At 45.5% G+C, this 63,446-nt stretch overlaps 1 long non-coding RNA gene across 1 annotated transcript; it reads right to left on the bottom strand.

The window, feature by feature from the left end:
- Positions 1 to 20,095: 20,095 nt before the first annotated feature.
- LOC119239869 (uncharacterized) lies at positions 20,096 to 54,372 on the bottom strand. Its single transcript, XR_005124027.2, has 6 exons — positions 54,288 to 54,372; positions 48,404 to 48,494; positions 45,842 to 46,075; positions 43,706 to 44,033; positions 41,206 to 41,395; positions 20,096 to 20,158 (listed from the first exon to the last, which is right to left on the bottom strand). It is a non-coding gene; the product is annotated as an uncharacterized LOC119239869 (long non-coding RNA).
- Positions 54,373 to 63,446: the final 9,074 nt, after the last annotated feature.

Genomic DNA, 63,446 nt, shown 5'->3' with positions numbered 1-63,446 from the left:
GTGGAGGAAGTTCACCCAGCGGCAGAGCCCACATTCCGGATCTTCATCTTCTCCCTCTCTGTCCCCTGAACCTTCTTCTGTATCCATGGTCTCTCGGGATGATCTTCACCCTGGACTTCATTAAATCCAAAGAACTAGGACCAGGAAGATTTTTTGTTTTTGAGGTAACATTGGCTTACAATAGTGTATGTTACTTGCAGGAATAGGATTACACCTTCTGGTATATGTTACCACACCACACCTACCACCAAGGCACCTGTAGTCCTCCACCACAGCCCACTTGCCACCTGCACACCTTGCTCTCCACCCTCCTGCTGCTCCTCTGATAATCTTAAATCTACAGACAGATTGCTAGGATTTGTTATTGGATTGGTTTTAATAACGCCTTTTTTTCCCTTTATACTCCATATGTGTAGTGGCAAGGACAGGGCAGGCAGGCTGGCAGGCCTATCAGCCCCCAGCAAATCTTCACTATTACTCTTTGGGCTCTCCCTGGCATCATATCATGGTCCTGCCTCTCTGTAGTCACTCATTGTCTCATAGTCCTTACACCATAGCCATTCTGAGTGATGCTGCCCTTATAGCCTCAGCCTCCAGGCTCAGGTGTGCACACTTACACCATGCCCATACCATATTCCAAGTGTCCACCAGAGCCCAAGCCCCCAAGCATCTCCTGCATTAGCACAATCAAGGCCACAGGTGATAGCCACAGAGGCCAGCCGCATAAAGCCTGACCATTATTCATTTACCCTTTAACATTTAAGTGAAACTATGTGACATTTGCCCATGTCTTCTGACTTTTTCATTTAGCATTATCCCCTCCAGTTCCATCCATACTGTCATAAATGGCAAGAGTTTGTCTTTTTTATTGCTGAATAATATTCCATTGTCTACCACATTTTAATCCATTTATCTGTCCTTGGGATACAGGTAGCTTCCATAACTTGGCTAATTGTGAATGGTGCTGCAATGAACACAGTAGTGCATATATTCTTTCTAATTAGTGTTGGAATTGCTGTATCATGTAGATCTATTTTTCAATTCTTTGCAAATGAAGTTTACAGTCCCCCTTAAAAGCATTCTGCCAATAGATAGATGCCCATGACCTACACAGTCCCTTGTTCTAGAGACTTCCATATTTTGCCCAAGTTTGAGATGCTGCTCCTTTAATTTGACAGGTATTTCACTTTCATAAGTTAGTTTTATAAAATAACATCCAAAATAATTTGTCATTGAGGCAGTAAAAGTCTATTTAATGTGGAATGGAAGAATGGCTTTGGGTTATCTTTGTAGATTTTTAGACTTTTAGACTTTCAATTTTCTGTCCAAAATCAGTGTTCTGCTATTTATAAGTTGGTCCTGTTCTTCTGCTACCACCTAACGTTTTTATTTTTTATTAATTTAATTTACCTTTTAACAAAAATTTACATGCATATAAAGAGTAAATATTTCTGTAAGGCTTATGATAAAAAAAAAAAAAAAGCCAGCATGACTTCCCCCCCCCCCCATCAACTCCATTCCATTTCCTACTCCCTGGAGGCAATTACTTTCAACACTCTTAGCTGAATTTCCCTTGAATTTATTTCTATCTATGTCATTAATAACATGCTTATAATACAGCTTTTAAAAAAAAAAGCTCTTAGACTCCACTGATTCATCTGGAAGATGAAGATTTAATGCTCCTTCCTTTTCCACATTCCCCTGGATACATACACATTTTCTCCATCCTCCTTGTGGAGTCAGAGGTAAGTTTGGGAAGACTATGTTTAGTTTCTATTATTTTATATATATATATATAATGTTATTATATTATATACAGGTAGCCAAGTCATCTGTATACCATTATTGGGTTTCCATTTGTCTCCCTGTACTTAATAATGGTATGGCCGATTTTCTATCTTCCCATCACTAACTCACCCTCCAAATCCCCCTCAGTTATGCAAATATCCCCTTAACACATTCAAAACGTATTAGGTATTCTATCAATTTCATGTTTTTGGAGAAAACTCTCTGTGCCTTCTGGTCTACTCCAGTCCAGACCAGCTGCTCTCCAAGCCTGCTGAACAGCGGTTATCCTGGACCTGCCTTTCATCAATATGCTGGGTGCTTCCTCACTTGTCTTATGTTGGAGCTTGTTTCTTAGTTACATGTCTCATTTTCTTGGACTGCTTCTCATCTGAACGAGTACAACCTTTAACAGCTTTATATGTGTACACAGCGAAAAAAATTTTGAGGTCCTGGATCTCGGGAAATGTCTTTATCCTATCCTCATAATTGATCTCATGAGTATATGAATTTTTGGTTGGAAATTATTTTCCCCTCAGATTTTGAAAGTATTTTTTCAATGTCTTTTAGCTTGCAGTGTGGCTGTCCATGATGTTCTGAAATTTTATAATAATGTGTCTTGATGTAGCTCTATTTTCACCCACTCTGCTGGCTCTGAGTATTTATGGCATACATTTTGAGGAATTTTTACAGAACAGTTTTTGGGTGATTATTTCTCCCATCTAACATTCCTTTTTTTGGGGGGGAAGGGTCTCATTCAGATGTTGGATCTCCTGAAAGTCTTTTGCTTTGCTTTACTTTCCTATTTTCTATCTGGATCTTTTTGCTTTATTGCAGAGAGATTTACCCAACTGCATCATCATGACTTAACTTTGAGTTAAGTCATTCTCTAAACATGTTTTAGTGAAGTGTCTAGTATATGCAAAACAATGTTCAAGGTGCTGGGAAAGTAACTAGGGGGAAAAAATTCCCATCATTGACCACATTTCGACTCCATTATTAAGGTTTTTGTTTCTGCTACCAAATTTTAAATCTCTAAGAGCTGTTTGTGACCTGAATGTTCCTCCTTCATAGCATTCAATTCCAAGTAGCCCTTAGTTTGGACTGCACCATCTTATCTCTTTGAGCTTTAGGATAGTTGTTTTGAAGTTTTCCTTTTCTTACATGGTTTTCATTTCCTCAAAGGAGACTTTGAGTTAAGTCTCATATTAGATGCTTTTCTCAAATATTTGTGTCCGCTCTATTCAAAAGTGATGCTTCAACACAACTAATCATCAGGGAAATGCAAATAAGTCAAAACCACAATGAGATATCACCTCACACTTGTGAGTATGACTGCTATCAAAATAAGAAAAAAAGAAAGAACATGTTTTGGTGAGTATATAAAGAAAAGGGAGCCCTGATACATTATGGATTAGAATGTAAATTGGTTCAGCCACTATGAAAAAGTGTGGAAATTCATCAAAAAAAAAATTAAAAATGCCATATGATCCAGCAATTCCACTTCTGAGTACTTATCTGAAGAAAATAAAAATACTAACTCAAAAAATATCTGTGCCCTCCTATTAAAAAAAACTAGCAACAACAAATGTTGGCGAGAATGTGGAGAAAAAGGAACTCTCCTGCACTGTTGGTGGGAGTGCAAACTGGTCCAACCACTATGGAGAGCTGTATGGAGATTTCTGGACCTACTAAACATAGAGCTTCCATATGATCCAGCAATTCCACTCTTAGGTATTTACTCAAATGACACAGAAACATTAATTCAAAAGGGCACCTGCACCCCTATGTTTATAGCAGCACTATTTACAATAGCTAAGCTTTGGAAACAACCCAAATGCCCAAAAATAGATGACTGGATCAAGAAGATGTGGTACATATACACCATGGAATATTACTCAGCATTCAAAAAAGATAAACACATGCAATTTGCAGCAACATGGATGGAGCTGGAAGGGATCATGCTCAGCGAAATAAGCCAGAAAGAAAAAGAAAAATACCAGATGGTCTCACTCACAGCAGGAATTTAGAAAACCTAAATAAAGGACAAGGAATAAGAATAACTATAATAAAGAAAGTATCAAAATCAACAAGCAACTATAAACCAGAGACACACGGTTGGGGGAGGTCGGGGAGAGGAGGGATTGAGGTCAAAATAAGGTGGTGCAATTGTATGGGGAATATAACCAAAAAGAAAATGCATACATTGTGCAAAAATGAAAAATGATGTAAGAAATATATTTTAAAAATTTAAAAATTAAAAAAAATATATCTGTGCCCTTATGTTCATTGCATCATTATTTACATTAGCCAAGCCATGGAAACAACCTAATTGAGCATTGATGAATGGATAAAGAAAATGTGTATTATATATACAATGAAGTATTAGTTGGCCATAAAAAAGGCCATCCCAACATTTGTAACCACACAGAATTTGAGGGCATTATACAAAGTGAAATACGTCAAAAATGCTGCTTCCTTCACATAAATCTTGGCTCTTCCTCTGTGAATCCATGTCCTCTACCACTCACAAACCAGAGTAATTCCTATTAAACTTCAGATACCCAGCTCAAACACAGCTCAAACTAGGTCAGTGACTGTCTTTCTAGATTGAAGGATTGTAAGCTACTTGAGGAAAAGGATGTTGTTTGTCTTATCACCAAATTCCCAGAATGTAGAAGAGTACATGGCATAAGAGAGGGTGCACGTGCCTGGATGAATGAACGAGTGAATGAACAAACATAGCACTCCCTTATCCCTGGAAGTGGCTATATGACCACTTGATTGGGAGAGTCACAGACAAGATTCTGAATGAGGCAACAGTGGTTTGGGCTTTAGAGTGGACTACATGAATTTTTACCTCTACCTCTTCAGCTCTACAAGGATACAGCTAAGAATAAAGCAATAGTAACTTCACCCTTCCCCTAGAATGAACATGTTGCTCTTTCAAGCACATAATAAAGTCCAATAATTTTGCATTTCAGTTGCAAATTGGCCCCCAAACAAGACCAAATACAAAGGAAATTATTTTTAAAATAGATTGAAAAGTTAAACAAGTGTAGGGTAAATTATGTCAGGCTTTACTGCCCTCCCGCCATAACGATTAATGATGAATCCTGCAGTCCTGAATGCATGCCTGATGGTGGGCACCTGTGGGCACCTGGAGTGGGGTGTGGGCATATGTAGGTGGGTACACCTACATATGGGCTGAGAGACTGGGCTCATAAGGGTGGCATCACGGAACAGAGAAGCGGAACAAGCTAGAGAAGGAGAACAGCAAGAGAGCAGAAGAGAACCAGTGGAGGAGCAGAGGCCACTAGAGAACACTGAAGAGCCCAGAAAGAGTGACGGTTCGCTGGGAGCCAGGAGGCCTGCCAGCCTCCTGGACCCCCAGCACCCCTGCCTGCCATGTATCTGGTAAATGCAATAAAAGCCTGAAAAAGCCACCAAGGGCTCCAGGACTCCTCCTTCATAGAAAACCTGCTCCGTGCTCTTCCTGCCCCTACACAAGGTTATTGCTTGCTTTCTTCACTGCTACCCTGCCAAGGTAAACAAGGTTCCTGATTGAGTTGGTAAACTAGAATCCCTCCTGCTGAGCTGAAGTCTGCACAGACTGCCCACCTGGCCTCCCTGGTAGAACAGTTCTTGACATTGTCTGGCTCGTGGTCACCCTTGAGAACACAATGAAAGATATGAGACTTCTCAAAAGTGCAGACACATTCAGAAATTTGCTTTACTACTTCAGAGGCTCCCTCATCTCCCTTGAGCTCACACGCTGACTTCAAGCTGAGAAGCCCTGATCTAGCAAGAAGTAGTTACCAAGATCCACTAACAGCCGAACGAGACTTAGATCATAAGAAAAAATACTATTTCCCTTTCCCTCTCAAATCCTTGTGGTGACAAGATACAAAAGCAGAGCTGACAACCACCAGCTGCACCAAACCACTGACAGATACTGAACAATATGGAAAGACCAGATTGTAAACTCCTTGAGGTCTGGGTATGGGTCTGTTCAATTTATTATGATATCCCAAGTAAAAGACAGCAGCATACAGAGATTTAAGAGATAAAAGAAACAGAGAGAAAAGACACAGATGAAGAAAACCAGAAGAAAAGCAACAAAAAGCAGGGAGCCACAAAACAGAAAGGAGAATCCTGGAGTTCTAGGGCCCAAGACAGAAGTTTCCCCACTTCAGACATGGCCTCCTCACAATTAGCTGCAAAGCAGCTGTGAGAAATCTCTAAGCTGGCCAACTGTAAAACTGTTTAACTTGTTAGGACTTTAATCAATGCGAACCAGTGTAACATTTGTGCTTCATGTTCCTCTTATTTACACAGAAGACAAACTGAAGAAAAACTCTTTCTCCAACCTTAAACATTTCCTCCAGGGAGCCAAGCTCCCTCAGAATCAACAACCCAACAGTGAGGGGTGGGGGGAAATGAGGCACTTAGGGGGGAAAAATGAAGCACTTCGGTAATGCTATATTTAGATCCAGCTCCAAGTGGGTCTCTTCGGTCTCTTTGCTTCTGCCATCTCTCCAGCTGGTTCCAATCTCAGCAAAACTCAATTAAATTGGCACCAATTTGCAGTCTCCAGTTGAGGCTTCTAGAAGCCTAATTTATGCAAAAGCTGGGAAGAGTGGCTGCTGTGAGGACAGCAGTGCTGGGGACAAGTGAAGTCCCTCCAGAGCAGACTCCCTGATGACCCAACCAAGATTCTAGACTCCCCTTGGAGTCAATCAAGCCTCTCCTTATGCTTCCTTCCTACCTTCACAGGCCAAAGAGGTGGGCAATGCAGGTGATGGTAAGAGAGCTCCCACAGACCAGATCCAGCTTTGAATCCAAACCTGTCTCTTCCCACCTATGTGACTTAGCACATTATACAGGCCAAGATCCAGCTTTATCTGTCAAATGGGCAGAATTCCGGCCACACAGGGTTGCTGTGAGTAGTAGTGACGACTGTTCAGAAATGCATTTAGCATAGCATCCCGTCACGTCAGGAACCCAGCAAACACCAGCTGCTATGACTAAACCCCTACTCCCACCCCAGCTCCCACAGAACACCAGGTATGCACTAACCTGTTTCATCACCGCCCCAGAGAGAAGCCTGCTCCACCTCCAGCGCCTGTTGCCGGCGGGACTCCACGAATGTTTGGCTAGTGAACAGAAATTCTGAAGGAAAAGCTGCTTTCTTCCATGACCGTCCTGCTCAACTCTCAATACTTCTGACCACCAAATGTGTGGTGGATTTTGTCCCCACGCCAGGCAATTCGCAGTTTCCGGCTGGGCGCCCTGCAATGGAACTCAATTGCAGAGGCTTCGCAGCACCCTGCTGCTTCCGTCAGGACTGCTTACAAGTTGGTGGTCCCCAAACTCCCAATGCCTAATGACGTTGTTGTGCATCTCGTCATGACGTTTTATGCTGGTGGCAGTGCCTAGGCCGCCGAAATCCACCACTAAAGTTGCAGGGATGCAGCCTAAGGAAATATTTCCCAGAAAGTACTCCCTCCGATGAGCAGCATGACTGTACTAGGAGGAAAGAGGATCAGACCCCCAGGCTTAAGTGCGCAGCCCCACAGCCCGCCCCCACCCACGCAGGCCTAATCACTAGCCAGGTTTCACCTGTGCTTCTGACTGTGCCCGCTACACAGTCCAGGTTCCCAGGGTCCCCTCCTTGGGTTCAGATCATTTGCTAGCATGATTCAGAGAACTGAGGAAACCTTATGAGGGCACCCCTATATTATAAAAGGACATAGCTCTGGGACAATGGGGGCGGGAAGAGATGCCTGGAGCAAGCTGTGTGGGTAGAGGCTCCAAGTTTCCACTCCCCCTCTACGTGTGCCACACATGCAGCAGCCCACGTGTCTCCAGCCTAGCAGCAATCACACACCTGTACTTTGGAGGTTTTATGGAGGCTCAATCACGTAGGAAGATTGATTAAATCATTGACCATTAATGATTGATTCTACCTCCAGCTGTTTTCACTTCGCCCTCCCCAGAAGTGGGCGGGATTGGGGTGGAGCCAAAAGTTCCACCCACTAAAGGCAAGTTGGTTCCCCTGGCAACCAGCTCCCACCTGTGGTTACCCTTCACCATATTAATATAAACTCAGGTATGACTGAAAGGGGCTTGTTAGGCTTCCACAAGAGACTCTCCCTTCACCTTTGTGACTCTTAATGCTTAGTAAATTCCAAGAGTTTTGAGCATTCTGGGACAAAGACCAAATACAATTCTTACCATAAATCACAATATTATGGGAACATACTACACATATGTTCAGTACACATTTTCAGTTCGCAAAATCTCAGGAGATAATAGTGGAACCTACTCGAGTTTCTGGAAATTTCTCTGCAATGGGAGAGTCTTTGCAGTTTCTTCTCTCCCTGATTTGCCTGTTGAAGTCCTTGCTCTTTTGCATGTGAGGAGGTGTGATCCTCTACCTCTGAATCACAGAGCTTTAAGCCAATGTTACCTCAATAAAATTTAAAAATAATATAATTTAAAAATAATAAAACTGAAGAGTTCATATGGGAAAAGGAACCCCTGAACCCCAGTGAGGGTCAGTGAACTTGCTGGAACCTCCAGCAGTCAGCAGAGGCAGAATTAACATTCGCTAGGACAACTAGTCTCAAACCAGTGGTCCGGGGTCCTCATCTGCAGGGGTGATAACGCGCCTTGTGTTGTCTTCAAGACAGAAAATGCCCAAAGAGCTGCTCAGCCGGCTTCAGGAAACGGCTAAATGGCAGGTCAAATTGCCCATAACTTTGACGAGGAGAATGGCTGGATGATTCCAGCGCCTCTCTGGGGAGAAATGAAATTCAGAATTCAAGCATCAAGAAAAGAAATCATTAAAAAAAAAATCCCCTATGCAGAATTTACATCCTGCCATAAAACGGGGAAGGACTTAGGATGCAAAGGGAGCTTCCTATTAGCAGAGCCCGTTTGTCAGGAAACAACCTCCCCCCGGCTGGCTCACGCTGTCTGCCTTCAGACGATTCCTGTCAGGGCCAAACAATCCAGACATATGCAATTATAGTATATCAATTCGTTTTTAAATTATAAGACTGCCAGGAAGAGTTGACTCCTTGCGGGAAATATGCTGTGTGATGCTCTGGGACAGAGGCCCTGGAAATGGTGGGGCCACCAACAGGTCCAGATGCAGAGGGTAGATGTGCTTATGCGTGCAGCCCAAGCCCAGCCGCTGGGTGGCGCAAGGTGCCCTCACTCCTTCCCACCCCAGCTGCCCGTGTCCAGCACCCTCGAGAGCAGCACACACGCACAAGTTCCTCCTCAGAGAGCCCGTGTAGGGTAAGGAAAAATGTCAGGCTTTTCTGCCTTCCCGCCATCAGGATAGATGATGGATCCTTGAGGCCCTGAATGCATGCCTGATGGGGGGCACCTGGAATAGGGTGTGGGCATAGGTAGATGGGATTCACCTGGGCTAAGACTGTGCTTTTAAGGGCGGCGTCACGGGGACGCCAGCAGAAGCTGAGAAAGAAGCAGGAGAAGCTGAGGAGAAGCCGAGCAGAAGCCGAGAGAAGACCGGAGAGCCCAGATAGCCCAGATAGTGAGGATTTGCTGGAGGCTGGGAGGCCTGCCATCCTCCCAGCCCCACAGCACCCCTGCCTGCCATTTGCCTGGTGAACCCCAATAAAAAACCTGCAAAACCACTGAGGACTCTGACTCCTCCTTTACCCAGTCTGCATGGGATCCTAGAAAACCTGCACTGGTCCAGTCCTGCCTTACAGCCTGATACCAAGCTAAGTGTCATTTCAGGTGTGAGGGGGCAGGCCCTTCTCTACCCCCCACCCCGCTGCATGAGTTTGCGCCCCGTGGAGAGATGCATGGGGGGAGGGTATCCCAAAAGTGGGATCCCCGGTTCTTTATTGCATAATCCACCCGTGGTCCACTGGCTTATCTTGCGATACAGATAGCTGCCGCTCCTCCCCTGGGGGACAGAGCATACCCTCAATTCCAATGGGTGAAGTCTTTAATGCACGGTTCCAGAAAGTTCTGGTAGAATCGGAGGGCAGGTGAGGAGACTTTACCTGGCTAATTTGTCCTTTGTAGTGGAGGTGAAGAGCAGGCCTCATCCTGCAAGGATTACTTAGTTATCCCATTCCCCCAGCCCTCTCTTCTGTATCCCTGCCTCTCTCTGAGGACACTCCACTTCTTTCCTTGTCAGGGGTACCCCATTATGGAAGCCTTTCTTGCAGAAGCCTCTGCTGTGATACAGATGTCAGTGAACCACTCCCCACCTGGCTCTCTTGCCACTGGGTTGAGAGGTGGTAGCAGCACCCCTTCTGCAAGTCAGCTACAACCAAACATACCGCACTACCACAAGAATTGAGTTTCTTTCAAAACCACATATTCATTTTAATTACACAACTTGGATTCCAAGATGTAATCCTGGTCTTTTTTATGGTCTTTTTTTATGTGAACCTGGTCTTTTTTTCTTAATAATAAAGAATCCTTTCTCTCCTTCCTTGGGCCCATTCATTCCAAAGGGCACCCAGTGCCTCTGACTGAGCTATCTAGGACAGTGAGCCCTATTCTCGTTTTCTCTCACCGCCATGATTGGAAAGTGGGTAGAGACCTCAGTGTTCATTCACCCCACGTATAAAGGTACATACAACCTGTCAGGGTACAATTTAATAAGGTTAAGTACTAAGTCCCCATTCCTTGTCCAGCAGGCAGGTTTGGGAGGCTTGAATAGATAAGGGAATTGATAAGGCTGCCTTGGGGACAAGGCCATAAGACTCACCACTATGACCAGAAAAACCAGCCCAGCTCCACAAGTGCAGAGGCAGAGGCCAGGACATATTTTCGGGTCAAAGGCCAGCGCCCCAAGACCACGCAATCCAAGGCCCACAGATAATTGCTGCAAACTGATGCCCGAAATTAGAAAGCCTGCAAAAATGGAGTGTAAAGGAAAGCCTCAAATCCTCCTTCAGGTGCAGGCATCTCCCATCTCGCCCACTGCTACTCTTAGTGCATTTCAATAAATCCACTTTTCTGTTCTCCAGTCTGGTGAATTCTTCCAGCCCCACGCCTCCGGCCTCTCCAGGATATTTCTCCCCACTACACAACCCACGAGCATGGGCCCAATCCACCTTCCTAGGGTCCCACTGCTCCACTGCCAGCCAGGGAAGCAAAGGCATCTCCGGAGAGGGGCTCCAGAAGCAGCCTTCCCAAGGACACCGGTGATGAGCAGTAATGTGACTCTGCTGGAAGGGGCAGCTCTGAGGCGGGGTGACCATGATTTCCAGCTTAGAAGGCACCCACTGACCAGGCAGCACCCATGTTACCCCAGGAACTTTGGGGGTCTCAAATCATTGTCATTCGTTTCTAACCAGCTGCTGCTCCTTTATCTTAGCTTTCAGTTTCAAGACAACACGACCTACAGGGTTACTTTTCAGATTATGCCCTGCTCTGGGGAAGCTGAATGGTAAAAACCTTTCACTACTGGAGCCTTTTCCTCATTAATTATACATATTCTAGTGTCTGGCCTCTTAAGAGAAAAATTCTCCCATTTACTTCAGATACACTTAAAACCTCATTTTCTACCTTTTTTTCTTGGTCAAACTTCTAGAAATAACAGCCTACACTTTTTTCACCTCCCACTCACCTTGGTAAAATCTGCTTTCCAGGCCACACTCAAACACCTGCTGTCAAGACTTCAATGAACTCCTTGTCATGATCTCCAATGTCATCTCAATGTTGGCTCCTGGGTGCCCTCTGTTGCACTGGTTGATTTTGATTTTGTTGTTTTTTTTTTTTAATCATAGAGTGACCACCAATTATTATCTTTTAAGAATGAAAAGGGGCAGAAGAAACTAGCACTGGGGCACAAAGGTATAAAACAGAACAACTTTCAGGCAAACCAGGGGCCCATGATCATCCTTGTGATCAGTTTCCTTCACTGGCTTCTTTCTCTTCTTATCCTCAGAGTCTCTACAGACTCTGGCCTTAGCCCTCCTCTTACCATGCTCCACACTTGTTTCAGGCAATGTCTCCCATTACCAAGACTTCAGATATCATCTAGATACTAACGATTTTCAAATCTCTGCCTGCACATGTAGGAACTGGTCACAAAGATGGTGCAGGGATCCTTGAATTGACACCCTTGTGAAACCTTCCTTCAGTATATGAAGGTCAGTCTGTGTGACCAGTGGAATATAGTGGAAGTTAGTTGGGGTGTGTGAGTTCTGAGGGTAGGCCAATAAAAGTCATTGCCATCCCTGCCCTTCTTTCTTGATCACCTGCTCTGTGGGAAGCCAGCCACCATGTCATGTGGACATAGAAACAAACCCGATGGCTAGGTCCACCTGGTAAGAACTTATGCCCTTGGTGGTAGGGGAGTTGTGGTAATATACATCTGAAGAGGTGTGAACGTATATCCCTAAATCATATAAAGTGTTGTAAGCCAACAGTACCTCAATGAAAAATACAATTTAAAAAAAAAAGAATGTAAGCCTTCTTGCTAACAGCACCAACTTGACCATGTGAGTGTGGCAGCTCAGAGGAGGTCCCTCCAGCCCCATCGAATGTGAGGTGACTACAGCCCTGGTTAACACATCGAATGCAGCCTCATGCTGCAAGCTAAGGCATCCTCGAGTCCTTGTTCATAGAAGCTACAATAATAAATAGTGTTATTATTTAAACCTAAGCTTTGAGGGTAATTTATCATAAGCAAGAGATAAACAAACAACTTTGTTCTTTTAAGCTTTAGTCCCAGATCCCTAAATGTCTCAGCTCTATGCTTGAATATCCCAAAGAAACCTCAAATACAGCACTTGTGAACTAACCAAATTTTCCCTTCCACCACCATCTTCCCAAATCTGTGTCTCCTTTTACTCCCCATCTCATTGAATGGTAGCAGCACCTTCCCAGCCGTGGGAGCCAGAAATCCAACATCATCCTTGCCCTACTCCTCTTTCTCCCTCCAGATCCTATCCATCATCACTTCTGCCAGTTGATTCTTCCTCCTAAGGAAAGTCTCAAATCCACCCACCTCTCTCCATATCCTTCAATCCAACCATTGTCGTCTCTTTCTGAGTCACTACAACAGCTTCATTAGCACATCTCTTTGCTTCTGTGTTGACGGTCTTCCAATCAAGACCTTTTTTATAAGAATATAAATGAACCACGTCACTCCTCTCCCAACATAAAACCTTTTAATGATATCATAATATCTTTAGAATAAAACCCAACCCCCATCACCACTCACAAAAACCCCATGAAACGTCTCCACCAAACCCCAGCTTCCTACTTTATCATCCCCCACCTGGGCAGGCGCTGCTCCCTTTACCTACCAACAGCCTTTTCCCCCAGATCCATAGCTGTCACCAGAATGTTCTTATTCATCCTTTAGGCTTTTACTCAGCCTAAAAATCCCTTCCTCCAGGAAGCTTTCCCTGAACAACACTGACCACATTAGGTAATGTTGGAGGCTGCGATCCTGGGGAGCAAAACCTGAGACAGAGATTAACAGGAGGGTTATTGGGCAGTACACTTGCAAGCAATACCTGTTGAAAGGGAAAGGAGCAGAATGGGGCAGAGGGAGAAGCAGACCTGATATACAGCCGCCAAAAAGGCCTGAGCTGCTCTCATGAGGGTTCTGAAACTCAATGATCCTTTGGAATTATCCCAAATTGGGGCAGGAGGTTGGGTCTTTATAGACACACAGCCATCAGTCATTGGATGTGGTCGCCCCCAGGATAGGGGCATGACCTGGGTAGGATGGCTCATTTCAGAGGAGGAAACCTCCACAGGACTTGACAGCTGAAGGGCCTCTTCCCCTGCAATGCTCCCTGCAGTGGGCTAGGTCTTTCCTCCCACCTGGGCATTCTATGACCCCACACAGGGCTCTGCCTAGGTGCCTCTGTTACTCCTGCACCCCGTCCTCACATTGCACAGTAATATCATGACTCCAGATTCTGACTTGAACAGCCACACCTTTGTGGTCTCCTTCACCTAGCACCTGGCTCTGGCTGGCACACCATAGGTGCTCAGTAAGTCTGTTGAATGAAGTTCAAGGACCAGAGGTGATCTTCAGGGCTTTCTAGGGCATGAAACTTGTTCAGACTCCTCCATGCAAACCCTTCTTGTCTGAATTGTGTCAGCTCCCTTCTGAGCCACAACCTGTGGCATTCCCAAGGGTGGGGCTCTGCCCAGAACAGAGGGTCAAGCCAGTGCCCAGCCCCGGGGGCACAAGGACAGGACACTACACACCTGCTGGGTCATCTCTCTGCTGCTGTGGATGCAGAGCCAGAATGAGCAAGCCTGATACAGCCAGAGGCCCCGAAGGAATATTTTTTTCGCCTTATTTTATTCTCACTTATTAAATTTTAAACAGCTCTTGAAGATGCCAGCCTGATTCAGAAATCAAACACAACCAAACAATGTGTTTGTTTCCTCTTAATATGGTAGCACAGCCAGCCCTGCTGCAGCAGGGCTGTGAGTTATGGAAGAAGCAACCATCTCCTTCTCTGGACAGATGAGGAGCCCCACTCATAGGTGTCCCCGGTGGAGCCCGCATTCCACAGAGGTCAGGACACCAGCTCCTGGGATGCCTGCCTGCCTGCACACAGACTCCCCTGCAGAAATCTGCAGGACAGGCCCTGGAGACCTGGAACAGCTCTAGATGCCCAGGATGTCTAGGGGCCCAGGAGGCTGGGCCTCCAAATAGCTCTGCCAGAGATGTTGTGTGTGTGGCAGCACCACACAGCCTGCATACTTGATAGCTGGGGAGTGGTCTTCAAGAATTTGTAGTGAATGTGAACAGGGACCTCCTAGAGGAGGGCCAGGTGTGGTCTCTGGGGCTGTCCTGAGGTCCTTTGTTCTCCTGTCCCATCTTCCCTACCTAAGCTGGGGCCTGCCGCTGGGCATGACACATTCCATGCAAGCGTTTTGATATAGGACATCTTAAGATAGTATGAAAACAAGTTGTGCAAATCGATGGCAAGTAAAGGGAGCTTTAAATTGGGCAATTTGTAACTAATCATCCAAATTAGTATACTTTTGAGAGTGAGAGGCAGTTACCATTAAGCCACTGTAAGGAGTAAAGTATGACTGTCTCTAGTTTTAGATGCTTGCACCTCAGGTGCTAAATGTTTCCTGAGAATTTTAAAGGTCACTTCTATTTAAAACCTGGTAATACTGAGAGACACACTCCTTTAGTGCTCTGTCCCCTTTAGTGACACCCATAGTGCCTCGTATTAAATAAGCAGAGTTTTATGGAGAAGCAGGTTCTGAAAAGGGAGGTGGAAGAAACCCAAATCTAACAATGAACTACTCCTTGCAGAATGGCAAAGAACAGCAAAGGAAGCCCTCAGGGGTAGCAGCCTTCTCAGGCCAGAAATCCATATGCAGATGGGTCTGGCAACATTTGCTGCAAAAACTACCACCAAACTCCACCCTACTGCTAAGAGCCCAAAGGATGCTCTGTCACCAGGCCACTGCAGTGGCAACGACTGGCAAAGGCCCAGGCACATGCACACTGTCCTGCTGCACGCTGGTGAGCGGATGAGAGTATCCACTGGGGCATGGAGGGTGTGGATACCCCATGGGCCGGGTGAGTGATGTCCCAGTGAGTACAGCACCAGGACACTCCCTGCTCCCCCAGGAGACTGCTTGTTTCCTGCCAGGGCTGCAGGCAGTTCCACCAAGAAGCTCTGAAGTGTCTTCTGAGTAAGGCTGCTCTCGCTAGTCAGTGTGTGGCCTTGGGCCCGAGGAGGAGGGATTGTGCACATGTGCACTGGGTGTGAGCAACAGAACCATGGTTCACAGTTCCACTTACAGCCTCAGCCCTGTGCAGCTCTGCTCACCCCTCGTGCTTCCTCTGATTCCCTGCCAGAATCTCTAAGGGGCCCACTCAGTGAGCCCACAGTTGCAGACAGGAGAAGGAAGGTGCACCTGGATTTAATTTTCCTGCTAATGTCTCACCTCCTTCCCTGCCTGGACAACCCAAACCTGAGAAACCTGGATCACCTCCCTTTTCCTGAGTCAGACGGCGTTCTATCACCAAGGCTCGGCCACTCTGACGACAGGGCAGGTGACACTCTCTGGTGCTGCAAAGGCAAGCACCCTACAACACCCGGGCAGGAGACAGGTGAATTTCACAAGCTGCTTGGCTGGGTTTTACCCTGCCATCCCAAGCATGCATGCATGTAGATGCCAGCTCTACACAGGTCAGCAAAACACTGCAGTGGAAGGAATAAACTCTAGCATTTTTACAGAATAGGGTGACTGTGCAAAACACCTCTGCCTTTCCTCCTGTGGTTTTCCCCAAATGGGCTCAATATTTACTAAGCACCCACCTAAGAGAGCACATGATGGGTACAAAGGCACCCCCATACATTGCTTCTAGCTCACACAAGCCATGAAAGCAGATGATAGAGCAGGGAGGGCCCCAGGGAGTGGAATGGAAGACAAAGAGCAGCAAGGCCAGAGGAGGGGCAGACGTGCCCAGGGGTTTATCAGGAAAGCTTCCAGAAGAGCAGCATTTTGGATGGCCCCAAAGAACAGAGCAAGTCACCAGCACTGAGTGGGGGAGGGAAAGAGTCGCCGTGAAGAAGGGGGAAGACTTGTCACTTGACATCAGCAAAACCTGAGATCAAACCCTGGTCCTACCACTCACCAGCTGAGCAGTTTTGGCCAAACTATTTAACCTCTTTGTGCCTTTTCTTCATCTCTAGAGTGAGAATAATGGCTTCAGTCTCACAAGGTGGTTAAAAGGATCAACTCAGCTAACATTTGTAAGGCGCCCGTCTGGCACACAGAAGCACTCCATGAATATTAATTTATTATTTCTGAACATCACACGAAGTCCTTTCAGCACCAACCCCACCCAGATTTTCTCCTGAGCTGCTCCCAGGCTAAGAAGACAGAGAAAGGGAATGGGGACAAGAGGTCACAGCTGACCTTCTGGGCCAGGCATTGTTCTAAGTGGAAAACAATAAACAACTTTCACTTGTTAGCCCAGAATCCTTCTCCCTAGAACAGATAATAGAGAGTTTAAAAGTCAATATCCAGAACAGAAGAGGAACGTGAACGTGTGCACGTGTACACAGATACACACACACACACACACACACACACACACACACACCCTCCTCTTTGTAAGAAAGGTTGCCATGGAGACAAAACAGAGAAACAGCAAAGACACAGAGGAGCCACTGAAATGGCTATAATTAATTTAAAGCATTAGAAACAATTAAAATTGTATTAAAGCAAGTTCATTTGAACAAGGCATAAATTGGGTGAGCAGATCACATCAAGCATGAACAAAATAAAGCATCGCTTTGGGGTGTTGGAACAGGCACCTTCAAAGAAGGAAAATAAATTATTGCACAGTATTCAGGAACAATAAAATATGTAACCTAATTTATCTAATGTTTCTGAAAACAAGACAGCTCTCCAATAATTCTGTTTCCTCCAGTACCTTTATGTCAAGCTAAAAAACAAAATGAAGACAGAAAATTACTCCTTATCAAGTAAATGGATCCATGTTTCTTTGTCAGTCACTGTGGCCACAAATCACTCACAATTAAAGAAGGGGGTGGGTACAGCATCATGGAACGCCTACTGTATGCATATGCAGACACTCTCTGGACACTGCACCCTCTGCTTCATTTACAGTTCCCACGGGCTCCATGAAGAAGGCATCAGCGGTCTGTCCTACCGACACAGGACTTAGATTTATAACTGGCTCAAGGTCTGACTGCTCTTTGAACTCCGGTGAACCAGCCCTTGAACTCAGATCTGTGGGAATTCCAAAGCCCATATTCTTGCTACCATGTTACACTCCACCTCCTCCCCTCTCCTTGCATTTCATGCCCTGCTCTATACTAAGGTCTTACAGTCCTGTCCTGTCAGTCCTGTCCACAACCATGAGGTGAACAGCATGATGTCCATGTGACTGTCACAGGCTCTGGGGGTTAAGCCACAGCCTAAGAGAGGTAGCCATAAGAGGGCAGGGCTAAGAAGCTGGCACAGCCGGGGTGGGGGAGCTGGCAGGAAAATTGAGGGGCTGGCATCTGCTCTTTCACGGCTCAAGGAACGGAGCTCGGATTTATTTCCTATGGGGAGAAATTCCATGGGTCACAGGGAGAATGCCAGGCTATCAGCTGCCTCTGAAGAGTCTATCTAACGTGGTGCTTAATTAGCCCACTCCCTGGATACATTAAGTACAGATGGCCAGATTCAAGGATAGATTTATTGATGAAGTGAAAAATCAGATAAATGATGGAAGTTTTGGGTGCACCTACCGCAGCCTCCTGCTGCGATTCCAGAAGGAAAATGAGGGGGTAATAAATGGCCTCTATGACTTCTGACAGGGAAGATAAAAGGCCTGGCCGGGCAACTTGTGTCTTAGAAATATTTATTCCTCCACATAATTCATTAGTGCATAACAAAGTGGTAAAAAGGCAATGTGTATGTCAAGTTATGATTTCCCAGAGAATAATTTCCTTTGCCTTGATAAACTGCAGTTAAAAGCCCAGACCACCTACCACAATGCTGTCTAGGCTGGGAAAAGTCAAAGCAGAAAGAAGCAAGCTAGGCAGGGGCAGGCAGAAGAAAGGGAGTATGGTTTTGTACCTTGAGTCATTCATTCACTAGCAAAATTTTAATGAGCAATTACTATGTGCCAGGCACTGTTGTAGGCACAGGGGTTATGGAAGTGAATATGTATTTTATTCCTGCCTTCCTGGGGTTTCCAATCTAGTGGGAGAGGGGCAGAAAATTTTTAAAAATTTATAACATATATATAATATTGGGCCTTAAATTATTAGCGCTAGAGCAAAATTACTGAGGTTAGAATGTTCTCAGTATGTCTGAGAAACAGCAAGAAAGCTAATGTGACTAGAACAGTCTGTAAGGGAAATAATGGATGGTAGTGTGTACGAGAGCTGCACCTGCAGAGTCTTCAGGTCATAGAAGAGAGTCTGGAACTCATCCTGAGCCTAATGGGCACTTTGAAGATGTCAGAGGGTTTTATGCAGGACAGTGATAGAACTTGATTTATATTTTAAAATGTCTCTAGCCCTGGGTGGAAAATGAATCATAATAGGGTAGAAATGTAGGAACACCCATTATAGGCCCTTTCACAAATAATATTTACAGAGGGCTTATTATGTCATGGGTTATCATGCATTGCTCGTCTAATCCTTACAGCAACAAAAGAGATCTTTATTATCTCCACTTCACAGTGACAGCCGAGGCATAGAGAGGGTGTCAGTGAGGCTCTGAACGGGGTCCTCTGCCTCCGACCTGCCCACCAGGCTGCCTCTCCACAGCACCAGCCACAGACCACAGAGTCTTGGCCAAAGATGGTGGTCAGAAGAGGTGAAGAGGAACAGTTGGGTCGCAGTGATATTTTAAAATTGGTGCTGACAAGCCTTAGGTATATAAGCAAAAGGAAAGAACTATATAGATTTGGAGGCCATTGCATCGAAAGTGCTAATTTCAAAATTCTAGTACACAACCTCAGACCAACTGGTTCTTAAACCTAAAGACTGAACTGAAGTTTTCCCAAACACGGATTCTGGAACCTCACCCTGTGGAGACATTCCCAAGGTAGGCCCAGGAGCCCCATTTTTAAACCCCTCCCGTGGACCCTGGGCTGGCACTGCGGGTCTCCACCCTTGGCCTTCCATCATAATTCCTATAACATGAGCACCCAGAGCAGCTGAGGGTGACAATGCCACACCTCACCAACGGATGAGGACCTCAGAGCCTGAGATGGAAGCAGTTTGGCCCAGTTAATAAAGGGCAGCAGTGGGACAGAATCTCAATCTGGACTCCTGGTCCTATGCCCACCAGCCCAGGTGGATGACCCCTGAAGGCACTGCTTTGCCTACCTGCAGCATCCTAGTGCAAGGACAGGCAAAGGACCCTGAGCGACTCAAGGTCACCAGAAGAACACTACACTCGAGTCAGATGTGGGATCAGACCCAGACTCTGCCACCTACCAGCTAAAAGATCCTGGAAAAGTCACTTTCCCTCTCCACACTTCGATTTCCTCATTTGTAAAATGGAAACCTGAGGTCCTCATCCTCCTGCTACAGGTTCCCCCCACTATCCAAAAGAAGAGGTTTCCTCTGAATCCTTTCCCATGCTAAATGGCATGAAGCAAGAAAAGCAATTACCATTCATTTAAATGGAAACATTTTAAGTGTTCTCAAACCCCCCAAAATAACCAAACAACTCATACTAAATAGCACATCAAACCTAAAATCACACTAATGCATCATAGAAGCAGGGATGCTAGGATACTTACACAGCCTGTAGGGAGTTCCAGGAAGGAGCTAGGCAGGACCACTCTCCACTCCTGCCAATGCTGACCATGATTTTTCAATTTCACCCTTTGCTGTAAAAGTGGAAATTGTCTTTAGAGTTCTTCTGGTTAGCAAAAACAGGACTAATTTGGTCTTTGGTATAAATGATGTGGGTGAACACAAATTTACAAAATTGGTGGGTTCCTGTATTGTATTAAATGAAATAATACCAGTGAAACACCTTAATGTTACTCTTTGGGATTTTATTCCCATTTGTCTGGGGACTCTGGTTCCTAATCCATTGTCTTTCTCCAGTTTTCATTAGGATTTTTGAAGTCTTTGGTACTCCAAGAGAAAGGAGCAGCCCTGGGCCTCCCGGGTGGCGCAGCAGTTGAGCACTGGGTTGTGAATCTGCCCGCAGCCTTTGCAGCAGAAAATTTGATCCCTGGCTGAAGGGCGAGGGTCCCACATGTCTCACAGACCTCTCCTGCCACCCGCTGCTCCCCTCAGCAGTGTGCTTTGTCACCCTGTCTGCTCTGCTCTCCCCTCTGGCTCTGGTGAATTCTCTCACCCTCCCATGCCTCTGACTGTACTCAGTGCTTGTATAAATAAATAAATAAATCTTTAAAAAAAAAAAAAAAAAAAAAAGGAGCAACCCTAAATGTTACAAATCCACACCCTAAGGGGGCTGGGGTGCAGGAGCCAGAGGAGAGCCCAAGGGGCTGATGAAAAGTGGGGGAGCACTGAGCGTGCCCCAAATACACAGAGGATCCCTGGAGGGGACTAGTGCTCAATAGTCCCCTATTTTCAGGGGTGGCTGAACCCAATAAGCAGCTATACCTTTATAGCAATCCACACCTCACAAAATGCTTTCAATAGATTGTTTCACTTGAATGTCAAAACAACTCTATCAATTAGCTGTATTGCTGCCCTCCCCTTTTAGAAATGAAAAATTGAGGCTAAGTTAAGTCATTTTCCAAATAGCACACTTGATGAGCAACAGATCTGAGTTTCGGGTCTTGCACTGACTCCCCTCTGGCCTAGTATTATCTGACAGATACACAATGGGAACCCCACATGTGACTCAACTTTCTTACACCACAGTTTTAGAAGAAATTCATATAATTCATTTTAATCATATCTTTTATTTAACCTAATATAGTCAAAATATTATCAGGTTAGCATATAATCAGTGTTAAAAAATTTTAATGGGCTATTTTTCACATGTCTTTGAAATCCAAGATCTATTTTAAACTCAGGGCACATTTCAACTTAGCAGCCACATTCCAAGAGCTCAGTAGCCACGTGCGGTTAGTGAGTGACAGACTGGGGGTCTGGACCAGAGGTTGACAGAAAGTCTTCCTTACAGAAGCAGGTAAATATCTTGGGTCTTATGGGCCACATACACACTTTGCTGCTTATTCTTTTTTCTTTCTTCACAACCCTTTTAAAATGTGACATCCCTTTTGAGCTGACAGTCTGTACAAAACAGGCCACAGATCACATTTCTTTGGTCCATGGGTCACAGCTTTCCAACTCCTGCTTTAGACCCAAAGTTCTCTGAGGGCAAGAACTGCGTCTTACTATATCTCCTAGTGCTGGGATATAGCAGGTAGCTCTAAATAGCTTGGAATTGAAGGAGAATTTAATGGCGGGAGATCAGGCATGATTTATTATTCCCACTTGACAGATGATAAAACATGAAATGAAAGCATCAAAGTGACTTATATGAAGTCACATACCAAGCTACAAACCCAAAACTGCATGAACTCCAGCCCAGGGCTCCTTTCTGGAGTCACACATGTTAAATTACCTGCAGGTGCCCTGTTTCACAGTTGCCTGGGCAGTCACTCTGATTCCCAATTCTCCCATCTGTCCTTGTCTCTGAATTTAATCTCAGAAGCCCCTCACACCCGGCAGGGGTAGAAGTGTGACAGGGTGGTCCCCAGGGAAAGGGGAGGTTCCAGGTTCCCTGCCCCATCCAGGGGAGGGTGGAGCTGAGCAGGGAGAAGAAGCTGGAGAGGAGACTGGGGAAGGAAGGAATTAGGATGGGGAGCAAGAAGGAGGCCTGGAAGAGGCACACAAAGCAGAGAGAGGTGAAGAAACTATGCTTGCTTCTTGGTCTTGGACTGGCTGAAACAGATGTGGGTGAGAGACCCCTGCAGAGGTTAACAATGGCAGCATTTATCTTGATTTTGATTTTGCTCTTTTCCTCCCAGACTTGTCTGGCTGTTTCTGACCCTTTTCTATGGGTACCCACTAGAAGGGGCTTTATTTAGACTTGTAGCAGGCTCTCAGGCCTCGGTGGCCCTGCTTTGGGCCAACCCTGTTTGGCTGGGCATTTACCCATGAGGGGATGGGTAACTTCACGTGCTTGATTTTGAAAACTATATTCTTTGTCTTTTCTTCGTTGCACACTAATTGTATTAAAGTTTTTTTCCATTAAAGGCCTTATATGTTTTGTCTTGACGCAGCAGATGACAGAACCTATTTAGAATGGGCAGGTTTGGGGGTTCTGAGGTGCCCCTCTTCCTGCCCCGTAACAGAAGGGTCCTGCCCATTTTAGGAGCAACGTGGTTCATGATGAAGAGCTTGTGTCCTGTACCTCCTGCTCCATCCCAGGACCCCTCAGGAAATGAGCACTCTTGTAAGGTTAAAAAAAATTCATTTCTATTCTCCTTTTCAGGCTAAAAGCATCTGCCTCCTTCACAAAGAAGGTAGTGAACCAGTTATAATTACACACCATACACTGGGGAGCATGAAAGTGACATTTAGCAACACTTAAGCCTCGGATGTGTGGTGGCTGCAGTAAACATGATTTAATTGCTGCGGCATTGATCCCAACAATTAACACCAAAAAGGCAGAGACAGAGTGGAAGGCCTCCAAGAAACTGCCACAACCTGAGTGTAAAATGGAACCCAAAATCTCTAGGAGACACCTCCCCCTCCTTCAAATGTTGGGGGGGGGAAATATATATATATACACACACACATATAATTTTTTTGGTAATGTTCTCTGTCCAAACAATTCTCACAGCAGTTTTCTATCATCCAGGGGATCAGGAAGCAGGTGGAGACAGATGGGGAGGGAGACACTGCAGGGTGGTCTGCTTCCCAGTCTCTTCCAGTTAAATGTGAGAACTGTGAGGTCATTGTTGGATCATGGAGGGCAAAGAGGAAGAGGAAGGGAAATAGGAGGAAGGAAGGGGGTCAGGGGAGGGGAGAGGAGGGGAGAAGGTTGTTCCTCTTTTACTGAGGAGAGAGCAAACTGTGTAGCTGTCTGAGAGAAGAGTCGTAAAGGCAAACAGACCATCCAGTGCAAAAGTCCTGAGGTAGAAATATGCCTGAAAGGTTCCAGAAAAGTCAAGAAGGTCAACAAAATTGAAATGAGTTGGTGAGAGGCAGAGGAGTACATGAGGCAAGAAGTACCAGTGAGTGTGTGGTGCTTCTCAGGGGGATGTGCACACGAGTCCCCTGAGGAGTGTGCTCCCACACAGGCCTGGGGTTGTGCATGGACACAGCACCTATGGCAAAGCTGCTGATGACACGCGAGGAACAAGACGAGTGATGAAAATGATTGAGGAACATGAGTGCAGGACAGTTTTCTTTTTTTTTTTTTCTACTTAAGTTTCATTTTTTATTTATTTATTTTTTGGGGGGGTTTTGAAAGATGTTCCACAATAATTTATTTTATTTTTTTTTTACAGAGCATAAAAGGCATGTATTTGAGATATAACAGGCCGGAGACTAGGACAAGACTATTGAAATGGGAATTCCAGGATAAAACTTTTGAATTTTCTCCTGTAGGTAGGTAAGGGGTACTCTTGAAGGTTCTGGCGCTGTGGTGTGGCACCACCTGCAGTTCAGGCAGGTTACTCCAATGGTATCGTGCAGCAGCGTCTGTTGGATTGGAGCAGGAGAGTACTTGGAACAAAACAACTATAAGTAGCTCTAAATGTAGGCAAAAAGTGCCACAGACCTGTCCCCTTTTCCATGCTCTGAGTCCATTTGTATTTTTAACAGAAGAAATGATTTAGCTTTAAAAACATGGTTTTTCTTCTGGGATTTCAGCCATTAATGATAAGAATATTTGGGATCAGAATCTTCTTGACCCTGGAAAAAAATGCTATGGAGATCTCCTTGGTTTACACTCAGACCAGAAGTTTAGTGCTTCTCTCTGTCTCTCTGTTCTCTGATTTATATTGTATTTTTTTAATTTTATTTTTTTTATATTCCCCATACAATTGCAACCCCCCCATTTTGACCCCAATCCCTCCCCTCCCACCCCCCGAGTGCAGGACAGTTTTCAACCTCGAGAGATTATCAGAGATCTCTGAGAAAACTAAAAAAAAGATAATGGAGCCATCCCACAGACATTAAGAGGATAATATACAAATAGCTCTATCTTTATAAATTTGACAATGTTGATGAAATGTACAAATTCTGTGAAAAATATAAAATACCAATGCTCTCTCAAGAATAAATTAACAGCCTTAATATCTCCATATTTAAAGGAAATCAACTTTGTATTTTAAAATCTTCCAACAAAGAAACATCCAGGCACAGATGATTTCACTGGAAAATTCTCTATCAAATATTACAGAAAAGTAACAATGCTCCTCAAAATCATCAAGAATATAGAGGAGACGGGATCACTTCTCAACTCATTAGCGGGGGCAAGCTTTACATTGAAACCAAAATCTGACAGAGATAAGACTAAAAGAGAAAATTGTAGAACACTATCTTTTTCCAGCAGAATATATAAAGTATCCTCAAAATTCAATAAGAAAACAAAAAATCCAGTTTTTCAATGGGTAAAAGAATTAAAGAGACATTTTAGATGGCAAGAAGCACAAAAAAAAAGATGGTCAACATCATTAGTAACCAGAGAAATACAAATTAAAACCCCAATGAGATACCACCGTGTACCTAGTGGGATGGTTCAAATAAAATTTTCACTGATAATACCAAGTGCTGGTGAAGAGACTGAGGAACGGCAACTCTCATTCATTGTGAACGGGAATGCCAAAGAGTAAGCAGTCACTTTGGACAGCAGCTTAGCAGTTTCTTAAAAAATGTAATACACCAACCTACCAACCCACTAACCTACCAGTCCCTCCCCCAGATATTTATTTACCCAAGTGAAATGGAAACTTGTGCCTATTGGAAAATCTGTATGTGGATTTTTAGAACAACTTTATTCATATTCCCCCAAATTGGAAAGGACCAAACATCCCTCAACTGGGGAATAGGTCAACCATGCAATAGCCAAACAACAGAATACTACACAGCCTAGAAGGGGGACCAACTAGTATCACACATGAGTGCATCTCAAATGCATTGTGCTAAGTGAAAGAAGGAAGACTCTAAGGCTGGATGCTACATGATTGGATTTCCATGACATTCTGAAAGGCCAAAGTACAGAGACAGAAAACAAATCAATGGTTTCCCGGGGCTGGGGGGAAGGGCAGAGAGGAACCTGGAATTCTTAAGCCTACTCTCTACCCTGGATGCAGTGGTGGTTAAGCCACCAGATGTATTTGTTAAGACAAGCAGAATTTTATACCAATACAGGTGAATTTTGTATTAGTCCTTCATGGAAAAAAATAATAGGAAAAGATCACTTGGGAGACCATTAGGAATCCAGGGGAGAGATGGTGACTTGAATGGAAAGCGGCCTTAGATCTGGCAGTATAGAGCTCATCAGTGACCCTTGTGGACACAGTTTTAGTGAAAGGACAAAGGGAAAGATAGATTGCAGGGCTAAGGGGGGTGGGGAGGATGTGCAGACAGTGAGGAGTCCTGGATCACCAATATTCCTTCCAGAAGCCTACTCAGACCTGCCCCACTAGATGAGCCCCAGCTGAGAAATGGACTTGGCCTGAGGTGGCCATCCACCCATCTGCCTGGGATTTTCCCAACTTGAACACTGAAAGTCCCACATCCATGGACACCCCTCAGCCCTGGGCACACCAGACAGTTGATCGCCTAAGTTTTGTCTCCTACCTGCGCCAGCCGAAGAGCAGTGCCCAGTTTGAGGCCCAGCCAGCCCCTCTGGTCATCCTGAAGCTATGCCTTCCCTGTGGGCCACTTCCCTCCTTCTGTTCCTTACAAGCCTCTGAGCTCCCTTCTGATGCCTCTCACACATAAGGGGATGCAGGAAGGCTTAGGAACAGAGGACTTCTCTTCAGCCACTTCTTTGCAGGCTGTTAGATGATGCATGATAGAAGAAGAAATGAGTATTCAGTCATTTCACTGTCACGAAGTTTGAAGCACAGAGCCCAGAACACAGCTTCCACTCCCATCTCAACTCTGCAATTTCTCCTGAAACAAGCTGAGCTTTGGTCTTTCCATTCCGCTCACTCCCTGCAATGGAGGTGGAAAGCCTGCCCCAAGTGACCAGCGCATATCTGTCCTCGGGTTGCACCATCCTCTCTGCGTCTCCCCCAAACACTCTGATTTGTGTTTCTTACTCTCTGAACTAAAGCAGCACATGTCTGTTCACATTTGCTAAGGGAGGTGTCTGGGGCAAGGTTTGAGAACCTGCACTTTGACCTTAAACAAGACCTGGGCTCCAGTTCCAGCTCTGTCACTTTCCAACAACCTGACCTTTGCCCCTTACTCATCTGACCTTCACGTTTCCCTTCTGACCTTCAGGTTTCCCTTCCGTAAATGGGAATGCTGATTCCCACCTCACTGGATTGCCATGAGAGTTAAAGGAGAATGAAGGGAAAGAACTCAGCACACTCCCTGGAGCAGAGCAAGTGACAAATAAGTGCAGCTCTTGGTGTTATAAAATGCCTCCAACAGCAATGCTCAGCAGGAAGGGGGTGGCTGATAAGTTAGGCTACACCATGATTTATTTATAGAAGACAATATGATGAAGCCATTAAAAATAATGTCCTGAAGAATATTTAATGGCACAGAAAAATGTTCACAATATAATTTTAAGAGAAAAAACTCAAGCTATAAAACTCAGGTTCCAATTCTGTTCTTAAAAAAAAAGTCCCTGTGTGTGTACTACATATGTGAATTTTGAAAAAAAGAAATAGAGCATAGTTCGACTTTTCTTCTTTTTTACTTTTTTATATTCTTCTGTATTTTCAAGTTTTCTCTAATAAACATGTATTGCTTTCATAGCAACAGATGTTATTTTAAAAATTCATTCACCAACTTATTCATTCAAGATTTTTCTAGCACATATTATGTACCAGGCATTATTCTGGACTCTGGGGATACTGTGATTGAAAAAGGAAAGTCAACAGTCAGTTTTTCTCAAGACAAGACACTATCGACCCTTACATTTAAGTCTCCTTAATTATTTTATGCATTAGTTTTGTCTCCAAAACTCAATGGTTAACTCTTCTAGGGACGGAACTGATGGTGTTGTCCGTGGTCCTGCAGCGAACTCAGGAATACACTTCACTTCAACACCTTGATTGGTCACTTGGTTGCAAAGTGACCAGTTTCCTAAAACCAGTTTTCATAGGAAGAAAAGGAAGAGGTGTCTTCTTGTTTGGGGTTGACAACTTCCTCCTCCCTCCCTTGTCCTGGAAGTGATGATGCAGAACATTCAAACCCCCATCTTCAGTGGGGTTTCCTGGAAACACTGGTCTTATGCAAAGCAAGCTTTCCTTCTGCAGCCTCCACCAGAATACACATCAAATCTCATCAAATCTGCCTTTTCCCCCATTTAAGCAGTTTGACAGGCAACTATATCCTCTAAACCTCAGGGGTTCTTTATAGTTTTCACACCATGGATTCCTTGGGCAATCTGAAGGTGATGGACCTTTCTTATGTAAAGGTTGGTCAGTGCTTAAAATAAATATACAGGATACAAGCAACTATAAACCAGAGACACACTGGGGGTTGGGGGGGGAGAGAAGGGAGTAGGTTCAAAACAAGGGGGGTGGGAATTGCATGGGGACTACAACCAAGATGAAAATGCATACATTGTGCAAAAATGAAAAATGATGTAAAAAATATCTAAAATTTTCAAAAATGAAAAAAGAACTAATTATTCAGAAAAACAATTACCAAAATATGATTTCAATATATTCATTATGTAGTAATAGGTTGTTTCCGTGCACCAAGCTAAAAAAAATATTATGTTTGAAATACAGTCAAAATAAAGTTAAATTTTAATTTTTAATTTTAAAGGCCTATCTTCACAAAGGCTGGTTTTGTTGAACTTGAATGGGAACCTGAAATAGTGGAAGGGTCTGTAACGATGTAATATACATGTCCTGTTGGAAATCCAATTGATTTCGATTTTTTTTATGGTAACACTGTTGAAAACCCAGGCCTCAAATATATAGTGTCAAAATGGAATTAGTTTCTTCACAAAATAAAGAGTCTCATAGGGACCACCAAAACTCTCCAAGTCTTTTTAGCTAAATTCTAAGTTCTAAATGTAGTGGGGTTTTTTTGGTCCTAAGATCAAAGAATTTATTTTAGGTGAGGTCAACACCTTTGACACATTTTATATGAGAAAGGGGAAAAAGTGATTCTAGAGCTCAATCTCGGTATCATCGAGATGGAAATTACTTTTGAAAGAGTTCTAAAGTGTTTCCAGGTGTTGGCAAACTACTCTTTTCAAATACATTGACAGAATTTGTAACTCAGCTCCATTGAAGTAAGGCACTTCCTAAATGGTTTGAAAGTTTGCACTTTCAAAGATGTCAGCCTTATATCAGCAGGGTAGCCAAGAAAGCTTGCAATGTTTTCAGAACCATCCACAATGATGATATCAGAACCTTGAACTGAAAGATGCTCTCATTCTGTGGTTTAAAATATCGGTCAAGTAAGCCAACCAATAGATAGACAAAATTCTTGTTTCAGTGTGCTCCAAGAATAGATTCTCTTTGCCTTTTAGAAAAAGATCCTCTGGAAAGTCAGTGAGCCTCTCTGTGGTACATAAGCCCTTCATTTTCTGTGATAGTTTCTTGACAAAACCTGTAAAAATAGTGTAATTTGAGATCAACTTTTGATAAAGTTGATGACTTTCAAGGCTGTCCACAAAATTTCTCTCAAGGACTTTGACAAGAGCTGGAACATGTCTGTGTCCAATGCAGCAAGTAGACACAAATGGGGTGCTCCATTCTTCACTAAAGTAGCAACATCAGATGTCAACAAAGTAATGAAGGAATTCCTGTGTAAGGATGTAAAGCTTTTTTGTCAAATCACACTTAAAACAAAACAACACTTTACACCATTTCTATAATGTCAGTGGTCTTTGTAGTTTGCAAAGGAATGCATAAAACAAGATTCTTTATTGATGTTAGCAAGGCCATTGTGAACAAAATATGCTGAAAGCCATCTGTTGTGTCATAGAGTGACTTACCGGGCAGAATGGCAAAGCCACCAATTGCTCCGTAACCCACTCCAAAATACACCATTGGGGAAATATCAATGGGAGAAGATATTTGCAAACCACATATCAGACAAGGGTTTAACATCCAAAATATATAAACAACTCTTACAACTCAAAAACAACAAAAATATAATCTGATTTAAAAATGGGCAGAGGATCTAAAAAAGCATTTCACCAAAGAAGACATAGCGATGGCCAACAGATAAGTGTTCTGCATCACTTATCATCAGGGAAATGCAAATCAAAACCACAATGCAGTTTCACCTCACACTACTTAGAAAGGCTGTTATCAAAAAGTGAAAATATAATAAGTGTTGACAAGAATGTGGAGGAAAAGAAACCCTTGTGCACTGTTAATGGGAATGTAGATTGAAATAGCCACTTTTGAAAAAAGTATAGAGGTTCCTCAAAAAATAATATAATTTCCATACGAGCCAGTAACCCCACTTTTGAGTATTACCCAAAGATTATGAAAACACTAATTCAAAAATATGGACCTATCCCCCTGTTCATTGCAGCACTATTCACAGTAGCCAGGACATGGACACAATCCAAGTACTCAACAACAATGAAAAGATAAAGAAGATGTGGTATACAGTGGAATACTACTCGGCCATGAAAAATGAGATACTGCCATTTGTGACAGTATGGATGGAACTTGAGGAGGTTAAGTCAGACAAATAAACAAAACAAAAGCAAACAAAGGAAACAAAAACTACCCCTTAGATTTTCACAACAGAATGGTGGTTATTAGAGGGGCTGGGAGTGGGAGGTAGGGTGGGGTGTTGGGGGTAAGAAGACATGTAGAAGGAGTCATCTAGACATGTGGTGGTGGGCATGGTGTGATGCATAAGTTGCTGAAGTGACATCTGTATACTGAAATGCATACAGTGTTGTAAACTAATGTTACTTCAATTAAAAAAAAAGAATTGGAAAGGGGGGCAAATTCCATGTGTTCTTCCTGGAAGCACCTCATTTTACTAAAAAGTAACTTCCAGTCCACTCTTCATTCCCAGTGTATGTGTGTCAGATAAAGTTTCTCTAGTAAGAGACTTTGCTTGGCATCTGTTAAGAGACTTCAAGAATGCTTCCAGAAAAGGTTTTCAAGAAATGGCAAATCCACATTTTTGATGTATTCCCATGCACACAGAACCCCTCTTTTTCTTTGGATGCATTCTCTACATGAACAGACATGAAGTACCCTTGCTGTGTTTCTGACTATGAAATCACATTCTCAAAAATTTTTCCAGAAAAAAAAAGAAATCATTGTGGCCTTTATGTCCCATTGTATGATTAATATAAATTAAACTAGGTACATTCACCAAACCTTTCTTTTCTTTACCAGCTCAAGAAAAATTGGGTATGTAAAAAATAAATAATAAATAAAGCTAAAATATATTTGTTCCTTTGACACTCTTTGAAATGTAATATTTATTTGTGGTCTGTAAGTCATTTCTTTGATAAATCTACATCTAAGGAAATCATTTGTATGTTAATTAACTAAAGTATAAAATATTCATTAAATTTTATGACAAATAAGTTAAATAAGGCAAGTTTTACAGTTATCCAAGGTTTTTGCACTATTCATATCTTTTAACCTTTATATAGATAAACACAGCGGTTGTCTAGTGGCTCTGTCCTCCCTGAAATTTAGCTATTGCTTCATGTGATTCTCCATGACTTAGAAATAATGATTCCCATTTCTCATGTTGTCACTGTTTCCCACAAAGGTATTTTTTTAATGTGTGACATTTTCACAGAATAATGGTACAAGAACAACTCATGAATAATATACAGTGCATGTAAGAATTTACTTCGTAACACAGACATTGTCCAAACAGAGGATAAAAACAAGAAAGCCAATGAGAGAAAGAATTTCTGCTGCACCATGCGTGACCCATGCCCCTGTGCAATCTGAGAGCAATCACAGGAAGTTGCTTTAAATATCACACTTGGGCAGTTAGCTCAGCAACCAGACATGTTTGAACTTGTATGTGCTACCAAAGGGAGACAGAAAAACTCACATAGAGTGATTCAGATTTGCAAGACCTTAGCAAACTATGAAATGAGTCAACTCCTTCTGTGTATTGATCCACAAATAACTACAGTTAAGAGAGGATGCAATGTTGGGGTCATCCCCCCAAGCACACTCAAATTCCCTACCCACTCCGTGGCAGCTCTGGACCCACACAGAACAGCCAGACCTCAGCCTGTCTCTCCAGGAATGGCAGGAGAGCGTGGAAGGCTGATCCCACACTGGTAGTTTCTGCAATTACAAAATAGTGTGGTGGGTGTAAATGACATTTCCAGATATCTACAACAACTGTAAAGTGATATGAAAATATTTAGGATTTCTGCTGATGAAAAAAAATCACAGGTCTTGCTAATACATTCATAACAGAGGGAAATGCTACTGTTCAGACCAAAGAGAGTGAAAATGAAGCTATGATTTTTCCCTACCCGAGTTCACAGACCCTCTGATTCTACTCTACAGATCCCATGGGCCCACAGATCCATTTAAGAACTCTGTTTTATATGGTTCATAGTAGTCTAAGAAAGCAGTTCCCAAATTTCCAATAGAGAAATGAGAAAAAAAGCAAGTTTTTTTTAGTACTGATCACTTACAGGTTTTTATTTGTCTTTGCTTTCAAGATGTTCCTTTGATGAAATGGCAGAGGCAGTCAATGGCAAATTTTTAAAAGTCTTGACTGGGTTAAAGTGAGAAGTTGGCAATCCTATTGCCAGTTCCCTCACCCACTCTTTTATTAGTCTAATAAATCCCAAATCTGGGACCGTTTGGTCCAGGGCACTATGACAAACTCAATGAATCCCCAGGTCCAATCTCCCCTAACAGAACCCCTCATCCAGGTGACCCCATTCCCAGTCCAGAGAAAAATACTAAACCGTCTGAGTCGTCATGGCAACCCCATTGTCCAGGCAGAAACTGATTTGCAAGGTGGTCTCCTGAAGCTGAGAAGGCTCTGCTGCCTGGGCATCCTGCTGAGTCACCAGGGAAGGCAGGCTCAGGAGGAAGTAAGCAGCATAAAGAAGAGAAAAAGTGGGGTCCAGATGTCATCATGGAGCCGATCACGCTACCTGGGCACTGCTCCACTGCTGGACTTGTTGCTATGTAAAATATTCCTAACACCGACCACTACTGAGTTGGGGGGGTTCTCTAACTTGCAAGTGATGTTATCCAAACTACCCCAGAGAAGCACTTTGGGAAGTTTGAGGAAGGGGTCTGTCCTCTTAAAAACAAGTTGCTCCAGCAGGGCACATGAGCTTGCCCAACCCACTTCACATGGACATCTCTCCCGCAACCCAAACTCAAGTCATTCCCCCCTTGTCGTCCTCATTTTACTTCCTAAGTTATCCTCCTCATCCTTCTGTGGTCCATTTGCCTGCCAACTCCAGCCCAGCTGATATGAGCCCTGTTCAGTCTGCAAGATAGCTGGACACCATTCACCTGCTGTTTTTCCTGAGTCCCCTGGGACCTCTTCCAAATGACAGCCAGAGTGTTTTTATTTTAATTCAAATGAGATGTTTGCCTCCCTGTTGAAAACTTTGCAGTAGTTTTCTATTGCATTTAGAATAAAGTGCATACTACCCAAGTTACCTACAAAGCCTATAGACCCTGATCCTCCACACCCCTCCAGGCTCGCCCAGGGGAGTAACTTGTCCCCAAGGAGTATCTGTTTTCTGGATACATGTCCACCAGCTCCCAGAGTCCTGCTCACTGCACAGCAACTTAGTATTTGACCACGCCCCTCCCGGTGCTGAAGGTGAGAAAGCTGTGGAGCTCCCCTGCTGTGCAACTATGGGTGACCCAAGTCTCCACCCACAGTTTCTTCAAACCGTGGAAGGAGGTATTACTGCATAATGCATGTTATGGACTGAACATTTGTGTCCCCCCTCAAACATTTCAGAGGTTGAAGCCCAAATTTCTAATGTGGAGGTATTAGAAGGCAGGACCTTTGTGGGTAACTAGGTTTAGAAGAATTCATGAGGGCAGGGCCTTTGTGATGGAAATAATGTCCCTATGAGCAGAGGAAGAGACTAGAACTCTCTGCTATGTGAGGACACAGCAAAAAGGTGGCCAGCTGTACACTAAGAGAGACTTAACAGACACCAGTTCTGCTGTCACCTTGATCTTGGACCTCCCAGACTCCAAACTGAAAAATACATGTTTTTGGTTTAAGTCACCCAGTCTATAGAATTTTGCTAAAGCAGCCTGACTAACTAAGACAACACATAACAAGTGTGGGATGCAGATACATGGGCTCATGCCATGCCATCTAGTGCTGTGTGTCCCGGAGCTCAGTATACTACATCTCAAAGCCTCGGTTGCTTGTCTATAAAATGGGATAATAACAGCATGAACCAGAGCTGCCTTGCAGATTAAATGAGATGATTTGTGAAAAGCTCTCAACAGAATGCCTGGTGTAATGTAAACATTTAGCAAGGGTGTCTTTCCTGTTGCTTGCATTGTCATCGCAGAGCTGAAACCAAGCCTTCAAGATCTACTGGTAGACAACCTGATTTCACAGACGAGGAATCATGCTCCAAAGAGGCTCCAGCGGCAGAACTAGCAGGAGGAGCCAGGCAAGTGGTTCCCACAGGGTGTTATTTCCATCATTGTCTGCATCCACCCTCTCTGTGCTCTGACACTCAGGGCCCTCACAGGGGCTTTGAAAGCATGAAGCGGGAGCTCCCAAGGAATGCTCTCCTTTGGCCCACAGTGGGGGAGCTATTGAGTGAGAGCAGAAAGGGCCAGAGAAGGGTTTCTCTATCCCAAGAGCATCTGTTCCCCTAGGAGCAGAAGGAGACAAAGCCAGGGAGAGTGTTAAGACCAATCCCTCTCTTCCACTGGGCCTGCCTAGGAAGGAGCTCCCATAATGTTTGTTGGGCTTTCTCTCCACACCATGGTAGCGTTCTCCCTGTCCTAGAACCAATGCAAATGAATTTCCGGATGACGGCATTCTCGTCATGCTAATACCCAAAGGTTATTTTGTGAGGGTGCAATTCAGAACCAGCCTCACATGCGCACCCACATCAGAACAAAAATTACATTCCTTGATGCCAGCCTGATGTTTCAGCAGAGCAGCTGCTCGACAACAACTGGGAGGAAGAGGCTGAGAGAAAAGGAGAAAGACAGAGACAAAAACAGAGAGAGAGGCTGTAAGAAGTGTGCCTGCCCACGGAGCAACACAATCAATCACTTCAAAGGGCGGCCTTCCCCTGGAGAAAAGGTTTAAGGAAATAAGCGAGCAGATTTAATGAAAAATTCTAAGTCTATTGATTGAAATCTGTTGTACTTTCTTACTATTTGAGAACACATCATTTTTGCATTAGGCAATCGGTTGATGCCGTATGTAAACAGAAAACGTCTTCTCACGACATGAAAGTTTAGCAGAGACACCTCGTTCTATCACATCCTGCAGCCCACATCTTCCCTGCTGTCTCACGTTCAGACCCCTCCAAACTGAAGCCCCCCTCTTACTCTGCTGATAATAGCAGTCACGAGGATAACAGCAGCTGCTCTGACAAAGCACCACACTCGCCTTCTATCTACTGCAAAAACTGCTGTCTCTGTCTGGAACCCCCTCCTCCGGCCTCTTTGCTCATCCTTGTCCACCTTTGTTCAGCAAGAAAACCAGCCTCCAATACCAGCAACTGCCAGAAGCCTCACCAGGCAGCCGTAAGAAGTTCTGCCAGTGGGTGCCAGTGGCGCCTGGTACCTTCCCCTGCTGTGCCCACGATCCCTGTGACTATGACTCCTGAGGCATGTTTCCCCCCACAACCTTCTGACAGGTCACCGCACCCACTCCCTTTGTGATCACCTTTACTCGGCTCCTGTGGCTCAGTTCTAAAACACTTATTTTCTAACACTTGAATGTCTCAAAAATCAGGCGTTTTTGCAAAAACGTGTAACTTGGTGTGGTACTGTTGCTGATTAGTTTTTCTTCCGACAAGCTGTTACTATCTGGAAAAGCATAGTAAAGTCAATGGAATGATGATGGCTTCATGTCATCATGGAACCTCCCCATGGTGGGACCTCCCCTCTCTGCTGCAGCCCCTTAGCCAGAATCCTGTTTGTGGCTCCATCCCTGCTCAGAGTGCCCACTGCACAGTGACTGCTGAGTAAATGGTGGAGGGAGGAAGAAGGGAGGATAAAACTCAGGAAGAAAAGGGGGGGAGGAAGGGCTAGCTGCACATCCCAACTTAGAAAGCACATCACATCCCTTTCTCCCCTAGTTTGACTCCTCACCGCTAGGGTTTCTCCCCAAAGACATTTCTTAGAATGTACCTCCTTACTGCAGCCCGCTAGAGACTGTGAGCACTGCACAGGGGCCGTCATACCAAGGGCACATGCCGGAAGAGAGAACCCCATCTGGGGAAAGCCAGTGTCCATCATCCTTCAGAGTTACCAGCCCAGAGTCTGCCACGAACTGTCTCCCATAGCTAAGAGCTCACCTTAGTGGCCCCCATCCCTTCCTTGCCCAGCTTATAGAGCACGGCCAGGCCTGGCCTTCCCTTCACCTAACCCACCTTATTTCCCTAGACTACAGTCAGCTCATCTCTGTTTCCCCAACCAATGCCTTGCAGGGCCATCTTCCCGGGCCCCCTGCCCTCCCAGACCTCAGCATCCCCTGAGCCAGGCCCATCAGTACTGCAAAGTCCATGGCTATTGTCATATTCCAGTCCCGCCGCACAGAGGTGCACACACACACGTCAGCGCTTGGGCATGGGACAGAAACAAATCAGTACAGTCAGTGGCTTCTCTGGGCTCCCCTGCCCTGTATCATTACCTCCATTTACCTTTCTTCTACCCCTTACCCAAACAACCCTCTCTGAGCCCCTTAGTCAGGTGAGATCTATGCCCTTGCCCCTGATTTTTTGAGGGGTGGGGGGTATCAGGTTGGGGACACTCCCATCCACACTGCAGGTGGTCCCTGAAGCCCCAGCCTTGTCAGATATCTCTCTGAATGGGCCTCTTTCCTTCTCGCTGCTGTACTTTTCTGGTAAGTTCTCCTCTGTTTTGGTCAGATAACTACCTTCATGGCTTCCTTGGCAATACTTCAAACCTCAAGGTGGCATTAGAAGTGGGAGAAGGGACAGCCACGTGACCATATTGGCTTGTACAGGATTCACAGCCACTGACTCTATTAAGTCTGGTTCATATGAGCTGCTGCTATGTCAGGTTTTTCATTCTGTACATGAACAACTGATTTTGCAAACCTAAGAGATGTCATTTACATTTGCCCCTATTAAATCCTATCATGTTTAGCCTTATCAGTCCAGCTGGTAGTAATCATTTCGAGGCCTTATTCTGTGCTTTCAATTCCTCAGCATAAACAGGCTTTATGGAGGCCTCCATAAAAGAATTAACACCAGATCTGTACCAAGTCTTTAAATCACTTCTTAGCCCTGAGATACCCCAAGACCTGGCCAGCTGGACAGCCTCTTAAGGGCTCATTTTAATGAGTGGGAGGGGAAGGAGCAGGAGGAGGAGCAGGAGGCAGAGGAAGAGGAGAAGCACAAGAAAGGGACCACTCAAAGAATCTGGCCCATGCCACCTCCACCCTGGGGCACCTCTCACCTTAAATGACATCACCACCATCCCCAGGTGGCCAAGCTAGGAGCCAACTGGGTAGGCATAATTCCGCCTTCCCCTTCAGTCCCTGTGACATCAGTTCCTTTGTCCTATCAATTGATGCTACTTCCTAAACAAATAAAGTAATGCAGCGGCCACTCCCTCTCCTACTTTTCAGCCCTCCCCTGGTTCATCTATTTAACCTCCACATACTTGGGCCTCTGCTTAAACCTCACTTTCTCCAGGAAGGTTCTCATCTGTAGATTAGACTGGAGGCTTGGCCACAGGCTTCCCAACACAGTAGTTTCTCTATCATATCACTGACTCTGCGTGTAGTATCTTCTCTAGCTCTTCCCAACTCCATCTAATTTTATGAGGATGGAGGAGTCTGTTTTACTTATCATCATACTTTTAGCATAGAGTAGATATTCAATAAATATCATTGAATTAAGCCATGGTACCATGACCTTGGCTGGGGATGTTTTTAATCGCTTGCTAGTGATTTGGTTCAGCATCATGAGTCATCCTGCCTATGTTTCCAACCATAGTCAAGATACAGAAGAACCCAAGTGCCCAGTGATGGATGAATGGAGAAAGAAGATGTGGTCTATACACACAATGAAAGGATAAGGGAGAGAATAGCAATTTTGGCCTCTGGTTAGCAGTGGGACCTGAGTCATAGCTCAAACTCCATGAGCCTCAGTTTCCTCATTTGGAAAATTGAAATAAAAATTTATCATATGGGTGACCCAGCAATTCCACTCCTTGGGATCTACCCAAAGGACACAAAAACATTGATTCAAAAGAACACCTGTACCCCTATGTTTATTGCAGCACTATTTACAATAGGTAAAACCTGGAAACAACCCAAATGCCCAAAAATAGATGATTAGATGAAGAAGATGTGGTATTTATACACAATGGAATATTATTCAGCAATCAAAAAAGATAAACTCATGCCATTCGAAGCAACATGGATGGATCTAGAAGGAATTATGCTCAGTGAAATAAACCAGAAGGAAAAAGAAAAATATCGATGGTTTCACTGAGAACAGGAATATAAGGGAACCAAATAAGACATCAGTGTAAAAAAATAATAACAGTACAAAACATAACAAAGCAAAAACAGACAACTATAAATCAGAGACCTGCAGGGGAGGAGGTAGGAGAGGGATCAGAGGGAGGGAGGGAGGAGCACAGGGGACTGAGGTGATGGTGCACAGGTGCATTGGGGAAGGAAACTCTCTATGGGGACCACACCTGAGGGGGTGGGGGCAAGCACATATTGTTTAAAAATGAACAGTGATGTAAATTTTTTTTTTAAAAATTAATAAAGAAAAAAAGAAAGAAAAATTTATCATATGGGGCTGCCACAGCACTCAAAGGAAAGCATGCCTATGAATGTCACAAGATAACAAGTATGGTTCAAGGACAAGTATCACCATGGACACACAACCCTTCTAGGAGTGGCCTTCTTGGACTGCAGTGTTTGCACCACAGACCTACGGGGGCTCCACCTGAGCACTGGTGCTCATCGGTTTGGACTCAGTACTAAGTCTACTGGATGTTATTTTATTCCTTTTCTGGTGTCCTCATTCTCCTACACTGTTGGGCCACTTCCAGAAGCCTTCAAAATCCACTTCTGCTGCACTCTCTTGGTGGAGGGTTTAATGATCCTGAAGGCCCTAGAAATACATTGAATTAAAACACAAAATGGATAGCATTGTGCATTTTAGTGAAACAGCAATTAGTAGCAGCAGTCACCATGCACTCGGAAGGGCAAGAGAACCGAGGAGAAAAGGAATAAAGTGACCTCATAAAGACACTAATTTCATTACCACCAAACACAGTTTCCCATTATTGCTCTTGGTGTTTAATGGTTTTATGATTCCATCTATTGATGCTTAGCTAGTTCATTAACTGTGCTGCTAAAAATACAATTATCTCCAACAAAACCTTCATCACTAATAAAAGGGAGGGAAAAAAACCTCTGTCATGACCAAAAAGCAGTGGTGTGGACACATCTTCGGTGTAGTAACTCCTTGGCCCCAAAGTGTTCATGGAGACTGAGACCATAAGCACATAAATTTCAGACGACCAGTGAAGAAATCCAACCAAGTAACTGCTTTATTAGTGAGCTGACCCCCAACTAACAAGTTGAACTGATTCTAAGCACTCAATTGACACTGACACAATCAAAACTGAGCCTGCTGAGTCCACATGTCAGAACCCTGGGGACAAATGTGGGCCATGGGGGTCTGCCTGACCATTCATTCAGTCAACAGGTATTCACTAAGGCCGACTGGGTGCCTGGCACTGGTTAGACATACAGAGAGATACGGAACATAAGTGTAGTCTTATTTTCAGGAAACCAACAGTCTAGAAGAGAGCTGATGTATGTTGGGGTCACAGGAAGGAGAATCCCAGGCTCAAGGTGGACCTTCTTCCTGATCAAAGCTATTACAATGACCTCCCAGGCCCTGCAGCATCTGTCCTAGCTTTATGCTTTTCATCTCTCTTTGGAACCTACAAAAGAGAGGAGGTCTGTGAAAGTAATCCAGGTGGGGGTCAGGGCGTAATAAAAATCTGTTTAAAGATTTTTAGGTGGCTTGCTTTTGCTCAGGGGTTTCCATTTATTTCCTTGAGAGGCCAACCTGCCCTTAGCAGCCATGTCTCCCTGACTTCAGTTCCTATTACGTCTCATCTTGCACACTCTGGTCTTGCTCCTTTATTGTTCCTTGAATGCAGTAGGCCTGTACTGGGTCTTTGCATTTGCTATATTTGCTGCCTATACTGCTCTTTCCCTAGACAGTGGCAGAGCACACTCCCTCACTTTTTCCAATGAAATACCCCTTCTCAGAAATGCAAATCAAAACCACAGTGAGATTGACCTCAGACCAGTTAGAATGGCTATTATCAAAAAGGCAAGACATAATAAGTGTTGGTAAGGATGTGAAGAAAAAGGAACCCTCGGGCACTGTTGGTGGGAATATAAATTGGTGCAGTCATTGTAGGAAACAATATGGAGCTTCCTTAAAAATCTCAAAGTGTAACTACCATATGATGCAATAGTCTACTTAGAGGTATTTACCTGAAGAATATGAAAACACTTACTTAAAAAGATATTTGCACCTCTATATTCATTGCAGCACTATTCACAATAGCCAAGAAGCCCAAAATGAATGAATGGACAAAGAAGACGTGGAATCATAGACACAATGAAATACTACTCGGCCATGAAAAAGATGAAATGTTGCCATTTGTGACAAGGTGGATAGACTTTGAGGAGATCATGCTAAGTGAAATGAGACAGAAGGAGAAAGACAAATACTACATGATTTCACGTATTTGTGGAATATTAAGAGGACAAAAACCCTTAAACTGTGACAACAGACTGGTGGCACCGGATAGGAAGCAGGGGATGGGATGGGGAAGGGTGCCACTGGTTGGTGGTAGACGGTGGCTGGCCATTTGGTGGTGGGCATGGTGAGAAAATGTACTCCTGAAATCTACAGAGTGCTGTAAACTAATGTTGACCTCAACAAAACTGAAAGAAAAGAGGGACGAGAGGGAAGGAGGGTAAGAGGGAGGTAGGAAAGAAGAAAAACTCCTCAGTGAAGCCTTTCCTGCCCACCCACCCATGCCCACCTCTCCCAATTGCTTCCCCATTTCTTTTCTCCATAACTTGTACCACCCTCTGAGACACTATAAACTCCACCCTTTGATGTGCTCATTGGCAGTTTCTCCCTGGGCCTTTATAGCAAGGAGTGTGCCAGCCCCCATCAGGCTTGCCTCCTGAAGGCCTGAACCACACATGGAACCCAGTGGATCCAGCCCAGCCCTGCAGCACCTGCAGTGCAATCTCTGGGGTACACATGTGGACAGCGTGAGCATCTAGGTTGTCATCTAGTTGCTTATTGCTTCTTACTGCAAGTCCTTCTCCCTCAGCAGCTCATCCATGTGACCAAAGTTGAGACAATTTGAAGTCCATTAGCATGTTTTTTCATGTATCTGAGGTTGAGATGTATGAATTTAACTGGTAACTGGCACTCATATTTTCCCTGAAAAGCTATTGTCCATAGTGTGTCTCATAATCAACAGCATGTGGTACTAGCAAGAAAAGGGGAGCACTTTCACGTGTGCAAGGCCCTGTGCTAGATGGTCCCACTTACCTTATTGTTTCATCCTAGAAGCAGTCCTTGGAGGGGCGTGCTACTGCTGCCATTGACACAGAGACCACATTCTGCCTGTCTGTCTCCACCTCACACCTCTGACCGGGAAGAAGGACTGAAGAGCAGTTTCTGAAAAGATCTTTTGATGTCAGGACCTTTTTTCAGCCCTGCAGTGACAGTGAAGTGAGACCTACAAGCAGAACAGAGGAGACCCACAAGGGGATTCAGACTCTCTCGGGGTCTTCCCGACAGGGCCAAGCTGCCAACCCACCTTGTAAGTGGGTCTCCGCAAGGCCTCTGCAAGAGAGACAAGTATTAGAGCTGACACTGCCCTTGCGGTGAGCAGGAAAAGATAAATGACAATAGGCAACACTGTCAAAGGACACTGTGCGTGCACAAGATGCCAGGGGAGAGATTGCTTTCCAGGAACCGCAAGTCCTCCTCATACTCCCACCTACCACTGGGGAGAGAACGTTTGAGTGTGGAGAATCGCTCCAGCTCTTTGGTTTCCTTTGGGTCCTACATCAACTTCATAATATAAAATTTTAATTCTCATTTTAAGGCATTTAAGACACCTTAGATCATACAACTGGTGAACAGCCAAGTAAATCTGAACCTCAGTCTACTTGACTTTCAAAACCCACACCCCTTCAACCACTGCATGTCATCAGTGTGTGCTTGCATTTTGTTCTCTCTCTCTCTCTCTCTCTCTCTCTCTCTCTCTCACACACACACACACACACACACACACACACACACACACCCATAGGCACACCTTATCTACTGTCCACCAAGGAAATTCTTTTTTTTTTTTTAAAGCAATACAGAACACATTTCCAGGTATGTTAGAATAAGCCATAATCCTTCCTGAGTCTTTTATTGTTTGCAAAAAAAAAAAAATGATTTTTTTTTGTTTGTGTGGGTTTTATTTTGTTTTGTTTAAATGAGAAGTCTGGTTAGAAAGGAAAGAAAACAAGTTGTAAAACTTGAGATTTATTCTTTACCTGTAAGCAGCTTCTACAGAAATGGGGCTGCTTTAAAAGAATGATTTGGTCCTCAGAGCTTCACCCCCAGGAACCTTGTCTTTGGGGGCTGGACAGGGCATGCAGAAGTGGTAACAAATGCCAGCCTACCAGGTACTACCTACCACCAAATGCACAGACATGCATCCAACACCGATAGGACACCAGGCACTTGAGCTAATAAAACAGCTCAGCCCTGAAGATGTTCTGTCTGATGAAGGAGAATGAACAAAAGCTAATCATATAATACACCATCATGAGATGGGATGGATGGCAGGTCTGTGGGGGCATCTTGGAGGAAGCAGGTAATTCTGCAGGAGAGGAGCGGGCAAAGGAGGTGTTAAGAAAACAATAACAAAAGTAGAGTCATATAGGCAGGATTTTGAAGATTAAGGAAGATTTCCTTTCACAGATAGATACAGGGGAAGAATTCCTGACAAAGGGCACAGGAAGAGCAAAACCAGGGAGAGGTAATAGAATTCAGCACTGTGGGTAGTAGGATAAAGTAGGAACCAAATTGGAGGTGGGGAGGGTAACTGTGGGTCGTACCTGAGGAATTAGTCCTAGATTGACGCGTTATCGTGTTGGTGTTTCCCTTTTTGTTTTATTCATGCTCCAGCACAGCCTGATTTATTTCAGAACCTAGCTTAATTGATATTTTAATTATATGCTTACACCCTACAACAGTTTCAACTGAGAGCAGGTACATGAAGTGAGATAATATATGTGAATGCTCTTACAGAACTGTGAAGTGTTGTACAAACTATTGTTAATGTTTTTTACATTGTTCTAAGATTCCTGAGGCAAAGCACTTCATGCATTCCTATCCATGTTCGCAGAGCCCCTGAAATGCACACAGCTTGTGGGGGCGAGCAGGAGCTGGGGGAGCTGGAGGAGGAAGGGCACACCACTTTGCTCAACACTGACCCACAGGCACAATCACTCACCAGACTTCCTCGGTGACTGTGGGAAGTTCTGACACCATAAGGAGCCACGTAGGCCCTAAGCTCTCCCAGGGCAGGCCCCTCACTGGTTAAACAGTGAGTGTGTGGTTGAAAGACAATGGAATAACCTGAGCTAATTCCATACAGGTTTTGTGGATGCTACCCCCACTCCATCAAGACTAGGAACTACAAATCCCAGGATTCCCAAAGGGAAGTGGCCAGGACCTAAGGGTGGAGTTAAGCAACCATTTTCTCTGTTTGTAAATAAAAACCAGCCATGTTAGTGGGGTCGGGCACACTTGGCTTGTGCTCTTGGCCAGGCAGGTTTGGTCTCAGAGGGTCATTTGGGATTCCAGGTCGGCAGAACAGGTAGGACACATTTAAGAACTTATCTTCCTGAGTTGTACATTTCCTCATTCCCATTCCCTTGTAAATAAACATTTTGTTAACCTTTAAAAAAAATAAAATAAAAATTGTTCAAACCACCCCCCCAAAAAAAGAAAGAAAGACAATGGACTTGAACTTAGTCATTACCTTGGTCACCTTAGTATCCATCCAGGTGTCCTTGGGAAATCACAGTCTCTAGAATCTCAGTTTCCTCATCTGAAACATTCAGAGATTATGGTGATGGCCCCACAGATTTCTCAGTTCCTGGGGCCTCTCCACAGAATTCAGAAGCAGAAACTCTCCCTTCACATATGCCTCATGTGTTAGTACTGCTTCATCAGGCGTGGATGGTCCAGGAGCAGCAAGTGAGCGAAGGAGAGAAGTGCGGGCACTCCGGGGCTGAGTTCCAAGCTGGACTCTGCCCATGGCTTTGAATGTGTTGTTGACCAGTGCATGACTGGTTTGGTTTCCTCCCCTGGCAAAGGGGAAAAAAAAAGACTGTCAAGGAGTCAACAAAGCCCCAAGCCCAGCTCATCCAATAGTCAATATCAAATACTGTATTTGCTCATTTGTTCGGTAAACATGATTAAGTACTTACTGTTTTCTGTCAGTGTGCAATGCACTGAACTACAAGGATGTTTTTAAAATTTTTTAATAAAGTATTTTAAAAGTAATTAGAAAATGGGCCCTCCCAGAATTCATGCAGCATTCTAGAAAAGCTGAAAATATAAGCATCTCCTTTCTAAAGTCAGTGATGTACCATGTGTCTCTGGAGTAGACAATTTCAAAGCAGCAATGCAAGTGCTACGCTAGAGTCTGAACAAGGTCCTAGAATAGGGTGGCTGATTAACTGTGAGCACAGGCATTGTGTAGGCGGGCAGCAGAGGTACCCAGTCCAGGGAGTGGGTCGAAGAAAGCATGCAGGGGGGGTGACTCCTGGTGCCATTTGGGGGGGAAACCCAGCTGAGGGGATAAAAGAGAACTAAGAGAGGGAGTGTGAGGTGAGGGAGCAATGGACACCTTGCTGAGGTGTCGTGGTCACTGTGGCACCTCCCACGAGAATCCCAGGTGGCTATAAGACATGCTCATGCTCGGTCCTGGGAACTGTGGGAGCCAGGAGAGAATGGTTATGAATACCAGGACAGCCTCCCCTCAAACTGAAGTGTTTACAGATGCGGCTACTTGACCCACAGTGGCCTGCTGGGAGGAGCTTGCGGCTGGCACCTCTCTCTCTCTGAGTCACCGGCTGGCGTGTTCAGCAGAAGCACAGAAGAATCCAGGCCTAAATGACTCACTACACTTCCTTCCCGTGACTTCCTGAGAGAATCATCCTGTCAGGCATTTTTCTTCATGCCAGAAGAATGAGCTCGCCAAAACCGACTCCATCAACTCACTCTGCTATTCACGGAGAATGTTAGGCCCAAATCTAGGATGATTCCATTTTTAACTGGTGAGAACAAGCGTGCAAGACTGCTTTGGGAGAGCAGTTGGTGATACGTGCAGACACCTGGCAGAGGGGAGAGCCTTGGCGTAGCTGGACTGGGGTCAACTTGGGCTAGTCCCTCCCAGGTCTGGGGCCTGCGTGAGTCCAGAACACCTCTAAGCTCGATTTCTTGTCCCAGTGAAGCCCATAGAGGGCTCTGAGCTCCCACAGAGAGGATAGGGCAGAATGCATAGGCGCTGAGGGTCGAATGGCCAGCAGGAACACCACTGAGGTGCTGCCCAAGGGACCAGAGAGCCCAGCGTCAGAGGAACACATCAGAGGGGCCATGGTATTGCTCGGGGCCTAGCAGAACAGGTGGCTCTCAATTTGCTTGTTAGAAGAGAGTTCAGTAGAGATGTCATGTATGAAGGTGAGGGCATAGAGGGAAACCCTGGGGGACACTGCAGTGCTCTGCAGCTAATAGCAGGCTGGATCCCTAATCACCCTGAAGGGCCAAGCCCAGGTACAGAGAGCAGTGGTGGAGAGATGGTTCCAGCAGGAGCTGTGACTTTTGACAGAGGGATGGGGCCAAACAGTGGGAACTCTACAGGGAGGGAACCCGGGAACAGAGCATTCGCCCTCCTTCTACTGCCTGTCCCCAATCTCCTTGCAGTGCTCCCACCGGCCAAACTCAAGCAGAAGCTGAGAGGTGAGGGAGCCCTTTGATACAGTCTCTGCAGGTCAGCTTTCTGGGGCCAGAACAGTGGACAGGATGAGAGGTTGAATCTGGAAAAGAAACTGAAGCTATCAAGAACAACCTGCAAGAGCAACTGACATGAGACTCAATTTCAAGTGCTTACCAAAGCAGCCAGGACACGAAAACAGCAAGATCAGGATGGCTGCATGAGGTTAGCTCCTCCCTGCCTCCAGGAGCCACAAACTGGAGTCCACCGCAGGGCAAGGTTCTGAGAGATGCATCATCAGGCCACATTATGATTGTGCAAACATCAGAGTGTGCTCACAGCACCCCAGGTGGTCCAGCGGTCTGCACATAGGCTGGAGGGCATGGCCAGACCAACACTGGGCTATGTAACCTGTCATGGACCAAAATGATGGTGAGTGACACATGATGTTCCCAGAACCCAGAGGGTGAAATTTCACAAAGCACAAATTCCTGCTATGTGGTCCCCACCCTCATGACAGAACTGAAAGGATCGGCGCAGTAAAGAGGAGAGCCAGGCTAAGTTTCTCACAGGCAGGAAATTTATTGTGCTCCCGGGCGAGGTTCACTGACCCCTGGCCGGGGTCGGAGAAGTCATGCCCCACTGGGGGATAAGGGCAAGTTTTATAGGGCGGGGTCTGGCCTTCAAGGGAGGTGGAGAATGCGGAGTCAAAGTTGCTTTTCAAAGAAGTTTTTTCTCTCAGAACTGGTTGTTCTTTCAATGTTGCTTATCAGGGCCCATGCAAACCGGGCAGAGCCGGCTCCTGGGATGCAGGTGGCAGCAGTTTCAAGTCACCCCCTCACAACCCCATCCTGGCCCTGGCCTCGACCTTACACGAACTACCTCCCATAAGTCCCACCTACTAAGGCCATCCTATTGAGAGTTAGGATTTCAACCTGTGTCTTTCCTCCTGGCTATCTTTCCAACATCTGCAGGAGTGAGTTCTTCCCTGCTACCTGTCCTTTCACAGCACTGGCAAGACTCAACAGAGGGCTGATGTTTTAGGGGCAAGTTGGAGATTATTCTCTGAATAGCCACAGACACACTCGGTCTCCAGAGACCTGTGCTGCAGCCAGCAGGACGGGTGGGCCTCTTTCTCCTCCTCCACACAGTGCACAGTGTGTGGAGTGTCTTCATGATCTGATGATGTCCAGGGATGGATTCTCACCCACCCTATCCCGACCCCAGACCCCTCTCAGACCTCATGCTTTGTCAGGACACCCCCAGGGCTCTGCTTCTAACAGGGGGGCTGGATGTCCACCCAGACACATCTGCCTCTGCCCTTTCTGCTCCCCACTTCTTTTCCTGTCCCTGCTCTCATCTTTCTAGGATGTCAAGGTTGCCTGAAGATACCCTCTATTATTTAGTGGTTACTGCAGGTGGCCACTAACCTAAGCACTTTATAGCTGTAACCACTACATTGAACAAGCAGGACTCAGGAAATGGTGTCATAAAGGTATTTTTACTTTGAGACCCACAGTTCATTTCAGCTCCTCGGGGGAGGGGGTGGGATGGGGGTGGCCTTTCTTGGATGACAACTCAGATTGTCTACACAGCTCTCCTGGTCACTCTTAGGTACTAAAAAGTTCTGTGTTCACTTTAAAATGCAAACAGCCCCCATGCAGTGATTACAGTGGTCAAACGCCATGCAATAACCGAAACTTGAAACTTGACTAAAAGTTAAAATGCTCTCCCCTGCCCAGCTGGGTTCTGCTACATGTGGGCACTCTGCAGCGTATATGACTGCTGTGGGGGCAGGCATGAGGGCATGGGGGTGCCATGTTGGCCATGGCAGTGACTGCTCAGATCTCTTCTAGGAGACCCTTCTGCAGATTTGGCTGAACTGTCCATCTGCCCCCCTTGGCATCTACCAGCACACCAAGGCCACTCTTCCCAGGCCTGCTCCCAGCTAATGGCCAGGGGACTCTTCCAATGGGCAACCTCCACCAGGGACCAGCTGGAGACATGAAGGGACTAAGAAGGGTATGCGCCGGCCATGCCCAGACTCACTAGCACTGCCTGCAGTCTGACTTTTCATTTTTCCCACCCAATTTTCCTTCTGCACCATAACCCAAAGCCTCTCCCTCCACCTAATCGTGCTTCCTTCCCCTTTCTTCTGCATAGATAGTTCCCCAAACAAAGCTCTGCCTCTCGGGGCACTAGGCTGATGGATGCATGGCTTCTTTTTTCCTGTCTGCCCTCTCCCACCAAAGCAGCAGTGCCCACCTGGGAAGCAGGTGTCGTCAGCTTCTCCTGTCTCTCCCATGTCCTCCCATCTTACTTGGCTGCTCCTCCGTCTCCCGCATGCCCAGGCCCAGCAGGAGCAGCGGAGGAAGCATAGGGGGTGGGAAGGCAATCATTTGACCGACCCTAACTCAGGACCATCTCTCACTCGCTGAACCCATGGGCTTTGAAGGAGACAGTTTCTTGTGAGGCATTTTCATGGCTCTTGGGTGTGGGCGATTCCTCGTCTGCTAGCCAGCTCTCCCCTCCCTTCAGCCCCAGTGTTTTATCGGGGCTTTCCAGAGAAGCAGAACCAGTAGGATGTGGATAGATAGATAGAGGGGTGGGTCGTCAGATGACAGATAACAGACAGAGAGAGATGGATGCATGGGTGGTGGGGGGAGAGACAGCGGGAGGGAGGCAGGGGGAATGGGCAAGTGGAAAGACAGACACATAGATTTTAGGACATTGGCTCACACAATCATGGAGGTTGAGCAGTTTCAGGATCTGCAGTCAGCAAGCTGGAAACCCAGGAGAGACGATGTTGTTCTATTCTGAGTCCAGAGGCCTGAAAACCAGAAATGTGAGGGGTGTAAGTTCCAAGCCAAAAGTTAGCATGTCCAAGACCCTAAAAGTGTGGCTGTCTCCCCTCAAGTCTGAAGGGTGGAAAAGACCAAAGGTGAGCTGAAAGTAGGCAGCCAGGAGCTCCCCTCGGCCTTTCTGTTCTCATCAGGTATTCACTGGACTGGACAAGCCTCACCCACCGTAGGGATGAGAACTTGCTTTTCTCAGTCTACAGATCAGATACTAATCTCACCCAGAAGCATCCTATGGACACACGAGAATAGTGTTTGAAAATGCCTGGGCACCCACGACCTAGTTTTGTTGACTAATAAAATTAACCGTCATACCCAACTACTGCCCCCAAGGGGGACACCCAAATTTCCTTAGTTTTGGGGCTGGAGGCCCTCTCTTTGTGGGTCCCTTTCAGGCCTAGTGCATATCTGGCCCAGGGTACATGTTCTTCTGGCTATGAAAGTGGGATGTGGCTGCACCAGGTGCCACCCTCCTGTCTGCTGCCACAGGCAGATGGCCTGCACCCATCCTCCGTGTCCCCAGTCACACGGCATCTTTTCTGGCTCTCTGACTGGTCCTCACCTCTCCACCCACTCCCCATGGGAGTGGCCCAGACCCTGCCCCACCCTCACGCACAACTATCTCAGAAGGAGATCTTTTCAATCTCTCTCAACCCATCTGCATCCTGCATCGTCACTGTGGTGAAGAGTCAAGAAGTGTTAACCATTTGCTAGTTATCTGCTCTGTACTTCTGCACTGGCACCAACTCGTTCTTCGGACTTCAGCCCCTATGATATCTTGATGCCACAGCTGAAACTTCTAAATCCTCCTGTTACAAACGTATTTATAATTTAAGCCCGGTATACCAACTTTGTACAATAGGTGTTGTTCTCCCCATTTTACAGTTGGGAAACTAAAGCACAGAAAGGTTATGTCACTTGTTCAATGTTACACAGCTGTTAAGTGGCGGGACTGAGATTTGAAGCCCAAATGTCTGGTCTTCAAGCCCTGGTGCCCTTAACATAGTGCTTTAGGGCAGAAGGAGGATAGCAGCTGTGCAAAATGTTCTCCCTGGGGAAGTGTTCAGCTGAGAGAAGACATAACTCACTCGTGCCCTGCATGGGTTCACAGACAGTGTGGTCTGGTGGTTCGCACACCCTGCCCACCACAGTAGGTCTCGGTTTCATAGGTTTTTTGGTTTGTTCTTTTTTCTCCATTTTGCTGCCTTGTCTCTCCTCTCCCCCAGACCCTCAATTCCTCATTGATGACATGGGGATAACATCGGACCCACCTCACACAGCCAGTGTGAGGATTAGCTATCACCTAGATGGCTCACTGTGGCCTTGACTTTACTGATCTGCACCCGGGTTTACACCCAAGGGAAGCAGTCCAGCTCTGACTACAGCAGCTCGACTGCCACCTGGCTCTCTGTATCACCAGGTCACGCTTCTGGAGCCGGAAGCAGCACAGTGAGGAATGGGCCAGGTTTGCAGCGATCTGAAATAATGCCCTTTAAAAAAAATCTCTCATGAACCATAAATGCTAGTGGTGATGACCCTGAGTTAGCATATGTCCCCCCAATGAGCTAACCAAGCTTATAATGGGTTTCTCACGCACCATCAGAGGCTGACTGAGGAGGCAGTGCTCCTCCCTGGCACTTAACCACGTTCCACTCTGTGAGCGAGCTCAGTGCTCACCTCCATCTTCACCTGCCTCCCCACTGCCCCTGGCTCTTCAGAGCGGCCTGGGGCTCACCGAGACCAAGCAAGGAGCTCTGACTACAAGTCCCACCCCAACCCTCATTCCGCCTTGACACAAGGTCCAGGGAGCTTCAGCCTAGCCAGGTCACCCCCGTCCTCAGAAACTTTCCTAGGCTCCCCTCTACCCAGCAGAGGGACAGACAGGTGGCCTTAGACCAGACAAGGTATGTACACAGGTTTTGTTCGGCCCATGCATGCTTACAAATTTTTGAACCAATGTTATAAAATGAGGACTTGTATGTAGAAATTCTGATTTCTAGCTTGTCTCCAACTCCAGGAGGCTCACAAGCCTGGGGCTACTGTTTCCTCGGCTGGAGCTGCCTACTTAGCACTGCCACTGGCTCATCCACACCTTGGCACCCTACACACAGGGACTGGACACCCCAGCCACCCTTCCTTAATCTGGCCCTAAGCTTTCCCTGCAGCCTGCTAGCTGCATCTCTCACTACAAAAGGGGAGAGTGTATCATAGAACTTTGAATCGGAGAGACTTTTGAAAGTAAAAAGGAGCACCAAAAATAATTAACAGGTGTTCATTAACTCACAACAGGCATAAAATGGGACTTTTCCAGGCACCCTGGGTGTACAGCCACCCAAACTACGGACTCCAACTTGGGCATCACACACTCCAGTCTGCAGCCAACTCAGATTGCTACGTTTCCTTCATGTGGTTACCACTGAGAAAGATGGTGCTTTGTCCCTAATGTCCCGGCTTCTGGGACTATTCTCCACTCTCCTCTCAGCTGTCAAGATCCAACCACCCCTTCAAAGCCTAGGCCAAATATGACCTCTTCCTTAAAGCATTTCTCATGCTGCCTGACCAGAACTCCTCTCACCACTTGTGAATTTCCAGAGGACTTTGTAAATGCTCTATCACCTTTCCCTGTGTCCTGCATTAGAGCCAGTTTATTCAGTCAGTCGACAAACACTTGTGGAATTCTGGGCACACAGCAATGAACAAAATACCCAAAGTTCCTCTCCATTGGGTTCATATTTTATTGCACATACTCTTTCTCATTAGGTTATAAACTTCTCAAAGATAGGAATTGCAAATGGAAGGTTTGCTGTTCTGAATTCAACAGATTACTAAGAATATTTGCTAAATTAAGTTGTAAGGAACTTCTGTGCCTTACTCTACTCATCAGCTAAAGGGGAGTAATACTCATCCTTCTTCCCTTAAGCATCACTCTGGGGATGTGATAGTATTTGTAAATACTATCTCTTAGAGATAAAATCTCTAAGAAGCAAAGTGATAGTATTTGTAAATATTTTAGCCATTTAATGTGCTAAAAATAGTAGGTACTAAGCAATGAGCAATGCAAACTGTAGTCACATACCCTATATCACTTCCTTAGAAAATTCCTAAACCCTGGAGATAGGTATTCCTATCTTATTATTCCTTTTAACAGAGGAGAAAACTAAGGTTCAAAGAAGGTAACTGATTGGCCGGTGAGGCCAACAGGTTAATAGAGGGAGCGCTGGCTCGGGCTGGTTCTGACTCCAGACTCTGAATGCTTCCACCACAACACACTGAACACTAACTGGATTCCAGAATGACACCGTTTCTCCTCTTAGGAACAAGATTAATAGTGCATTGAGAGAAATCTAACTCTAACATTCCACTGGAGAATTCCTTAGCAGAGACTGTTTCCACCCTAAATGACAGCAGGTGAGTTGTGACTGGCATGGGGGGCTGAGGTGGGGAAGCACCCTATCAGCCCTGGGCCTGAACCTGTCCTTGAACCCCCACCAGCCTCCAGGGTCCCCGTGGGCATTGTCCCCATGGCCTCTCTGGGCAGTGAGGACATTCAGAGGCTGCAGGAGGACTGGTCTATGGTTATGGGGGGGAGGGGGTGTGACTAATTTCCCTGGGGAGAAGGGTAAGACATGCTGAGGCCTCTCATGAGTGCATGTGCATGGTGCACATGTGCGCATACACACACACACACACACACACACACACCCTAGACTCCATTCAACACAGGGGAGGAGGTGAGAGATGTGAGTGGCCCAGGGCTCTGATTCACCTGGTGAATCTGTGAGTGTCTCTCCCCTGGGAATGCTCCTCAGGCCTGAGGTTAGTGCCCAGCTCTCTGCAGGGCTCCTACTCATAAAGGAAGAAGCACAAATTGGGTTAAAAAGTCACAGTGACATGATTCTGGAGTCATTGGTTGGGGAGGCTATGCTGCCCATGTCAATGAACAGCCAGCTCCGTCTAAATGTCTGCTGGTTTCTATAATTACTTGGGGGAAATGTCATGTTTGCCACTGTGCTATTAAAATGGGACAGAGGCTAAGATGCAAACAACTCCGCACCAGTATAAATATTTTTAATGGCATCATTCCAGCTAGCTGATGCATGTGCTTCCAGATGATCACACAGGAGAAAATCAGAGAGTGGGATCTTCTGTTGTGAAATGTGGTCATGGGGGCCTGCATCAGAAGACAGACAGCTCCAGTCTGGTGTGAAATCTGGTCTGATCCCTGCTTTTGAAGCTGTATTTATTCTCTCTTGCTTGAGATTTTATCTCTAGCTGATTTGATTTTGAAATGAAAAGCTGGGTGTTTAAGCAGTTTTCACAAAAACAAATAGGGAAGGTATCACAGGGTCTGGAAAAGGGAAGAAGATTGACTTTGGGCAAGACCCCCTGGGCCTCAGTTGCCTCAATATGGACAACAGCTGTCCATAGTGAAGTTAATTTCAACTTCCGAAACCCATGATAAGTTGGAGGCCTCTGATTTCATGCCCAAGTAACATACAAAGCATGCCAGCATGCACCCTGGCTCTGGCTGGCCCTCAGGGGAGGAGGCCAGTGTGGCCCTGACATTCGCAAGTCCCAAGGCAAGATTACAAATGGACCGACACAGCGTACATCATCTTCAAAAGTTACAAATCAAGCTAATAAACTGTTAAGCAAAATGTGTTTCGTTCTCCTACCTTAGCATATGACGGCATATATGCCTTTAAAATGACCTAGAATGCCAGGCTGGATTTTGAAATTCATGAGCTCCTCAGAGTTCCACCCCACAGTATGGCAGCAGAAAAAGCCAGCCCCAGCCTCCTCCATCACTTCCCACTCCTGGCTCCATCTCATACTACAAGGGACTTTGCATGCTAGCTTTTGGGCAACCAGCCCACCTGTCTACACACACACACACACACACACACACACACACACACACACAGGCCCAGGGGTGTGTACCTCAGCAGCATAGTCTGTTCTCTGGAAGAATGACCAGGGGAAGGGACCTGATAATGTGTAAAGGTTATCAGAGCAGGAAATCCCAGTGTCCCATGTATACCCATAGAATGATCTAGAAGAGAGTATACTTCCCTTAGCTACAGAATCCTCACCTACAGAGGTTAGAGGGGAGCCAGGGAGTAGACCCTCTTGATTGGGTGTAAGGCAAGACTAGCAGTAGCACAAATGTCAATCGGCTAATTTCCTTAAAATAGAACTTTAAACCAATAAAGAAGAAAACTGACTCCTCAGTAGAGAAATGAACAGACAGTTCAATTAAAATACAATGACTAGCTCCGAAAGAAGAAAAGCTGCTCCCCTCAGCAGTGTATTTCAGTAGATCTGCCTGTTCTGCTCCCCATTCTGTCTCTGGTGAATCTTCTCACCTCCACGCCTCTGGCCTAACCTCAGTTCTTCTATGCAAAAATAAATAAAAATAAATCTTAAAAACAATTATAAATGCATAAGTATTTGTCCCAACAATTCCTCGTCTAGTTATTTAACTTTGAGAAATACTTTAACAAAGAATGATAGTTTTGCAGCATCCTTTTTTGTAATGGCAAAATATTGGAAACAACCTAAAAGTGGATCAATGCAAGGCCTGTTATCTCAACAATGTCCTCCTGCAGAACAGATGGTGTGGGGCAGATCTCCATGTGCAGGTACACAGAACTAACTCCAAAATATATTACTAAGTGGGACAAAAAAAAGAAAGAAAGAAAGCTGTCCAGGACATGGCAATGTGCTGCTATTTGTGTAGAAAGAGAGAGCACATGTACACTTACGTTCAGGGTGCAAAGACTTTCTGGAAGGACACACAAGAGACTACTAACATTGGTTGCATCCAAGGAGGGACTCTGTTAGGCTGGGACAGCTGTAGGAGAGAAAATGATGCTCAATTATACTTCTTTTTGTGCCTTTTGAATTTGTGCCATATGTGTGTGATATATTTATTACAAAATTTTCAAATGATTAAAAAAAAGCTTAGCCTAGCACTCCATCTGTACCTTTCTTAATGTACATATATTTCTTTTATGTCACTATTATTTATACACAACTTTTGCAGGTCTACTCTATTTTACAGTTTGCAAGGGTAGAATTCATATCAAATAATAACTAACACTTTGGAGCATTTATTATTGGCCAAGCCCATTCTCGATGACTTACATGCACGGTCTCGCTTATTGCTCTGTGGTGATCTGGTCACAGTGCTGTTTTCATGCTCCTTTCAGAGTTGAGGAATCCCAAGGCCCCAGGTAAAGGGTTTAAGACTTTCCTAAGGCAGCCAGCTTTGTCCAGGAGAAGCTGTCAGACTAAGGCTGTTCTACTCCAGTAAGTCTAACTCCAGGACGCTTCAAGCCCCAAGCTTAGTACTTCTTTCTTTCTATCCCTCGGACTTTAGCGAGAGCTCAGTTACTGCTTGTTGATGGGTGAATGAATGACAGAGGGAGTGCATGGATGAATGTTGTACCTGCCATACTCAATTGTCATTTCAAGTCAATTGTCATGTCAATTGTCAGTTCAAGGTTGAACTTTGAGGGCAGGATTATCCTATTCTCAGATTTAAGGAGGGTCAAGAACATGCTCCTTATCAACAGCCATAGGTGCCCTTCCCCCTGCTGCTTGGAGGGGCTATGGAGACGGAGTCGACCATGTAAGGAAGATGAAGACTCGGGAATTTCACACCAGAGAGGATATTTTTTAAGAAAAGGTGCTAGGACTCAATAAGAGCCTGTCACTTGTGCATGAAGCAAACTCACTTCTTGGCAACATCGGAGTCCCAGGGACGTCATCCCTGGCCACACAGCGCCCAACACCACCTGGGCCAGCAGGTCAGCTTGCGGCAGCAGGTCACCGACAGTCTGAGGGCAGGACCACAGAGAATGCCAAGGGACCACACCATTGGAGCAAAGAGACCAAGGTCGCTGGCACATCCCCACTTGCCCCCAAGGGTTCAGGTACTACTTTGTTTTTCACACTCAAAACAAAGCCCACTTCAGGCTCCCCATGAGGCATCATGAGCCAAGCCATGATCCTTACACACAACTCTGTCTCCTCCTCTCGCATGATTAATACGGAGTTTAAATAATAAATTGCATGGATGCTGTAGAACTTCCAGTGCTCCAAGTAGGTCATTAAATAAATCACTGTATAATTTATATAAATGAACCTAAATCATGCAGTAGGAGGATTTCATTAGAAAATCAATCCTGTGAGCGGATAAACACGGAGGACTGGCAGGAACATGGTTGTTTTTTGACAAGTCCCTGTGTCTGGGACTGACCTACAGTGCTCTGTGCAAGAAGGCACCCTACCTGCTCTCTACCCGGCCATGCAGGCTCCCGGGCAGCAGTGTCAGGCCCTCACTCTCTGAGAGGACCTGCCTCACCCGGCAGCTCTTTAGCTCTTCTTGCAGGGCTCCCACATGCCACAGACACTCCGTCACCTTAAAGCCAGCTGGCATCTGACTCCCTCCATAGCAGAGTGCATGCTGAGTGAGGGAACCTCTGGGAGTCTCCTGCAACCAAAGCCCATCTAGGCCTTGAACACAGGCCAACAGTCACGTCCCAAACTGTCTGGCTGGCAAGTGCAGTTCCCTTACTGAGATGTCTGCCTGATGCTGCGCCCACCCGCTGATGCTCACCACGGCCTCCAGGGCAGAATGCACTGCAGCCTCCAGCCAGAGCCCACTCTCAAGGGGTCCCAGAGGGCAAGCCTGATGAGGCAGGTTACACCCTTGAATTCCTCTCCAGGCTCCCTCTGAGACAGGCGTGGGGGCACAGCAGCACAGCCCCTGGACCTTCTTCCAGACAATGAGGGGCCCATGATTAATAGAAGAGGGAAGCCTGGAGGCAGGCTCTAGTAGAGACAGAATGTCTCTGGAGAAGGTGCTTTCAAGCTTGAGGGGGGACTGTCTCTTTAAAAATTCTGCTTGAGAAAGATCAATGAGATGAGATTAAACAAGATGCAAGGTAAACAAAATTCTCTGATGAGCTCTCCAGGAGACATCACAGATTCTGGAAGGCCCCCCAACCCCTAGAACTTGGCAATCTGGAAAGCTAAGAGAATCATCAGGTGACAGGTTGGGGACCACTGTTTTAATCTTCTTAAGGGGTGAGTTTAAAGATTCTGATCCCTACCACCTGAGCACCCTAGTTTATTGCATACCCTGAAATATTGCTGGTTCTAAGGTCAAGAACAGTTCTTTGCTCCTGATTGGGGCAGCAGCCAGCAGGGCCCACAAGGACCTCAAGCTTGCTGGTCTCACAACTGGGGAACATGGTCCTGGTCCTTCTCATCCTCTGCTTCTGTGAGTTGCTGTCCCCCAACACTCATAGGTGACACTGTCATTAAGCCTCCACTGAGACTCTTTGGTGCCTAAGAAACAAGGGAATGAACCACTGGTGGCTGAGACATCCTTTGAATCTTCCAGATGGAGTTCAAGCTCCAGTCTTAATGATCGGAGGCCAACAGCTCACCATTCATCAAATTTCCCCCACTGAACTCTCAAGAACCCCAAGGGTACACAGCAGAGGCAATAAGATGATGCTGTGCCTCCAAGACCCCTTTCGGGTCACACCTGAGAGCTCCCTTTCTGATAGGGCTGGAGGGTCTTAGTCTCTTCTGCCTGCCTAACATAAATGCCACAGCCTGGCTGGCACAGCTTGGAGGCTGGGAGTCCAATATCAAGGTAACAGCTGGTTCGGTGACAGGTGGACACTCTTTCCCTGGCTCCCAGAGGGTTGTCTTCTCAATGTGCCTTCATGAGGCAGAGCTCTCCAGGCCTCTGTTCCCTGTTATCTAACATGCCTATGTTATAAGGGCACAGGTCCAACCTATGAATGCTCCACCCTCATGCCCTAATCCTCTCCCAAAGCCCCACCTCCTAACACCATCACAGGGGCTAGGATTTCAAGACATGAGTATTGGGAGGATACAAACATTCAGACTAGAGAGGAGGGAGAGAGTGAAAGAGAAGCAGGGAGGGAGAGACAGAGACAGAGACAGGAAGACAGAGATAGAAAGAGAGAGAGATTTCTCTTGGATCCAATGACTCCATGGGTCTCGCAAGCTGCTATCCTGTTTTTCTTTTCTTTCATTGCCCAATTCATTTTTTCCAAAATGAGTCTACCTTTCTGCCTCTGCTGCAAGGCCCCTGCCCCTGTGCATCCACACCATCTGCTCTGAGAGACCACAGCGTGTCCTCCCGCCTCCGCCTCTGCATGTGTGGCTCCCCGCTGCATCTGGCTGAGCTCAGGCAGCTGAGCCCCCTCCTCCCAACTGCATGTTTCTGTGGCTCTTCTATCTTTACCTCCTGATCACCTTTGACTCTCTCCCCCTTTTTCTTTCTCCCCCTTTTTATTTCCTCTCAGAATCAGTATCTTCAAATATTGCTCCTATGACAATGACTCTCAAGTCTACCTTTCTAACTCTGACCACATGCCTGTGACAGACAACCATCTATGGGCATCAACAGATCCCTCTAGCTGGACACCCAGCACCTGACACTGGACGTGCCATCTTTCTCTCTGCAAATAGGCCTTCTTGCTTGGTGTCAATCGCCACAAGGAGTAACAGCAGACTCTAGCTTCTAAAGCCTTTTAAATGCTTTTGTTACTTTACATACCCAGCCTGTCCTTCACCAACTCCTGCCAATTATTCACATGTTATGTGTCTCATAGACACTTCACTCCCACTGTTCTCCTCCAAACCAGGCCCTCATACTCTCCCAGCCCTTCATGTGACAAGTGAAGATATACAGGTTCTCACAAGTTGCTGAGAGTCAGGATTTGAATTCACAGCTCCTGGCTCTCTGCTCCTTGCCTTTCCACAAATCACAGATAAACATACAGCAGCCTAACCCCTTCCCTCTTCCAAGGCACCACTTAACCAAGGTACTCTTTGGGGAGTTGGCCCAGCACACGGTGTCCCTCTCACTGCCCACAAGGGGGCACAGCAGTCATGCTGCACCTTGTGGCCCCTCCCTTGGTGGGCCTTGTTGATTTGTGGCCATATTATTTGTCAGGCTGATCCTATATTTTCCCCCAATATTTGGAATTGGGATAAGGATATTGAAATTCAGTCTGATTTGGTTTCTTGAAGGTGTCCTGTCATCTACCCTGTAATCTATGAAGAAATAAAGGTAGACAGCACATGGAAGATGCAGAGATGTCAGAGGGAGAAAAAAAGGGCTTAATGGCATTGTTACTGGCTCCAGTCCCTCCCTAAAGCTCCTGGGGTCAAAGGGTGAGTATTGGAGGGGGGAGGGGAGTTGGGCAGGGCTGGTGCTTTGATCTCTGCCATTATCCCCATCATGTCCCTAATCTACTGGGAAAGAAAGAAAGAATCTCAACAAAAGCTGAGCTTCAAGCCCTAAGAGATTTTGTTTTATGTTACCTCGCTTTAACTTTTGTTGTCTGTAATCAAAGAATATTAAATAATTCACCACCATCCCAAAACAACACAACCAGACACACACATGCACACACACTCTGGATAGAGGATACTTTAGCTCAAGCCCCTGTACACGTTTGTCTATTTCAAGAGACATACATGGATGCTCCCTTCTCTTGCCATTAAACTTCCCCTTACAGCTCCCCACCCCTGCCCACCAATTTCATAGATATCATCACTTTCACATCCTACACATCTTGCTTCTATACTTTTGCAAATGCCATTGTCCCTTCTGACAATGCCCTAGTTCCCCCTTCTCCAGCAACGTCCCTGGTGACTCCAAACCCACTCAAATTCTCCCTGGAAAGCCTTTCCTGAAGAGCCTCTTTTATTTATTTTTTTTTTAAATAATAAATTTTATTTTTATATTCCCCCATACAATTGCAAACGCCCCATTCTGACCCCAATCCTTCCCCTCCCGCCCCCCACCCCCAAAAAGTGTCTCTGGTTCATAGTTTTTTGTTGATTTTGATTTTCACTTTCTTATATTCATTTTCCTGCTCCCTTATTTAAGTTTTCTAGATTCCTGCTATGAGTGAGACCATCCGGTATTTTTCTTTTTCATTTTGGCTTATTTCGCTGAGCATGATCCCTTCCAGCGCCATCCATGTTGCTGCAAATTGCATGTGTTTATCTTTTTTGAATGCTGATTTCTGGACCTACTAAACATAGAGCTTCCATATGATCCAGCAATTCCACTCCTAGGTAAGAGTCTCTTTTAACTCTAACAGCGCCTCCGGCCATAGCCCCAGCTCAACTTCCCCTTCCCTATGGAGACCCCACTCATCAAAATACACTCAGGAATGCTAATTCTGTGTTCGATTTTTTCAGAGATGTGTCCTCACTTCCTAATGGTCTGTAAGCTCTTCAGCAAGTGAGACTGGGTGCATTTTCTATCCCTCCCTACAGCAACCAGGGCAGAACTTTCCACACTGTAGGCACTTAATAAATGTAACTGCCTGCCTGAGTGAAACACAGAAAGTAATAAGCTGGCATTCAAACTTGCTCCCCGCGGGCTTCTAACAGGCTCCCTGAAAGTGGCAGGTGTTGGCGTGCAGGGTCCACACTCACTTCCAACCCTAAATTAAAATGTGCTGCTGTACGGCTGACTGTAAGCCCTTCGGAAAGGTCTGCAGAGAGGATCAAAGGGAAGGAAGCTGAAGGCTGCTGGGCAGGGTCTTGCAAAGTGAGATCTGCTGGATCTGTGGGGTGAATGGAAACAACCAGACCCCAAGTCAGGATGGGCGCTGCCTCACCATCAGCTGGGGAGCACACCCAGGAGCACCTCCAGCTTCATTGTCTCTCCCCACAGCCCACTGTAACATCAGTAACAAGCTAACTCAGGGCTTGCCTCCACTGCATACTTTCCATCCCATCCACCACGCTCTCTTTTTTTTTTTAAAGATTTATTTTATTTATACAAGAACCAGGTTACAGGCCAGATGCGAGGGAGGGTGAAAGGATTCACCAGAGACAGAGTGGGGAACAAAGCAGGCAGACTGATGAAATGCACTGCTGAGGGGAGCAGCGGGCGAGACAGGAGAGGTCTGCTTGCCATGTGGGTTGCTCCGAGGCCGGCCAGGAATTGAACCTACACTGCAGAGGCTGCAGACAGCTTCACAGTGCTGTGCTCAACTTGGTCCACCAGGGAGGCCCCACCATCCACCACTCTTAAGAAGAAAAACCTGTTACCTTTCAGTATAATCCTTTTGAAAAGTCTCTTTGAACATGAAAACACTAATTCAAAAAGATATCTGTACCCCTATGTTCACAGCAGCCAAAATATGGAATCAACATAAAGGTCCATTCACAGGTGACTGGATAAAGAAACAGTGGAATACGTACTCTATGGAATACTACTCAGCTATTAAAAAAGATGAAATTGTGCCATTTGCAACCACATAGATGGAACTCGAGGTTATTATGCTAAGTGAAATAAGTCAGAAAGTGAAAGACAATTACAAGATGGCTTCTCTTACATGGAATACAAATAAGTAAAGCAAGCAAACTAATAAATCACAGCAAAAGTAACACTTAGGCTCTGGGAAACATGGTGGTTGCCAGAGGAGGAGGCAAAGGAGGGAGGAAAAAGGGTCGTGGGGGTCAATCTGGCAGTGGGGATGGCACTGGAACTTTGCTGGTGGGCGGGTGAGGCTTCCATGCATAGAGAGGTATGAGCCATACTCCCAAATGGTATAGTACTGCTAATGGATGATAAACTGATACCATTTTATTTTCTAAAAAAAATGTATCTTCATTGACAGCTCCTACTCTATGGCAGCACTATATGTCTCTGATCTCATTTAATTCTCAACGATTCTATTAGGAAGCCCACTATTTTGCAGAAGGGAAAACAGGCTCAGAGAGATTAAGTATCTTGCCTAAAAGTATCAAGTATGCCAAAAGTCATACAGACAGGAAGAGCTGAGCTTTTAATCCATCTTGGTTTTATGCTGAAGTTGGGTAACTTCCCTTACACCTTGCTGTCACCTCAGATAAGGTAGCAAGACCCGACGCTCAGAGAACCTTAGTCATAATATGGGTTGTTCCTGGGCAATAGTTGGTCACAGAGGTTGGCAGGGGAAAGCATGTCACACTGAAGGTCAAAGTGAGCACTGAGGGAGAGCAAGGTCTTAGTGACCATACTGGGCCCCTGTGCCCACCCAGAGAGCACTGACGGAGAGCAACGGGTTAGATGATGCAGCTCTAGAAATATGCTCTGAAAGTGACCATCTGTTTCCTGCAAGAAAGGGAGAGGGGCCCAGCAGATCTCTTCTCCTGTCTCACTGTAAGGGTAGAGAGGAAACTTGCATCCATCCCTCTGGGTTATTCTCAAACTGGTTGAGCAATCAAATTACGTGGATGTAAATTCTGGAGCAAACAGTGGATGTAAATTCTGGAGCAAACAGTGCCAAAATGAGGAAATATATCCTGGAGCCAAAAATAGGATAGAGGTCTTAGCTGTCAAGGAGAGAGGAGTAGGGCTCAAAAAGGGCAGATGCTTTGTAATTATATGTTTACTGTGCCTGATAGTCAGGTTTCTCCAACAGACAAGTTATTCCTGGAGATAACCCTAAATGTAGGTAATACCCTCAATTTTCCTTCTTCTACGTAGTTAAGGGAGTGGCAAGATTCTCTTACACTTAGAGGGCCTGGATTAACCTTTGCTTGAAATAATTCTCATGTCAGAATAACAGATGTAGGGAAGGCCTCTCCCAGACATCTTAGAGGGGCCTTCCTTCACCACTATCGGAGATTAATTTGCTTGGCTCATCAGCATCATCACTATTAGATTAGATAATGCCACCTGCTTGATTGCATTTAACCCTCACGACAAACCAATGAGATAGGCATCACCCCCTCTTCAACAGATGAGGAGGCAGAGAGTTGTATCTCTTTATTCGGCTGCATGAAAGAGCCAGAATAAAATTCAGGGCACTAAATAACCTCTAACTTTGAGGCATCTGAAGGACCAGCACCACCTGGGGGTCAGAACCCTGGGTTCCTTCCACCACATTATTTGCAGCATCCTAATGTCCTGAGGCTTCAAAGCTGTTCACCTCACCTTCCGGCAAGAAGACTCAGTTGAACTGTTACTCTCGTGTGTCACTAGAGCCCTTTCCGAGCTGTGACCATCTCAGAAACCAACAAAGTCAGTTTGGGATTCCACCCTGATGCCATGTAAAATACCTCATCTCCACTATTTTTTTGTCTGGGAGCTTATTATTTGGCAGGGAATCTGAAAACATATAAGAATTGTATAATAGTTATCTCTCTCTTTTATTCCTTCATAAAAAGTGTTGTTTTGCTAAAGAGGCTTGCAGCAATGACTGCAATGCTCGGGACAGGCAGGGTCTGATGGCCATTGCTAACACAGTTCTTTTGCATTGGCAGACAGGGCTGGTGAATTACAGCGTGATATTCCAGCCTAGAAAATTGAGATTGCAATTGATCTCCATTTTCATATTATGTTGGATATTGATGGAACCTAAATATCATGAAAAATTCCACAAATACATATGGATCATTTAGCTGTCAGATAACTGTGCTAGCTTCTTAAAAACTAGCCAGGTCTGTGGCATTAGCTAAGTCACTAGCCTGTGCAGAGAGGCAATATGGTGCAAAGAAACAGACATAGGATCTAAGAAATGCGGTTGAACCTGAGTGCAATCATTTTCTGCAGTGGTGCCTCAGAAATTTCTCAGTCTCTACTCCATACTGACCTTACCTGTAAATGATGATGGTACTAATAACCTGCCTTGTGGGCAATAACTGAGACAATGGGCTAGAAGAGAGATTCTAAACATGCCTCCTTTGTAGCACCAGGACTGTCGTGACAGCATTGAATTTCACCTGAATCCTGAGCTTTTGGAAAATGGCAAAGGTTAAAGAATCTCCCCAGTCTTTCCTGTTGCAGGAATGGCTCACCACTGAGTGGCCCCTCAGATGCCCACCTTATTCATCCAGGACAAGGCCAGACAGACCCCCCC

This window comes from Talpa occidentalis, unplaced genomic scaffold (assembly GCF_014898055.3).
Source record: "Talpa occidentalis isolate TD23 unplaced genomic scaffold, MPIMG_talOcc4v2.1 talOcc4.12, whole genome shotgun sequence".
Classification (NCBI taxonomy): Eukaryota; Metazoa; Chordata; class Mammalia; order Eulipotyphla; family Talpidae; genus Talpa; species Talpa occidentalis.
The sequence above is the reverse complement of the archived record's forward strand: the minus strand, read 5'-3'. Positions and strand labels throughout refer to the sequence as shown.